We start from the raw sequence: 70270 nt of genomic DNA on the forward strand, positions 1-70270 counted from the left end.
CGTCTTTGTTCTTGAAATTTGTGCCACATGGCAAACCACCTGTCATGTTTATGTAGAGGTCAGGTGGTATGCAAGTTTAACTTATTTGCACATAGCGATGAAAAATTATAATGCCATCGGTATAGTACACATCACATGACAAATTAATTATAAATAGATATAAATATTTTAAATTATCGAAAATTTATTATTTAATTTTTATAATATGAAAAATTTTATTAATTAATTTTTAAGTTATAAAAATATATTAAAATATATTTAAATTTTAAAAAATTTGTGTTAATTAATATTTTAAAAGATTTAATTATTAAATTTTTAATTTTTTAATTTTATAAAAATATTTATTAATTAATTTCCTCTAATTAAAAGTATTTTAATTTTTCTATAATAATTAATAATAAATTAATAAATTTTTTAAAATTTTAAAAATATTTTAATATATTTTTGGATTGCATAATTTTTATTTATATTTTTTAGTTGTTTTAAAATTATTATTTAGCTTTTTATTATAATAGTATTGTATTTCTATTTAATTTATTTTATTTTAAAAATATTTTTTAATATTTAATAAAATTTAATGTGTTTAAAATGATATAATTAAAAAAATTAATAAAAAATTGTTTTTTAATATAAATGAAAAATAAATAAATAAAAATTATAAAAAATATTTTTTAAAGTTAAAAAATTAACTAATAATTTTTTGTGTAGAATAAAAATTCAAATTTCTATCAAATTATAACTAATATAATTTTTTTAAAAAATCCATATTTTTTTATATAATATATATTTTTATTGATTTATCATACCATATTTCCACTTTCTATGTGTAGAACTTACTATAAATCCATAAATATAAGACAAATGAAATAACAGACAAACAAAGCAACAATGTTTTCGATATGTGTAGAACTGAAAAGTGACTTTACATTTCGCTTTTCCTTGCATCTCATTTAATGTCAAATGTAATCATTTAATTCTTAACTTTTGAAACAAAAGTCAATTAACTTTTTTTAATTGCCACAAATTAGTGATTTATGTTAGAAATAAACTAAAAAAAGGCAATCTTTATATAAATATTAATTTTTTAATAATTAATTATGTATGTGAATAAATATATTAATTATATAAAAAAATTCATCCATCTCAATATATATAATTGGAAAATGAATGCTCATATCATTACATGATTTCTTTGAACTCTCACTTTATATTAACGCCTTGATGATGGCAGGAGAATGCATGGATTGCATCAACCGCTAAGGATGTTTTCTCATTGGTGATGCGTAATAGGACATGATCTTTTGAATGGTATACTGGCTAGTTTAATCAACGCAAGACCGACTTCTGACCACCTCTTATCAGCTTTCACGTACCCCGTGTATTTTTATCAATAGACATAGCACCTATCATCTATCTAAATTGATTGAAATTTTGGTCTGGGATATCAACTTCACCATGCAATAAAATACCATCTATAATAATTGAATGTTTAGAGAAACTTTCCAAAACAAATGATTTTATCAGCTAAATGCCTACAAATGTTCAATATAGGAAATTTACTATTTACTTCTTAAATTTTATTACTAATAGTTATTCACTTTTGTTTGTCATATATTTAGGTATATTTGTCTATTTTTCTGTTAAATATTACAATTATCTATAGTTTTGTCCGTTAATTTTGTAATTAATTACAATTTCATCCTTACATTCTTCCATTAGTCTTTGCCTCTCTTTTTGTCTCTCCCTCTCTTTATGTCTCTCTTTCTCTCTTAAGAGAGAAGAGCAATGAAGATAAAATTAATAGATGAAATTATTAATAATCACATCATTGGGGGATAAAATTATAAGTAATTACAATATCTACAAATTAAATCGTAATTTATCTTATACACTAATAGTAAAATGTATGGAAATACCTAAATGTGTAGCAGAAGCAAAAAAATAAAACTAAATAGTCTTATTCCCAAAAAATAAGGACTAAATTGTTATTAGTGACAAAAACTAGGTACTAATAGTAATTTTCTCAAAAAAAAACAAAAACCGATGCATAGATTGAGGCATAACACACGACATGCATAGATGTCCAAGAAAAAGATAATAAATAAAAGGAAAGGTGATTTAAGTACTCTTTAACAAGAGACAATCCCATTCTTTCCTTACATTTAAGTACTTTTAACATGTTATCCTATGCTTTCATTACAGGAACAATTAATGAAAAATGGCATATCATTCCCGCGACACTACAATGACGAACTTGCTAGTTTTTTGGAGCTTACTATTACAAAAGATCTGCCGATTAGGCTTATTCTGTACTCTTTAACATGTTACTTTGGAATTTGTCACATTTCAAGCATGCGCTTTTTCTCATTAAGTGCGAAAGAGAAACATCAATAAATGAAATAATATGGTTCCACCAACAATATAAGCCCGTTTCTATTGGTGATCAGCGGAACTTGTACGCTTCAAATCTTGGATGTTTGAATACAAGTAACTTATCTGGTCATTAAAAAATGATGTTGTAGGCAATGGAGAAAATCCAGCATAACTTCGGTCCAGCTTTGCTAAGCATAAGTCAGCAATATACTTGAAAAGTTCATGCTTCTGGGCAAACGGTTGAGCCGCATATTCCTCAAATGGCATCCACTACGGTGAAATTCAAAATCTAAATGAGCTATTTTAAGTTATTAATAAACCCAAATTCTCCAAGATAACACAAAATAGGAAACATTTAGCACAAAATATTATTGAAACTGCTATCGAGAAAAACACTTTTTTATATATATCAGCTAGGGAGTCTTTAAAATTGACTTAAAAACAAATTAGACATTTTTAGTCATAAGAGTACCACAATAATAAAATAACATTTTCAAAAGCATCTAAAATAATGTTTTTTCTTGAAAAGGCATTTTTTTTGCCTTAAAACCACAATGCCAAATACGCTCATAGTTAGCAATCACTAATGAATGGAATCAGGAAGTTTTTGGGGAGATAAATTAAAATCCTCTTATGACCCATTAAGTAAAATCAACAGCAACTAAGTCAAAGAAGAGCACATCGTTGGCTGTTTGGCTCATTTGAATACTACTCTTCAGGGAAAAGAATAAAGGGAAGACCTTAACACCAAAGTTTTCATATCTGTGACATTAACCTGAGGTCCCCACCAATAGGGCTAACACTATTCAGAACTGCTCACATCTCTGGTGGAAACTAAGAAATGGCAAGTATCAACACCAAAGGAAGATGACAATTGGCAGACCTTAACCCCAAAACATGTCATGGATGAGATAAAAGGAATAATAGACACTCTGATGTATACAACTCTCACACATTTGCTACCAACTTTTTCCTTGTCAAATTCATTAATTTGAAGCTAGCAGATTAGCTTAGACATAAACCAAATGATAGATTGCTTGGATACATGAGTTAGTCATCTTGTATCTAAAAAAAGGAGAGAATTATGCAAAGCAGTAATACTAACATCTTTGGTGTTTTGAACAAATAAAAACCTGAATTACTAGAGAGGTAACGCCTTGTGCATTTCCCGAAATTACCTGGGCTGCTTCAATTTCTAGTTCTTGATTCTGGATGTCAAAAGATAAGGGATGCAGGAAGCACAGAAAAAATAAATCTGACTTCCCAAAGAATGATTTGTGTGACTGTCTGTAAGTTGAGGTGACATGAAAATATAAGAGAACATGTCAAGGCATCAAATTGCTTGAAGTCGATAAATCCTTATTTAACAATTCAGTAGGTTGAAGTGCCACTAGAAAATTATACACATATATTAAAAAAAAAGCCATTTTCTTACACACCTGAACGCCAAAATCTCCTGAAACTCTGTGTCAATCTGAGCAACAGAAACATGTGGTCTTTAGAACTATGGATTCATCTATCAGTCTATAATAATTTATCACTTACTCCTGTCTCTTCTTTTACTTCTCTCATAGCTGCCTTGAAGATATCCTCACCCTATATGTTGAAGAGCTCATATAAACAACTAATGAAGTGAAATGATTAGTCAAGCATTGAATAACTCCTCACTGTAGGCAATAGGCATGTACCTCATCAACAACTCCAGTGGGAATTTTCCACACCCCTGTTCCTCGAAATCTGCCACTCTTTTCCTGGACAACAAGCACCTAACAACCAAGAAGATTCTCGTTCAAGTCCAGCAATATATGTATGTGAGTCTAAAACAAGAAGTTAACAGCCAAGAGGATTCCCATTTTAAGATCAACAACATACATGTGAGAGTTAGTCAGAGATTACACCCAATTTAGACGATCCAATAACAGCCATTTTCATGGAAAATTTTCCCCTATCAGACATCCAAAATATGACAGCATGAAGTATTGAAACAGTGAAAGATGTGAAATTTTGCCCAGATATTCTTTGACTGTGACTAATGCATGAACCCTTGGAAACCCTTCGCTAATTTTTCAGAATCCGTAGTGAATTAGATAGAAAGAAATTCCTTTTTGCAATTGAAATAATTTATACAGAAGTGCCTGCTCAATACCTGACAAACCCCAGATGCGGCTAACATGAAATAAAAGAGATTCATTTTCTTATGTTAGACAGCAAACACATAGGGGAAAGGGATGAGCTCAACTGAGACCTATGTTTATATCAATAGAAAACTCAGCTTTTGGATTAGAGGAAAGATGAAAGTAAAGAACATTAACATATCTGTTTTAAAGAGAATAAGGATAAGTGACATAAAATAAAAGCAAAGCAGAATAAGAGCAAGCGGAAACTGCAAAAGAGGTTGCAGAAAATACCTCTCTTTTGTCATTAATGACAATAGCACCAATACCTACTCTATGTGAAGCATTAGCAGGGATTGTACTTGCAGTTTCAGGAATCCAGTAAACAAGCATAAGGTAACTTGGCTCAGCATGGTGGTACCAAAATCCTTCCTGTAAAAATATTTTATGTTTGTCCTGAACTTCATGTCTCACCAAAACGGGAATCATCCATATAAAATTTCACAGGCGACCACCAAAATTATCATTTGATTCAAGAATGAATATATCCAACCCTACCACAGTTGCTTTTGGAAAATAATGCAACAAGATGGGCTCCTTACGATATTTCACAGGATAAAATTGTTGGGTGTACAACTGACTGTTTACTCCATCTAAAATACACATAATTGACTTATCTTAAGAGATCACAATTAGAGAGTAATTGGATAATTATATGGGCATCAACCCTTACATACTGTGGCCACTTCATTTTACAGAAGCATAAAATGATTACCTTAACTGCAGTTTCTACAAGATTTACAAGTTCAATGGGTAACTTAATCCAAACTCCCCTCTTCGCCTGCATAAAAGATAAGCTAAAAGGCATTTCAGTACTATCACAATTGCTACTAACTCAAACTAGCGAGTAAACTAGTAAATATCTGATTAATCACATAACTGATTTACCAGTACACATATTAACTCATATGCATGCTTAGATAAAATTGTACTAGAGCAACAAACACCTGTTGCCTCCACAGTGATAATGAAGCTCTGAGCAAGGTGAGAAATACGTCAGGTTCCATAGGCTCCTTCATGTCAACTATTACACCCTCATGATCATCATTAGATGCAGGAAGCAATTTAACATGATTAACACCATTTTCAATTGGTGCAGAATTTCCCAAAATTGACACAGATTCAACCATAGTTGGAACAGTAAATTAAGTCAACGGGCCTGCATAAGCACACATAAATAGAGGAAAAAAAAAGTTATCAGCCCCAACCATGTAAAATTTCCTCGTATTCTAGTAGACGGATACCAGAGCAAACTTTCCATATTTCAGGCATGAAGATAAAATGATTTCAAATCTTAAACTTCAAATTTGCAAAAGAACGCAGGCATAAGAACAACATTCTAAAATTCAACCATTAGAATAATAATCCCAAAACACACTAATTCTTACGTACATATGAATACACCAAACAGCAAGCTCAAGCTGAAAATCGAGTAAAATGTTGGTCGTAAGAAAGAAAATATACATAGATTAGGAGCTAATCGAAGCACACAAACAAGCTAGAATTGAAATGAACTACGTTTAAATTCAGCGAAAGCATACAAATATTAGGGATTTATGAGGCGCAGGTTGAGATTCGAACTAGAAATCAAAATGATTTTACGCACACTATAGTCTCTAGTGAATGAGGCTCTGCAATCGTGCTTTGAATTCGAATGGGTGGCGTAGCTGAATTTATAAGGAGCCGAGAATCGATGGGGGAAAACTACTGCGCGCTGAAGTGCTCGATGACGTAATTCCACTCTTTTCCTTTGACGAATGGCATTAATTTAGACGTCATTTGGGACCCGCTTTCAATTGCCGCCCTTGTAAGAAGCTTACGTGTCGGCTGTACAGTGCAGGGACCACCGAGAGCTGAATGTTTCCGGTAAGAGTTTGTGACCACATATGTGGACGAGATGCTAAATTACAGATAACGCATGCTTAATTACCCACAAAGATTAGACCTGTAAGGGCATTTTGGAACTTTTGCAACATCATAAAAATTACTTGTTGGCGATGCCACGAACAACTGATGGTGCCCGTGCCGTGCCGTGCCGTGCTATGGAAGCGATCATAGTGCAAATGTAGGATTATTCAATTATAAATAATTTATAATAAACAATATTTCTTTAATTTGTAAATAAAAATAAAAATTTTATTTTTTTATTAATAAATATTTTTATAAAAAAAAAACTCTAATTACTAAAAGATTCTCATTGATGACAAAAGCGGACTACATATACATCTGATTAGTTATTTTTAATATAAATTTAACACTTATATAATACAAGTTTATAATTGATGACGGCTGAATTTTTTCGCTCCGGTCTAAGGTCAGACCCATTAGGGCAGATCATGATCTGAAAGCTTCTAAACCTCCTCCAAGAACTAAGTCCGGTCCACTCAGCTTAAAGATCGGACTCCCGTCAGTTTATTCAATCAGGCCAGCCCAGCTCTTCCGGTCCAATGAACAGATTTTCTCTGAGCCTAGTCTTAACCTTGTCTATCGGCTCAGTTCGAAACCATGAAGGAAGTCAGCCCATTCGCCTTGTGGGACCATCCGTATGCGTGCCTGGGGAGAATCAGGGGCCGTTACGCATGGGATAGCGATCTGATTTCCTCATACGTCCATATCAAAATAACATGGACAGGTGACCCAATGACACACGTTCTGTTACACGTTACTAGCAGACAAAAGGAAACATATAAAATGATAAATACTCTCCTCTAGGTCTAAGTTTTTTCCAGTTTTACAGAACCATTGTAAAATCCTATTTTCTGGATCTCAGATCATCAATAATTATTAGATCAACTAATTATTTTAAAATTAATATATAATTAATTATAGTATATATAATAAATATATTTTATTCTGAATTGTATTTCATTCTTATATGAAATAAATTCCTCCAACTTCATTCAAAAAATAATTACTTTATTACTCTATAAAAATATATTTATTTTTCTTTTATATCTGCCTTAAATTTAAGCCAATTTTTTTAAAAGATAATTTATTAATTAACTTTTTAATATACGATTATTTAATATATACTGAAAAGGTAAATTTTATTAATTTTAAAAATAATTTAATAATAAAACAATATAAATAAATAATATATTAGAAAATATAATATAAAAATTATTTTTAACTATATTCTTTTAATCTATATAAAAAATGAAAAGAATTATTATTTGTGCGACCGGGTTGATCATATAGTAATAGGTAATTATTGCAAGATCAAAAGCTTTGAATAGTTTATAGGGGAAGAGGGAAAATAGTTTTATTTTTTATTCTTTATTTTCTTTTATCATGTTTGGATTGATAAAAAGTAAATTTATTTTCTCGTATTTAGAAAAATAATGTTATTTTCTTAAAATTACTAATTTATTATTTATTTTTAAGTAAGATTAAAAAAGAATAAATTACAATTTAGTCCCTCTGATTTAGTGAAATAAAATTACAATTAAAAAAGAATAAATTATTTATTTTTAGGAGGAGGAGGAGGAGGAGGAGGAGGAGAAAAAGAAAATGAAGAAGAAGATCGGGAAAAGAAGGAGAAGGATGAGGAGAAAATGGTAGTTTAGTTATTTTTATTAAAATAAATTAAAGGTTCATTGAAAATTTGATGGTAGGGACTTGATGATCTGAGATCCAATAGAATAGGGTTTTACAAGGGTTTTGTATTACTGAATAAGGCTTAAGCTTTCTGAGGAGGGGACTCCTCTTTTATACATTGTCTTGCTTGCTGGTGACGTGTAAAGGTCTCTCCAGGATTGGGCCACGCGTCTCTGCCATGCGGATTATGAGGTACTAGGGTATCAGCCGCCTGCTCCATGCGTAACGGCCTCTGATTCTTCTCGTGCGTACGTTCAAGCGGATCTGCTAGGCTGTCTGGTGAATATTTTTCTGGATTCTGGGCAAGGCCGAGAGTTGGGCCGGACGCTAAGCCTGAGTGGAGAGGGCCTGCTTCGTGTGGGCCGGGCCGGCTTGAGTGAAAAAGATGGGTCTAGCCCGGCATTGAGGGTTGGATGAGCCAGGCTTGTTATGTATATCAGGTGCGTGGGCCTCGACGTCATGGGCCTTGGGCTGTGGTCGAGCCCCTGGCCTGGGGTGAAGGAATCCAGCGGTCATCAATTGCCCCTTCACCTTCTCGGCAGTTATTGCTCCAACTGCCGAGGGGGTGAATACCAAGAACTAGTATGATCGCGTCTGTTCGGGTTCAGGTGCCTTAATAACATCCTTTCATCTTTCAGTCGTTGCGCAGCTTCTGAATTCTATCTGCTCTTTTCTCTTTCTGTCTTTTTTTTCTATTCTTCTTGTCCTCTGCCGCCTTTGCTTTTTTTTGTCATCATTATCTGGACACCTCCTTTCTTTCCTTTCCCGTGAATATCTTTTAAGAATCTGACATCACTGGCTTAGAGTCTAGTGTAGCTCTGCCCCGTACTAAGTCCTCAGGCTCCGAGTATATATCAGCGCCAGCTTTTCTTCATTCTTGAGCCTTCTGTTGAAATGAGAAATTCTTGTTTTATCTGTGGCAGGTCTATTCGACGCCTTCTTCAAAAAGATTGCCTTGTGCCTCAGAGGTTTGTTTTGATTTTGCTCTTATCATCTTAAGGGAGAACTGTTTCTGACTTGTCTCTGTTTTGAAACTTTTTGCAGTTCCTGAAATAAAAATGGGTCAGCTCAAAATTCTTGAAAATTTGATGTTACCTCTAAGGCGTCTGGATGGTGCATTGAAGATCTTTCTGGTATGGCAGTCGAAGGGTGGGACCATTCGGGAAGCTGCTGAAACTGCTTTACCCAGGTCGTCTGGCCGGCCTCCTCCTCTGCTTGTTGCCCGGGCTCCAAAGAAGTTCTGGGCTATTGAGGGGTTCGCTCTAACTTCACCTTTTTCCGCAAAGAAAAAGGGAATTTTCTCGATGCCCCTGTTGTCCTCTTTTGATATAAATGGGAGTGGCGCCGACGCTCAGCTTGTTGTTCTTTTTGATGTGAAGTACCAGTATTATTATTCCCTTTGGTGTGAAGTACCAATATTACGTGAGACTGGGATCTGCTGCACTCAGTCAGGTCTCCAGCGATTTCTTCGAATGTGTACTTCGCGATCTCTTCGGGGCCATAGCCCGAAGACTTATGTTTTTCATGTGTGGTGCACGACCGGCATACAATATCTGAGCTTGTTCGAATGTACCGTGCATCACATTCGGGTAACCGAACGTTTGCCCAGGGGGACAGTGAGAAATGCTTATGGGAATCAACTTGTTCAGTTCCCCTATAATAGCGGGACAGATCTTGGCCTTTTTTGAAAAACTCACATTCCGAGCTACGAGAAGTCCTCCGAGCTGAAGACTAGAATAGTAGGGTAGGTGATAATCGTAGATGATGAAGTATCTGGATATGTAAATCCTTTAAGGATAGTCTTTCATCCCGTAGTGTAGGCCTTTGTAACGTGCTGTAATGTACTTTTCTTTTAATGAAGTTCTTGTTCTGCTCTTATGCTTAAGCTGTTCTTCCTTTATCATGTGTGAAATACTTTAGATTGCTCGCCTTATAATTTTAACCAACTGAGCTCTGTCCTGCTTTTTCCCGAGCTGATCTAACCATATCTGCGAGCTCTGATGAGTTGAACTCCGGATCCACTTAGCCAACTGGGCTTTCAAGTTTCCGAACTGGACTGTCTGACCGACCTGTGAGCTCAGCCTTTACTTCGATGAATTGAGCTTTGAGTCTCCTTCATCCGACCGGGCTCTCAGGTCATGTTGTCCGAGCTGGACTGACCGACCCGAGAGTTCTGTCTTTGCTTACTGAAATGAGCTCTGAGTTTCCTTTAGCTGGCCGAGCTCTCAAGTCATGCTGTCCGAGCTGGACTAATCCGACCTCTGAGCTCGGCTTCTGATGAGTTGAACTCTAAGCTCTCAGCTCTGTATGATTCCGAGGTGCTCTTGGCGCCTCTTTCCGGTCTCACATCCTTTGTTTAATAACGATAAATCAAATCTTATAACTTTTTAAGTGATGAGCAAGTCTGACCTTTATCATGCTCCCATTTGCTTGTACTTTTGAGTCTTTTCATGACTTGCCCCTCTGTTTCCTCGGCATTTACCATAGGGATGGTAAAGTAGTAGGCTAAGTTGCTCTGACTGATAAGTTGGGCCTGTATTATGTGGATGGCGAATGGGCTTTTAAATGATGGGCTGTCATCGTATACTTGGCCCTTGATAGATGTAGATAAGCCCAGCGATCATCCTTTTGCCCCTTTACTGTCTCGCCGGTTATTACCTAACCGTTGAGAGGGTAAACTTCGAGAACAATTAATGATCGCGCCACTCCAAGACAAAACTGTTCAGATCAACGCCCTGCCTCATAATTGCCCTTCTTTTCGAATTCCTTCTGTCTTTTGAAGAACTAGCTCTTGTCTGCTCTCTGTCTTCCTGCAACTCTTTGTACGGTTTTTCATCCCATCGTGTTCTCAGGTACGCTTCCTTGTTCTTCCATGGCAAGTTCAAAGCTTCCTGATGTTTTTGACCTTGAGTCACATATTACACCTTCCAACATAACTAATCACATTTCCCGGAGGCTTTTAGATACTCCGTTGTATCTTATTCGAGCACCTCTTCCAAATGAGAGGATAGTTCTTCCTTACCCTCGCCCTCCTGGTTTGGTGGATCCCCAAGAGGTTCGTAGCATAGTGTTTTTCCTGAAGCAGAGAGAATTTGGTCTACCGTTTCCTTTTACCCCTTTCTTTGTCGAGGTCTTTGAATACTTTGGGGTAACTCCTCGAATGTTATCCCCAAATTCCATTTTATTCATGTCCTATTTCGAGTCTATCTGTCTGGGTTGGGGTTTCGCACCTACGGCCTGTCTGTTTGTCACTTTTTTCCGCCTGGTTAGGGCGAAGCAAAACTTCTATTACTTTTCCCCCCGTAATGGGCTGTCTCTTCTTACGGGCTACAAGGATTCTATAAAGGGATGGGTAGAGAATTTCCTTGTGGCGGAGTCAAAACTAGGGTCCTGCCGATCGTGGGATGTGGACCTAAGGTGGGGGGAGATCTTTCCGGGCTGCAACGATCTGCCCGAATTGAGTCTTATTGAGCAGGTCGGGCTGCTTCGACTGACTTCCGTTGAGAGGAAGTATGATGTCGAGAAGTGTATGTTTGCGTCCAACCTTAGGGATATCCGGGACACGGGTATAGTGCTTTGTCCGGCTATTCTGTTTCTTCTTTGCTCATAATATCAGGAAGTATGCTGACTCTTTATAACTTCTTGTTTCTTGCAGCTTCTGAGGTTAGAATGGATGGCATCAAATTCCCCAAGAATTTTGACCTGTCTCGGGAGAACATGCATGCAATTTTTGACGCCTTTGGGGATGGGCGTTCTGTAACTGAGATTGCTGCAGAGCTGGCTCAGGCCGCTTCCTCCAAGAAGGTCAGCCGACCTCCCGTCAAAGCTTCTTCTCGAACTTCTAAGCCGAGCTCTCGCAGCATCAAATCAGCTCGGCCATCTAGCTATGGTGGGTCGAGCTCAACCTCGACGGCTGCTGAAGGGTCTAGATCCGTTCCAGCCTCCTCAGAGGTCGTGAGGGAAACTTCCCTAGCTATTGTGGAGCAGACCCAAGCTACTGAACAAGTGGGGCAGGGTGCCGCCCATTCTACTGAGGGGGTGTTAGGGGGGAAATTTAAGTCCCCTGTTGAAGACAAGGAGACCTCTGGGACAGGGATGGAGATCATCCTCCTAGAGGATCAAAGCCCAGAGGTTTCTGGTGAAGGTGCCCCTGCCCCTATGAGGACTGAGCCTGAGGGATCTGAGGGTGTCCCCTCAAAGACTGGGGGCAAGCGTCCGACCCCTTCTGGAACGCCTGTCCCATCTCCTGCTCGGAAGAAATCCAGGACTGCTGCGGGTCCTTCCCCACCTCTTTCTCCCATTGGGAAGGGGAAGGGTGTTTCTGCTGTTCCTTCGTCGTCCCCTACTGACAACATTCTGGACCTGTCAAGCATTTCCTCTGAGTCTCCGGCCTCTGCTGTTGCCGCACTTCTCCGGGAGCGGATGTTCGGCGGGATAACAGAGGCTTCGGATCCTCGTCTTCTGGCCCTGACTGGTCACTTGGCCAGTTCTACCAAGGAGCAGGTGTCCTTCCAATCTCGCTCTCGTGAGGAGCTCGGATCTACGATTGGAGAAATGCTTCTGATGGTAAGTTATTTTTTCACTTCTCTTTGAGTTTGCTTTGTTTCTTTTCTTGACAATTGTTCTTCCGTACTAGGTGTTAGGCCTGGTTATGGAGGTGGATGCCCGTGACCTCTCTCTCCGGGAGTCCGTGGACCGCCGGATCGAGGAAGCGCGTCGCGATGAAAACCTGACTGCCACCAGCGACGCGAGGGGCCACCTGGCAACCGCCCGGGAGCAGGTCCAGTCTCTCCGAGTGGAGTTGCATTCTGCACTGGAGGCCTCTAAAAGAGCTGAGGACAGAGCGGCTGAGGCGGCAGAACATAGCAAATCCCTGGAATCAGAGCTGTCTCGTACTCGCAGGGTTCTCCAGGAGTCCGATGGGAGGGCAGCTGAGGTGGAAGCTCGTTGTGTAGAGGTTGTAAAGCAGCTGTCCTCTATGACAGCGGCCCTTCAGGAGAGGGATGAGGCTGTAAGCCAAAAAGCTGAGGTCCAGCGCCAATATGAGGCCTTAAAGGCCGATTTTGAAGGGCTTCAAGCTCACCTGAATGAGGTGAGGGCTCAGAGGGAAAGTGCCCTAGCCCGGGTGGAGGTCCTTGAGCAGGAATTGGGCACAAGTTCTGAACGTATCAAAGATCTGTCTTCATCGGCTGAAGAGTTCAACCTTCGCCAACAACAGCTAAAAAATGAAGTCAGGGCTTTGGAACGTAAATGTTTAGCCCTGCTCGAGGTGGTAAAGTATGCCGAAAGGAAGGCTCAGCTAAAGCGTGAACAGTGTATAGCGGAGTATCAGGAGTCTGATGAGCTGAAGGTTAAAATTGAACAGGCCTGTGAAGCTCATCTTCAGGACTACAAAGACTCTTCTGAATTTAAGGAATTTGTGGCTGAGGCTTATGAAGAACATCTTGATGAGTATAAAGCTTCTGGTGAAATGAAACAGGCTATCATTGATAAGGCCTACCGCATGTATGTAACTGGCTACAATCGCGGTTTAAGAGAAGCTAGACAGGCTTCTGATATTCCTTTGGCCAAGCTTCGTAGGCGCGAAGTGGACTCAGATGGCGAGTCAGTGCTATACGGGGAGGATGATTTCCCTTTGCCCCGAGGAGATTCTCGGAGGAACATAGACCGGCCAGCTGAGTCTTCGTCAGGGGAATCCGAGATAGGGTCGGAGGAGGATGATCCTGATTCTGAGAAAGACGGCCTCCACCTTGGGTCAGAAGTTGCCCCTACTATTAATGTTGAGAGCTCTGGCCCAAGGGACACCGAGCTTCCTTCGGAGGTGGCTGTAAATAGAGATAATGCAGGCGAGGGTGTTCTTACTGATGTAAGTCCTTTAAGGACTATTTATCCTCCTGCCTCGCCGGAGGGATAAATTGTAATAGTTATTAATGAAATATTAGTTTCCTTCTTGTTTTTCATATTTCTTGACATTTATCTCTACTCTTCGTATTTGTGATGTAAACTACATATTTTCATTCATAAGCTCTGAATTAATCTTAAGTTGTGAGCTCAGCTCTCAGCTGATAGTCTGAGAGATCAAATCTCGTACCTTTTTAATGGCAACTATCATGTCAGTTTTTGGCTTTTAGTCCTTCTTTCTTGGTTGGGACTTCGTATATTTGTTTCAGATAAACTGATTTAGGCTTTGATTATAACCTTTTTATCCTTCTAAGGATTTCTTCATTTATGAGTCCTTCTATGGAGGGAGCTCGGCCTTTCTCTTTGGCCTTCGTATCTTGATCCTTTAAGGATATGAGTCTATCCGAGCTGAGAGCTCGGTCTTGGGCCTTTGTGAATATCGGTCTGAGCTGGGAGCTCGACCTTGAGTTTTGTAAGAATATAAGTCTATCCGAGCTGGGAGCTCGGCCTTTTTTTTTTTTTTTTTTTTTTAACAGCTCTGGGCTCTTCTCTTTCCGAGGTCGGAATTGGATTTTATAAGTTGTCCCTATGGTGTGGGGAAATTTTTCATTTCGGGAGGCTCTTAAGTCCTTCACCGACCTATTTTTGATTCTAGGAGATCTTACGGGATCCTGGTTTTCTTTGAATTTCCGGGACGACCTCGGGGCCTCGCCGGTTGTTTTTTGTTTCCAGGAGATCTTACGGGATCCTGTTTTTCTTTGAATTTTCGGGACGACCTCGGGGCCTCGTCGGTTGTTTTTGACTCCAGGAGATCTTACGGGATCCTGTTTTTCTTTGAATTTCCGGGACGACCTCGGGGCCTCGCCGGTTGTTTTTTGTTTCCAGGAGATCTTACGGGATCCTGGTTTTCTTTGAATTTCCGGGACGACCTCGGGGCCTCGCCGGTTGTTTTTGACTCCAGGAGATCTTACGGGATCCTGGTTTTCTTTGAATTTCCGGGACGACCTCGGGGCCTCGCCGGTTGTTTTTGACTCCAGGAGATCTTACGGGATCCTGGTTTTCTTTGAATTTCCGGAACGACCTCGGGGCCTCGCCGGTTGTTTTTGACTCCAGGAGATCTTACGGGATCCTGGTTTTCTTTGAATTTCCGGGACGACCTCGGGGCCTCGCCGGTTGTCTTTGGTACTTACTTTGGGGTTTTGTACAAGATTCAGGCTCATTGGCCTTACTGTCGCTTCGTCATCTCAGCTGGTTTTTGTGCCTAACTGAGGTCTTGTTTTCAAGGGATCTTTCTGAGCCCTGTTCTTTCTTTTTCATGGAAAAATGTTTTTCACAAAGATAATCACATTGTATAAACAATTTTCATTTATTCATATTTGTCAAAATACAATGTTTTTCTTTACAAATATTTCAAGGGAAATACCTTTTTAAGTGCTGGATGTTCCAAGCGTGGGGCTCGGGGTTTCCTTGCATATCTTCAATTCGGTATACCCCGGGCTTAACCACTTTTGTCACCTTGAATGGACCTTCCCAGGTCGGTGCTAGCTTGCCTGCGGCTGCTCTTTTTCCTGTAGCTTCCAGGTTTCTTAAAGTCAGGTCTCCCACCTTCAAGCTTCTTTCTCTGACCTTTTGATTGTAATATCTTGCCGCTCGTTGTTGATAAGCAGCAGTTCGGACTTGGGCTTCTTCCCTAACTTCTTCAAGAGCATCTAGGTTGCTCCTTAATTTGTCCCCATTAGCGTTCTCACTAACGAATTGAACTCGATGAGTGGGGATCTGCAACTCAACTGGGACTACAGCCTCTGTGCCATAAGCAAGTGCAAACGGGGTTTCTTGAGTGGGCGCTCTGGGAGTAGTTCGGAGTGCCCATAGAGTGCTATTGAGTTCTTCTGCCCAATTCTCCTTTGCGCCATCCAGCCGTTTCTTTAATCCTTGAAGGATAGCTCTATTAGTGACTTCCGTTTGGCCATTAGTCTGAGGATGAGCCACGGAGGAGAACTTATGCCATATGCCCATGTTCGTCGTGAAGGCTCTGAAAGTGCTGCAGTCAAATTGTCTGCCGTTGTCTGAGATAAGTACTCTTGGTATGCCAAATCTGCAGATTATATGTCCCCATACGAAATCTATCATCTTGCGAGCTGTGATTGTGGCTATTGCTTCTGCCTCTGGCCATTTCGAGAAATATTCCACAGCCATCACTACGAATTTCCTTTGCCCCGTAGTCTTGGGGAAAGGTCCCAGGATGTCAATTCCCCATTGTGAGAAAGGCCATGGACTGGATATGCTTGCTTGAGGAGTGGCAGGGGTCCTGATGGCATTAGCAAATCTTTGACATACGTCACACCTCCGGACAAACTCTTCTGCTTCTTTTTTAACAGTGGGCCAGTAGTATCCTTGCCTGAATATTTTGTTAGCTAATGTCCCTGCTCCCTCGTGAGCCCCACATAGGCCTCTATGTATTTCCTCCATTACCTTTGCAGCTTCTTCCGGACTCACACACCGGAGCCATGGGCTGGACTTCCCTTTTCTGTATAAAGTTCCCCTTATTACTTGGTAATTGGCGGCTCGAGCTGCTATCTTTTTGGCTTCAACTTTATCTTCGGGGAGTTCGCCCTTTTCCAAGTATCTCAGGTATGGAGTCATCCAAGTTGGGCTCTGCTCTACCTGCAGTACTGTGTTTGTCTTCTTGAAAGCAGGTGTGCTGACATGCTGTATGTATACTTCATCAGGGAGCTGCTCTAACTCTTCTTTGGTCAGTCGACTAAGCAGGTCTGCCTCCTCATTTTCATCTCGAGGTATCCTCTGAAATCTGGTAATAACTCCTCGGCTCGTGAGGTCGGCTTCCACAGTTTTTACTTTATCAAGATAACTCTGCATGATGGGATCTCTGGCCTGATATACTCCCGTCAGCTGGTTGATCACCAGCTGAGAGTCACTATTTACTTCGAGGTCGGTTACCCCTATTTCCAAAGCTACCAACATTCCGTTCACCAAGGCTTCATATTCGGCCACATTATTAGAAGCTTTGAATTCTAGCCGTAAGGCATAACATACTTTAAAGCCCTCCGGCCCCTTAAGTATTATCCCAGCGCCACTGCCCTCAGAGCCTGATGCTCCGTCTACATATAGCTTCCAGCTGGACTCTTGGGAAAGCTCTCCCTCTCCTTCTTTTCTTGGTATCTCCGAGGATGATCCTTCCTTCTCCTCGTTGAATGAGCATTCTGCTATGAAGTCAGCCAACGCTTGAGATTTTATAGCTGTCCGAGGTCGGTACTCCAGACAGTAAGGGCTGATTTCCACGGACCATGCTAACATCCGTCCTGAAGTTTCCGGCCTACGTAGGATCTTCTTTAAAGGTTGGTCCGTCATCACAACTCCTTGGTGGCCTTCCAGATAAACTTTGAATTTCCGGACTGCTAACAACAAGGCATACGCCAATTTTTCAATGTTCGAGTATCTGACCTCAGTGTCTCTGAGTACCTTGCTGACGTAGAAAATAGGTTTCTGCTCCCCTTCTTCCACTCTTACTAGTACTGCGCTGACTGCTTGCTCTGAGGCTGCCAAGTATATCAGGAGTTCTTCCCCTTTTATGGGGCTGCTGAGCACGTGAGGCGAGCTGAGGTATTCCTTAAGCTCTGTGAAGGCTTTTTGGCAGTCTTCTGTCCATTCAAAATTCGGGACCTTCCTCAATTTTTTGAAGAATGGCAAACACTTTTCTGCCGACCTTGACATAAATCGGTGAAGCGCCACTACTCTCCCGGTTAATCTCTGGACGTCCCTTACACAGGTCGGCTCTGGCATATTCAATATGGCTTCCACCTTCTCCGGATTGGGCTCAATGCCTTTTCCACTCACCATGTATCCCAAGAACTTTCCTCCCCTGATGAAGAAATCACACTTTGCTGGATTCAACTTCATCCTGTATTTGATCTAACACCCCAAATATCTCCCTTAAATCCGTTATGTGTTGTTGAAAAGTTGAACTTTTAACCACCATGTCATCCACATACACTTCTACATTCCTGCCGATCTGGTTCTTAAAGATTTTATTCATTAATCGTTGGTAAGTTGCCCCGGCGTTTCTTAATCCGAAGGGCATAGCTCTGTAGCAGTAAGTCCCGTCTTCAGTTATAAATGAGGTCTTCTCCTCATCCGTCTTTTCCATTGGGATTTGGTGGTAACCAGACATAGCATCCAAAGAAGACATATAATCAAAACCGGCCGTTGAGTCGACCATCTTATTAATATCGGGGAGGGGGTAACAATCTTTAGGGCAGGCCTTATTCAGGTCGGTAAAATCTATACACATCCTGTATTTGCCATTGGCTTTTTTGACTAACACAGGATTTGCCAACCACTGTGGGTACATAACCTCCCTAATAAAGCCTGCCTCTTCTAGCTTCTGCACTTCTTCCTGGGTAGCCTGCTGCTTCTCTCTTCCCACTACTCTCTTCTTTTGCTTTACTGGTCTGGCCTCGGGGAGGACATTCAATCGGTGTGTCATCACTTTGGGGTCAATTCCCGGCATGTCTGAGGGCTTCCATGCGAAGGTCGGCGAGTGACTTCGGATCAGGGCCATGGCTTCACCTTTTTGTTCTTTGGTGAGGCCGGCATTGAGACTGAAGACCTTACTCACTTCTTCTTCTGATAGGGAGAAGGTCTCCAGCTCTCCAACGGGCTCTGTCCGGGCTTCCTTTGTCTCATCCCTGACCTCCAAAACTTCCGAGTCAAGCGCTTCTCCGTTTGAGTTCGGTTCCGTCACTGTGGCCAAGTATACTGCCCTTACTTCTTCCTGGCTGCCCCGGACCATTCCCACTCCTTCTTCTGTTGGGAACTTGAGTGCCAGATACCTGATGCTAGTGACAGCTTCAAAGTTGAACAACGCCGGCCTCCCCAAAATCGCATTGTAGCTCAGTGGGAGTTTGACCACCAAAAACACCTCATGATGGGTGCGAGCTCTGGGTGCTTCTCCCAAGGTAAGGGCCAGCTTCACCTTCCCTTCTACAAGTACCGGTGCTCCTCCGATCCCTTTGATGGGTGACTGGTCCCGAACCAGCTGTTCCTCTGGGATTCTCATCTGCTGGAAAACCCGATATGGCAATAAATTGACCTTACTCCCATCATCCACCAGAACCTTCTTCACCCGAAAATTATGAATGACTGCTTCAATGACAAGCACATCATCATGGGGCATCTGAATGCCCTGTGCATCCTCCGAAGAGAAAGCGATGGTCATGGGAGAGTGTTCAACGATCTGCATAACCTCGCCATTGCTGGTCTCCCCTTCCCGGTTTCTCTTCTTTCCTCGACGGTTCATCCGTCCTCCAGTTCCTCCAACAATCATATTAATAGTCCCACTGGACCCATCATTCACTGGTCCAGCTTCAGTTCTCCTGGGCATCTGGGCTGCCGGACCGGGTTGAGGCCTCTGCCCCTCCGGTTTCTTCACAAAATTTTTGAGATGCCCCCTTTTTATCAATCTTTCAATCTCCGCGATTAACTGAAAATAGTTATTTGTATCGTGGCCATGCGTCCGGTGGTACTGACAATACTTGTCAGGATTCCTCTGATCTGCTTTCGACTTCAAAGGTTTGGGCCACTGGAGAAACTCCTTATCCTGGACAGCCATGAGCACCTCGGCTCTGGACGCATTTAATGGAGTCGGTTTCTCCGGGACCCAAGGAGGGAGCACTCTTGGTTCGAGAACCCGAGGAGGAGGAGGCCTTTGATCCCTTCTTTCCCAGGCCTGCTTGTACGGCTCAGGCCTCTTTCCACGCTTCTTCTCGTGTTTCTCCGACCTCCCCTCCTCCGGGGCTTTCTCTTTTCCTTCCACCCCTTTGGCAAATCTACTCGTTACTAAGGCGTCATCCTGCCTTATATACTTTTCCGCCCTCTTCATCAACTCGGCCAGTGAGGTCGGAGGTTTCCTGCTCAGAGAACCAAAGAACTCGGCAGAGGTTGTTCCCTTTTGCATGGCCTCTACCGCCCTTCCTTCGTCAAGCTCGGAAATCTGCAGGGCCTCCGTATTGAAACGGGCGACATACTCTCTGAGGGATTCACCAGCTTTTTGTCTCACTGTTTCCAGATAGCTCGTCTTCCTATCTGCTGGCACCCCCGCTACGAACCGGCTAATGAAGCGGGTGGCCAGATCTCCGAAACTTTTAATGCTTCCGGCCTCCAGGTTGTTGAACCATGCCCTCGCTGGTCCCAAGAGCGTTGTTGGGAACACCTTGCACATCAGAGCATCTGACAGAGTTTGCAACTCCATGAAGGTCTTATAGTTCATGACATGCTCTCTCGGGTTACCAGCCCCATTATAGGCCGCCATCGGCGGCATCATAAACTTTTTGGGAACGGTCTCCTGCTGCATTAACTTTGAGAAGGGAGAAGAAGTAGGCAAGGAGGTTTGACTCTGATCTTTCTTACCTAGCTCGGCTAGGAGCTGCTCCTTCAACCTTTTCAGCTTTTGGTTCATTTTCTCGTCTTCCGGGCTGGATCTTTTGCCCAAACTACATTCTTCCTCCTCTGTTTCAGTTCCCGTTTCCCTGGTTGTTTCAGCAGAATAGTCGTTCACCTCTTCATTTTCTATCAACTCTCTTGCCCTTCTCCCATGGATTCGGGCCTCCGGTTCTTCCTTTTCTCCGGCATCATGGTTGTTAGTTTGGAGGCGGGCAGAGGTAGGTTGGGGTTCATCGGTTCTGGGTTCCTCCACTACTGGGAGTGCGTTTACTGGGGTGCTAAGTCCCCTTTGTTGCATTATCTGCCCCAACCAGTGAGCAGTGGTTTGTAGCTGGAGAGCCATGGTTTGAATGTCTTGGTTAGACAGGGTCATGGTGGGAGTATTCCCTACCAGGCTTGGCGAGGGATTAAGAGAAATAGGTGTTTGGTTATTCAACGTTGTAGGGCTAGAAAAGGAGAACTGCTGCCCATCTTGGGCAGAGCTCAGGTCATTTGGAATATTAAGGTTACTTTCTTGGTGGTTTGCCATCGTGGATCTCAGTGGGTTTTGAAAGTGAAAACTCCGGTGATGAAAAGATCTCCTTCGTTTCCCACAGACGGCGCCAATTGATGATCTGAGATCCAATAGAATAGGGTTTTACAAGGGTTTTGTATTACTGAATAAGGCTTAAGCTTTCTGAGGAGGGGACTCCTCTTTTATACATTGTCTTGCTTGCTGGTGACGTGTAAAGGTCTCTCCAGGATTGGGCCACGCGTCTCTGCCATGCGGATTCGGATGTACTAGGGTATTAGCCGCCTGCTCCATGCGTAACGGCCTCTGATTCTTCTCGTGCGTACATTCAAGCGGATCTGCTAGGCTGTCTGGTGAATATTTTTCTGGATTCTGGGCAAGGCCGAGAGTTGGGCCGGACGCTAAGCCTGAGTGGAGAGGGCCTGCTTCGTGTGGGCCGGGCCGGCTTGAGTGAAGAAGATGGGTCGAGCCCGGCATTGAGGGTTGGATGAGCCAGGCTTGTTATGTATATCAGGTGCGTGGGCCTCTACGTCATGGGCCTTGGGCTGTGGTCGAGCCCCTGGCCTGGGGTGAAGGAATCCAGCGGTCATCAAGACTATTTTGCAGTTTTTTAAATGTGAATAATTAAATTGAAGGTTTTTTAAAACAGATGGACGAAAAGTTATATTTCACTAAATTAGAGAGACTAAATTATAATTTACCCATTAAAAAAATTAAAACAGAAAAATAGGGACCATAAACAACTTTCTCTCCACATACGCAAAAAAAGTGAATAGTATACTATTAAAATTACAATTTTTATTTTTACAATAATTTATTATAATTATCAGAATAAAAGACTAAATAGATGTTTTACAATTTAAAAAATAACTTTTCACCTTTATTTTTTTTCTCTTATCATTCAAATAAAGGATGAAAACTATTTTTTTATTTATTTATTATTATTATTTCTTATTTTTCTCTCGTTATTTTCTTTCCCTCTGAAAAACACTTTCCAACTATAATGTTAGTTGAACTTGGGCAGAAATCCATTGTTAAATCGTCATCAACATCCATGATTGACGGTATTTGAATTGGAGCTGAGGTCAAAAGTCAAATAATTACTGCCCCTTGACAGGCTTCCACCCACTTCCTTTCACGTTTCTGCCACTCGTTCAGCCGCATTTTCAATTATTCGCCGACTACAAAATTGTCAATGGAAAATCAACTTTCTATAAAGGTATGTTAAATTCCTGAAAGTAAAATGGTTGTGATAGATATTAATAGTTAAAATGACATAAATTTCTCTATTTTAATATTAATCTTCATTAATTTAATATAGAATATTTTTTTAATTTTCAACACTCAAATCACGTAAAAATTAATATATAATTATCTAATAGTACAATAATCAATAAAATATTATCATATTTTTTATATTTAATATATTGTTTATCTTTTAATTATTTTCTCTCATAAATATTTAACTTTCATATACAAAAGTGAAGTGATTGAAGCCTAACTATCCACAATGTCAAATTTAATGAAATAATGCAGTTGAATTTATTTATAATAATATATTAATAAAGACATCAACTTTCATAATTTATTCAAATTTTTGAACCAAGCAAGTATTATTAAAACTTAAAATAGGTATGTCGTAAATAAAACTCAAATTCATAGTGAATGTAAATTAAAAATTACAGTAAAAATACTCATAAACTGCAGTAAAAATATTTATAATACAATGAAATTTAATTTTGATAAAAGAAATAAATTATTTAGGATAAAAGAGAATAACATAAAAGATAAAATCAAATTAAAATTGTAATATAGAAAAAAGTCAAGATCAAGTTTTATAATCTAAAATAATAATCAAGAAACCCTAATAGAAATGATATGAGAGAAAAAAAAAATTCTTTAACGAGAAAAATAGAACTTTCGAACAAATTTTGAATAAGGGAGCCACAGTGAAAATAGAGAAAGTGAGAAAAGAAAAGCAAGAGTCAGAACAATGTGGACAGTGGAATAAATTATTGCTTTGTAACTCTATTTACTTAAAGTAGGATGGTTAACTCGTTTACTATATGGTAAAAAAAATACAGTAAGTGGACTTTTTGTGTAATTAATAAATACAGTAACTAAATAAGACTAATTTTAATAGTTAATGAGAATTCTTACTTTTTTTAGTAAAGTTTTCTGAAAACAAATAAAGTTTTAATTTTTAAATTTTAGAGGTCAAACCTACCTTTTAAAACAATGTAATTATTTGATCTTAAATTTTATAAAGTATAAATATTAAATATTAAAATTTTATAAATTTTAATTATTTAACTTTTAAAAATTTAAAGTAAATATAAGTAAATAATTTAGAAATAAGTTTTTTCTGTGATGCATTAGTAACTCAATACTTGTTTTTCTCTGTGATTCATTAGTAACTCGATATTTTCGTATTTTTTTTTTTAAATTAATTTATTCTTTTCCCTTTTTCATGATAGACGATTTACGTCAATTGACTATCGATAAAGAATAAGATGTTGTTGTCCCTATTACGAACTCCATAAATATTCCGATCGTCGCTTATGATTTCCGTATGATGGGATATTTTTCACATACAATTTAATCAATTTTCAGAATATACAAATTTTTTTGATAGATTTATAGCGGCAATATTCAGACAATTATTATATTGAATGATTTAGTTCCTAATTACAAGTCAGATATTTTATTTTTAATAAAAACAAAAACTCTTAGTTCTCGTATGAAATTTTTTTCGTAAATTTTTACATTTTAATTGTTGCTTCTGAGTTAATAAATAAGAATTGAGATGAGATCTTTGGTTAATGTGGAAGAGTCACAAGTTTGTGGTTGACTTTTTTTCAAATTTTATTGATTCGGTTATTTCATAAGTTAATGTTCAATAGAGGTTTACTGGTTATTATGGGTTTTGGAAATCGCAACGACGATGTCAGTCTTGAAACCTTATTCGAATTTTATCTCGTAGCAACTCTTTTCTGTGGTTTTGTTCGGGAGACTTGAATGATTTATGCCCGAGAGATGAGAAAAAAAGGAGAAATATTTTTGCCAAATTATCTTATACAAAAGTTTAAGTAGACACTTGAGTAGCATTTTTGCTAAATTATTTTATGTAGGAATTTGATTTTGAATGGTTGTAAATTTTTGTTAAATTTTAGAACTGATATTTCTGTTAGATAAGTTCATCGTAATGCTATTTTAATTGTTCATATTTTAACTAAAAAATCTATCAGATATAATCGTCAATCCGTTTAAAATGACATTCTTCTTTATTTGATAAAATATATATATATATATATATATATATATATATATATATAACTAAATGTATCTGGAAATTAAATAGTTACACTTTTATTAATGATAATATGTTAAACAGATAAAAAGGAAGATTAAGGATGCAAAAAGGGAAAAGTAAATTTTGTATTTAAGTTTATGCAAATTTCGAAGAGGAAAAGCGTAGCAATTGGAATCCAACCAAGTATATTAAACACTGATGTTTATTGTTTTTGTTGCAATGTCACATGGCTTGTTTGTCTGCCGCTTTGTACATTTTCCTTTCCTTTGTCCCTTGATTCTCAATGTAAATCCCTCTCAATTGCTCCAATTCTATCCATTCTTACACTTTCAATGCCTCTTCTGGTCTCCAACAATACTCTTCGCCATCAACAGTGACGCGGTCTCGATAATTTACCTTCTCCTTGTCGACATGCCCACTTTCTGAATCTAGCCATTTCAGCTGCGACAATTATGCGAGTAGAAGAGAAGTCTTCCTCGATGCTAGGTGTTTTCCATTTCATGAGCGATTGTGCCTTCCGCTTCCTCTCCCATGAACGATGCCGCCTCCCCATTCAGGTGTCTTGTAATCTCGCGTGCTCTTTTCTCAGTGTATTTTGCAGATTGTTGATGATATTTACTTGATCATTGATTAGATTTTATTGTATTTTTCAACTTTTCTTGTTTTATTTTTTAGTTATTGTTAGGATACTTACTCATAACAGTTGAGAATTTTATTTCATTTCAATTTTTTAAATTGATTGAAAGAATATATTTACCTTGAAATGTTATTTATATTAACTCAAATAATTTAAATTTTATTGTTATTTATTTTTTATATTTTATATTTTTTAATTTTAAATAATTAAACTAAATTTATAATATTTGTAATTTTTTATTTATAAATTTAAATTAATTTTAATCAAAATTTATCATCCCGTAATTTTTTAATTAATTATATTTTTAATTTATTAAATAAAATAATTTAAATATTTTTATATTTATATTTTAATATTTTTATTTATTAAATAAAATAATTCACACTTTTTACAAATTTATTTTAATATTTAAATATTTAAATATAAATATACAATTATTAAAATAACATAAAAAATCAAAGATTACATCTTAACTAAAATGAAAAAGGAAGTTGAATTGGTCGGTTGAATATATTAAAATCTAAAGGAATAAAATAACAATAAAAAAGGAAAGTAGGGCATAAAGATTATTTTAATTAATTTACCAAAAAGAACACATTTCTTTTCAAATTTTTACTAAATTCAAAAAATAAATTGGAAAAAACCAATCAATTTAGTTTAACTTGTAATAAAAGTTGAAGTTTTAATTTATTAAATTTGATTGATTTAGTTGGATTTTTCAAAGTGATTTTAATTGACGTGATATTTTCACCGATCTGGAGAACATAAAGGAATGGGATTCTCTCATGAAGACAGAGGGCATTGATGTAATTTTGAGATAAATGGGAAATTCTTGCCTGGCATGAGGGGCATGCAAGTAAGCAAAGCCCCTATTTGGGCTTTTATGAGGGGTCTCCTTAAAAGAAGCAAATGCTTCTGATGCTTTTTCAGCAATTAGAGCAGAAGAAAGAAAAAGAAAAGGCTTCGTTCTAATTACTTGTTGCCATCATCTTTTTGATCAACTTTATAGTGAGAAAAAACATAGGGTTTTAGAGAGAGAAAGTTTGTAGCCATGTCTCTGGGGTATGCAGAGAAGCTCTCCTTCATAGAAGATGTGGGTAAAGTTGGAATGACCGAATTCTTCGACTCATCCTATGTTTTGCAGGAGAAAGTAAGCCTTTTTTTCTCTCATTCTCACTTTATATAATTGTTTTTGTTTCTTTTTTTTTTTTCTTTTTAATGCTATGTAGTTAATCGCCTTTAGTGATCACCTGAAACCTTGCCACTGGTAGTGTTCCTTTATTGTTATGCGAGGGATAGCCATAGTTTTGCGTCTGAGCTTTGTTTGGAGTACCATACAGTGCTTTTTGTTAAGATCTGATTTTTGGGTGCTTGCATTTGGTATTTTTCAGAATTGGGTTTTTGCTTGTTTCATCAGCCTTTGAGCTGGGGTTCTGTGAGGCTGTCAATGAAAATGATTAATTTTACTGTTTTAAGCTTCAATGCTAGTTTACTAAATGTACTGATGTTAGATCATCAGTATTCACGATAATGTGAATAGGCAACTGATGCAGTGAATTACGGTGCCAGAAGGAAATAGGTTGTTTGCCTTGCTTCAGATTGAAATTTTATTGCAATGCTGCCTGTCTCTGACTTCCGACACACTCGATATTCTTTCATCATCTTTATTATTTTCTTTTGTGAAATTTTCTTATTAATTTGTTCAAAGGACCATTTCAATGTGATTAAAGCTTCTGCATTTCATTATAAGGAACAAGAGAGTAGGGGGTGGTCTTGGATTTAGTTCCCGTTCCGTGGGATGCTTGTCAACTTGAAAGTTGAAATACAGTGAAGTGGGGTTCAGGTACCTATAGTGAGAAAGCTTTGATTATTTGGTTTTGTAGCCACATTGAGGCCAAAACAAAAGACTAGGAATGAGAATGAAGACCATTCTCGCTAAGTGCTTTGAGTTATAATTTCTAGTGGGTTATCCCTTTTTGAGAGTACGCACATTAGTATAATTCAAATAAGAAGTCATTTAAAATTTAAATGGGACTGGGCAATATTTTGTTGGAGGACAATAGGCCTAATTTTGACATTTGTGGCTTGGGCAATATTGCAAGTGTTATTTTATAGATGCATAATGATGCAATAATGCTGCTTTTGGATTAGAGAAAATGCTTTCCAGTGCATGACGCTTCTGCATTGCAGGCTCTAGTTTGGATTTTGCACACCCATTGCTTAACACTCAAAGGATGCTGTTTCCTATGACCTCCAGGTCACAGTAAAGCAGTGTTATCATCACATAAAGGCTCAACCTCCTGTATTTGGTTAGAGTGCATTGAAAAAATAAAATTTTAATGGGTTTATGGGGTGGAGGAAGGTAAAAGAAAATAAACAACATTAATCATCACAGAAATTTCATTCCTAATGGTTAAGTTTCTCTTATTTGTTTAGTTTCCCCTTGCCAAAATCAGAGAAGGGAAAGTAGAGAACTATGGGTTAGTGGTACAGCCTTCTTTCAACTTTTATGCATGCATTATTATTTTATTGCAATTCAGTGGATTTTATCTATCACAAATGCACTTCCAATTGGAATGGATTTTTTTTCTGATTTTAATTTAAATATTTTGATTGTCTGAATATTGTTACCATTCATGAACTGAGTTAAATATGGTCAATTATACAGTTAATCGGATATTTCACATTAATGTTGCATCTTGTACGAGTGCTTCATTTCTTGGACAACTGTATAATGTGTATTATTGTGTAATTGTCACTTCAAAATACATGATAGCTTTTCTCATTTTTGCTTACTAATGTCAAAGTGGTTTGATTTTGAATTGGCAGATTGAACGCCTTGCCAAGATGATACAAAAGGTTTGAACCTATGAAATTCACTCATTTTATTAACGGTACATATTACTTTATGCAGTTAAATCCAATAAGCCACCTTCAAGTTTTCTGTTTGTACTTGCAGAGTAAGCATCTAGTGGTGTTTACAGGTGCAGGAATATCAACTTCTTGTGGCATACCTGATTTTCGAGGCCCTAAGGGAATCTGGACACTGCAGGTGAAAATTCTGAATCCTATTTTGGGGGTCAGGGATCTAGTGAAGTCCCTTGTTTTTCCCTACTGGAATGCAGCGTATAATGATGGACTATCAATTAGAGGAAGTTTGTAGTGGGCCTGTTTTATCTTTGAGTTCTATTTGAAACTTTTTGATCTGTTGTAAACATGTTTAATGTTGCTTTTCTTTTTTCATTGAATTTTAGTCTAATCCATTTAAGGACACGTTTCAATCAATATAGCATGTCTAAACGAGGGTTAATCCTAAAGAGTTAGAGACATATTTACTATGGAAGTACTCTATATTGTTAGTTGAAAACAGTGTAAGTGAGGAGAAGTACTAAAGTTTATTATTCAGAAAGCCAAATGCACCTTTTTAAATATTAATTAGAAAAATGTGAGGAAGAGCTTGACTGCTCAAGTTCTACTAATTATGCTTCATTTTCCCTGAGACACTGTAAAATGTAGGCATTTTAGTTATCATTGAATAACTCACTTCCCTTTTCTTTTCCCCTAAAGTATTATATTTTGTGTGTTTAACTTCCTTTCTTTCTTTGTGCTTCTTATGGTGGCCGACTGCAGATGTGAACAAATTAGTCACGCCCAAGTTTCTTTGAATGATTCTTTTGATTCTTATCGACTGTTTGCAGCGTGAAGGAAAACCTTTACCTGAAGCATCTTTGCCGTTTCATCGAGCAATGCCAAGCATTACTCATATGGCTTTGGTTGCACTTGAGAAGGCTGGAATTCTGAAGTTTGTTATTAGTCAGGTAGAACTTCATTTTTCCCCCCCTTTTCTCTGAGCCCCATTTGCTACTTCTTGAAATTCATTAGCATCCTTGTACATCCTGCTTCTCAAGTAGGTGATGTGAGTCATTTCTCGCATTATATGCGTGCTTCCTGTTGGGAGTGAAGTATTATTTACATGTGTCAATGGATGGGGGAGGGTGAACATGGAAGGAGAGAGAGAGACACTCAGACAAGTTGATTCAATGTGTGTTTTTCCCCCATATCAAACAGTTAGACATTGGAGGTCAAGATTTATTTCTTATTGCTCCACTGGTTCTGTGAGACATTTGAATATATTTACATTCGTCCTAGCACCATTTTGCTTTCTAGATTTTTCAAATCCATATTGACTTTGTTTTATGATTCTGCTGGCCTAGATCCATAGAATTTGACCCTTATGTGCTTTTTGTTCAGGCTTCTTCTCCACATAAGTCAACTATTATTCATATTCGGAAACAAGTGAACTTGCTATCCTTTTTCCCTCCTACTTATTACTTTTTTGTGCCAGAATGTTGATGGCCTCCATCTTCGGTCGGGAATACCAAGGGAGAAACTTGCTGAATTGCATGGCAACTCCTTCATGGAAGCTTGCCCTTCATGTGGAGCTGAGTAAGACATGTTTTCTGTGGCAATCTTTGTTCTTGTTGTTATCCATGACCTTTATAAAAATTTCTCCATTTTTGGGGTGTGGTTACTGTCATTGTTGCGGTTTATAGAGTATTTGCTTGTTTGTACAATTATATTAGAAAGTTTGTCTTTCTTATACAATATTTATTTGTTTTTCTTACATGATATTTAGTATCATTATTAAACTCGTGAAGGTATTTGCGGGATTTTGAGGTGGAAACTATTGGGTTGAAGGAGACATCACGCCGCTGCACTGATGTGAAATGTGGAGCAAAACTAAGGGATACAGTTCTTGACTGGGAGGTATTTTTGGTGTTTATGCTATGTATTATAAAATGCATTAAAACTCAGCACTTTAAGGTATATGAAAAGATTATGTAGATAGCTTCCAACAACATGGAAACGTTGCACATTGTTAACCCTCTCTCTCTCTGTTTTTTTGTTTTGGTTGCAAGTGAAGTGAAATAGCATGTAGGTCTAGGTTATTCATATTTTATCTCCTTCACTTGGTTTATGTCCGTATCTTGTAATCCTGTGGTCATATCAAGCAAACTGCAAGCCTTTGGGAGAAGATGGAGGTAGTTTGATGTCACTGACTGTAAAAGGTGATTAAATATGAATGCAACCACAATTTTTTACTAAGAAAATTTGGTGAAGGTTTTGGATTTGATAGGGATCCACATGGATGCAACTTTTAGCCAATTTATGTATAGAACGTCTAGGTCAGCTACAATATGTGGCATGAAAATAGAAAAGCAGTTTTTGATGCTCATGTATGCATAATTTTTTGAGATATTCTAAAGAATGCCTAAAAACTCAAAAAGTGATAGTGACCATGTAACCAAATTCAATGTTCAGTGATTGCAACTAAAAAACCCTGGGACTAACTTGATTCTGATAGCTTTCTTTCTTCCTTTTGCCCACTAGAATTTATTGAAAAACACATGTTGCTCAGAAATTCTATTATCTTTCTCCCTCTCTCTCTTTATCTATATCTATGTCATCTATCTATCTATACATGCAGGATGCGTTGCCTCCAAAAGAGATGCTTCCTGCTGAGAAGCACTGCAGGATGGCCGATCTTTTATTGTGTTTAGGGACAAGGTAATGTAGGCTTACTAGTTGTAGTTGACAGTAAAATTTTCAATACAGTCATTGTATCCAAATTATGTACTGATTTAGTCTAGGGGGTTTTGGAACTGTGCAAATGTTCCTCTGGCACACTAGGTTGCTGTTCAGTTCCCATGATGAAGCTTTAGAAACATGCAAGTCATGGGTCCTTAACCATCCATTTTAATTTAGCCATCTTTCTGCAACCAACCTAACAAGCTTCTCTCTCTCTGCCTATGAAATTTTTTGAAGTATGAAATGCGGAACATAGAATATACAAAAAATATGGCAAAATGAGTCAGCCTATGAGAGGCCACTTGCATAGTTGAACAGGTATCTAAACTCTAAAACTCCTGTATGCTGTGCAAACTTCAATTCAATCCAGTAGCCAGCAAACTACCTTTCTTTACAAACCAAAGAACCGAAGCCTATTTAATGCACTAGGCAGGCATGGGCAACTGAACTAGCATTGTATCTTCCGATGTAATATGGGGCGGGATGGTGTCAAGCCTCACGTAGATTTGAGCATTGTATTGATGAGGCTACCACCTATAATATAAAATATAATAAACAAAGGTTAAAATGCACAAGCCATGCATGGAAGGGAAAAAAAAGAACAATATCCAGTTAACATTCCATATTCTTTGAGCAGTCAATTTTGATTCTGGCATATTGCCAATTAGTGCTATGTCCATGTAAAGCTCAAATCCGTAATAAATGCATGTATTTGTTGCTCAACCCTTTCTCCAATTGAACTGCTGAGCTTGATTCCTTATTTGTTTTTGTTGATAATCATGGGCCTAGGAGTGTGGATCAACAAATAGGCATGCTTCCATGCTGAACTAGGCCTGAAAATAGACTCTGCATCGCTTGGATTTGCCTCGAACTTATATGCCTGTTAACTTTCCTGTACACTGCCGATATGAACTTAATCCCTTAAGCCATATTGCATATTCCCCCTCAAGTGCATCTGCTTCATCACAAGCTTCATAGTCCCAATTGTGACTTGGAATTGCATGGCTTGGCCCATCTAACTTGGGTGTGGCTACTTTTGACTCTGTTCCTCAAGGTTTAGCTCCTTTTGGCTAGCTCATGGGAACGCCCGAGTCTGGCTCATTTTTTTGGCCTGCCACCATGCCTTTGGGTCCCAGATCTATGGCCATTGGGCCTCACGTCACGCTCTAATAGTAATATCATGTTTAGGTTCATGGTTTCAGGAGGGTGGATCAACAAATAGGCAGGGATCCTTGTTGAATTGGGCTTGAAACTGGACTCTCCCATTGTTCATTTGGCCTTGAACTTATGCGCCCTTTAGTTTTCTTGTTCATTGCTGATAGGGGGCTTGTTTCCCACAAGCCATATTCCAACAGTTTTTATATTATACTTTGTTTATGCCGTATGTTTCCTTTGATTACCATGGCATGACTTCTATGTGCAGTTTGCAGATCACTCCAGCATGCAACCTGCCTCTGAAATGTCTTCGTGGTGGGGGGAAGATTGTGATTGTGAATCTTCAGGTATTTCCTATGTATATGCATACTCAACTTGTTCATGTACTTAGCTTTTAAATTAAAATTGCATTTTAGAGGTTGATTCTCCTCCAGACCAAAGTTATAATTTGATATTGAAGGACTCCAGCTCGACCATTCTTTTCAGAAAGCTATTCATGAAAGTTGATTGAGAACTTTATATCTAAAGAGCTCCTCTTATCACCATTCTGCTGAGAATTGCAGTTGTTATCACTGCTCATAAATTCTGATCGGTTTTAAGCACGGCTTTTTTGAAAAAAAAAAACGTAGTGGTATTTTTTTTCTGTAATAGTTTGTTTCCATATTCTTTTTGGTTGGAGGTTAATTTTTGCTAATATGAAATATATAGTGGTGTAATTAGAGGTGAAACTCAAGTGTGCAATACAGGACGCAAAAGAGGCTTCCTTGGAGAAAACAAAATATGAAGGATGAACAGACGAATAGTGTTTAAGGAATAATAAAAGCGAGGGGCAAAAGAAGGATTAGATAACTCCAACCAAGTATGCAAACCTCAGAGATAGTGTTCAAGGAATAATGAGAGCTATGGGCAAAAGAAGAATTAGATAACTCCCACCAAGTATGCAAAAACTCATAATTAGTCTGCTACTGTTCCTTACTGACTCCAGTGTTCTGGAATTCTCTTACCCTAATAAGCATAGTGGGTATGTTGTTTGCATTGAATCGATTTATGATTTCTCTGTTCGGTTTACAGATGCAGCATCTGTCTTCAATCAATACACACACCCCCTGCCAAAAACTGCCACACCCATGCCCCCAAAACTGGAAAAAGAAAAAAGGAAGAGTAGAAGATAGTCTGTATCTAGTCAAAATATGGATGAAGTGGCAATCAGAGTGAATGGGTCAATTGGTAGGTGATGAATGTGGGTGGGTTAGTAGAGCACCAAGTCTCCTTCCAAGGAAATTAATTGCACTTGAATTCTGCAAAGCATGAGCAAAAGATCACTTCAAAAGAACTGCTATGGTTCACTACCAAACTGCAATATGTGATATTTGTTTGATTCAGGCTATCGTGTTCTTTGTGCAAGGGAAGCTTACTGCTTGGTCCAGAACATGTTCTGGTTTCTTTGAAGTGTGTTATTACTGCTTTCATTTAGTGTTAGTTGCACAAACATACAGTAATTACCCATATTTCATTTACCTGGACTGCCCTTTAGATCTAGTATATAGATATTCTATATGGGGTTCTTCCCTTTGAATTTCAAGCTCTGAAACAGAAACTTCATTGTAAGTTATGAATAGCTTATGATTCTTATCAGAAGATGGAGAGTTCAAGGGAAATGGGAGAAATGGAGCTTGTAAAAATAGGTGTTAGCCATCTTTATGATTGAGAGAGTTGAATATTTTTCTACAATCAGGAGTGATTCTATTGTTGTTGTGCATGTATTTGTGCATATATATGTTACTTATGACATGGAAGAATCATGAAGATAATATATTTTATTGAAGACACCAAAATTGGTGCATAATTGGTTAGTCACTGTTTTTTACTTTCTCTATTGCTGGTGTAATATATTATGACTCAGTTTGAATCTTGTGATTGTTCTATTCCACTATGCAGAAAACTCCAAAGGACAAGAATGCTTGTTTGGTGATCCATGGCTTTGTAGATAAGGTAGTTGTATTTCCACATTGATACCTATAGATATTTTTACTTCTCCTATTCAATCCTTTTTCTCTCTCTTGTTTTCTTTTGTTTTCTGATTTTGGCTGTAATTATGAAATGAATCTTACTAGTTACTACCTTATGTTGCACAACCTTGCATTTCTTGGATCCAATTATTGTAAATTTTAATCTGTAAAATTTTATTTCATTATTCCTCGGGTTTATCAGCTTGCACGCTACATGCATCAGGGATGTGCATGTCTGTATGTAGTTTCCCTCCAATCGTACACATATGATTACATTTGGAATAAACCTTTATTATTTGCTTTTTTATCTAATATCTGCTGCTTTGAACAAGAACAGGTTATAGCAGGAGTAATGGATTTTCTTAGTATGCAAATTCCTCCATATGTCAGGATTGATCTTCTACAGATAATCATTACTCGGTCACTGAGTGCAGGTATCTTCTTCTGGATTTGTGTCTAGCATATAACCTTTTTCCAGCATACATAATGCAATCTATGCATTTGCATTTTTGACACTCATGGCCATGAGACATAGCAGGAAGATCCTCTCAGTAGTGTCTTATATACTCTCTCTATGGTCTGGAAGAAAATTCTTGGCTCACCTTATCTGTAAGAAGCTTGACATTTGCGTATTTGACTCTGAAAAGCCTGCATTTTATGCATCCTTTAAAAACGTAGTCTGATGTTTCTCAATTTTTGTTGTGCTGGATGTGTTTATGACATTGGAACAAGGTGTGCCTCATCATTATTTTTTTTGCCACATGATGCATTGAGACTAAACTTCTTAAGCAAATCTGGCATTGAATTGAAGACAGCTAAGCTTGTTGCTAGGGGCCTCATCTGAAACATCTACTAGAAATTCATTTTACTAGGTCCCTGAGACTGGTTTTTGTAACTTTCTGATTGTGATCTGTCCACTTAACAGATAAAAAATTTGTGAACTGGACCCTCCGAGTAGCAAGTGTGCATGCACTTAAAGCACCATTGCCATTCATAAAGTCCATTGAGGTGAACATAAATTTTATTCTTTTCAACCATTTGGGGCAAGTCCATCTGATAAACTTTTCTCCAACTTAGTTCTGCTTTATCACACTACATATTAACTACGTGTGTGAAGTCGCTTTAAATTTAAGAGAATTTATATATTACCAAGTCAGTATTTTGTTGTCTGTCTCCCCTTTTCAACATACTTTCTGCTATCCCAGGTTTCCTTCTCAGATGAACACAAGTATAAAGCAGCAGTTCTGCATGAGCAGCCTTTTAACCTGAAACGGTTTGTCCAATCCTTTCTTCTGCATTTGTTTGGTCTTCACATATAATTAGGATTTTTTTTTTCGATGAGTTTGCTTAGCCATGCATAAAGAAGATATGTGATCCCAATCCCACATCGGTGGGATATGGGTAGGAATCTTGATATATAATACCTAGCTTTTAATAATTATTAAATAACTTGTATTAACCATTTTAGGTTAAGTGGAAAATAGGTTCAAAAGTTATTTGGGTCAGTTTGGGCCGAGCTGTTACAAGACATGAGTTGGTTCAATTGATCCCATGAGATTATATAATCCAATTTACAGTTGTGGAGTTTAATGTCCCATGTTGTTCTATTGCCAGATAATATCCTCACTACTTATATTTGTTTGCATCAGGAGAACTGTGACAACAGAAGCATTTGAAATTTTGTTGAAACTCAACTTCAGTGATGGCTGTGGTTGTCTGTGCACCCAAATCAATATCCCGTTTGGTTTTAAGGTACAAAGAGGACAAATTTACTTCTATACTCATTTCATATTCCTGTTGATTGTTAGTGTAGAGTGTTCTGTTAGTTTCAAGGTTTCTTTCTGTGAGCAGATAGTGTATGCTTTCTATTAGTTCTTAGAATGAGATGAGAAATCCCCTCTCCTGTTGAAAGTTGCAATCTTCTTCCAGAAAAGCCAATGTTTTCAAAACCCCCATTAAATTTCATTTCTTTATTTTTCAGAAAAAAGAAAATAAATAATGGCCCATGGATATTATACCTTTATTTTTAAAATTACAAATTTATGATAGGATTAGGAAGTCATACTCAAGATATGTAAAAGGAAAAAAAAAGATCCAATAATCTCTGATTTTGTTTCTTGAAGTTGTCCATAAAATAGTTGATTGCAATAATGGAGGTAGTTAATGCATGCCACTGTGCTCATAAAATATTTGAAATTTTCTTTTAATCGGTAAATGTCTAGTTAATTTCATCAATATTTGTCTAGTTAATTTCATCAATATTTTTCTAATTAGGCACAACGCTCAGTATGATGTGTCGATTTTTAGCATTTTTTCCTTTTTCCTTACCATGTATTGATGATTGTTGTCAACAATACTCTTTTTCAATTCCTAAGATATTCAATATCAATAGTTGTAAATTCTCCATCTCTATTAGATACTTTGCAACGAGAGCTGTCATATATATGTCTATGGAGGAAGCATGTTTTCTACAGTTTAAGTCAACTTTTTCTTATCAACTTGCTCTAGGCGAACTGAAATCTGACAACTATAATTCACATTAATACATATAGCTCAATAGCTGCCTGGCTGTTTATCAGAGGCCTAAGCATATTGTACCTTGTTGCCATGTAGGGTTTAAATGACTGTTCTAAACATGACAAGGACAGTGCAATACAAGATCTGAGAGAGAAGGCTATTCAAGATTCTTGTTGTGGTCAGAATGTAGTGATCGAAAGAAAGACCATTTCGGTTCCAAAAACTGAGTTCACAGTCCATGCCGTCGTGACCAACATCAAATCATTTGAATCTGATTCTTTGAATAATGATGTGAAAATAGCAAAAGGAAGTATGAATGGCAGTGAGACATCTCGAAAACGATCAAAAGGTCGGAAGCGGAAATCAAGATTTTAAAAACCAGGGCGTATATTTTGGTTGTATATATACATATTTCTTATAACTCAGAAAGTATAACATGCAGTATCAGTGACTGGGTGAATTTTGTTAGATATTACACTCAGTCTCCCTAGCTTCGGTAGGTAAGATGACAAATTTTGAGATTACAAAGTGCTTCAACCTCCAAAGGGAAAAAAAAAAAAAAAAAAAAAAAGAGTTCCATATTGGGCATCTGCTGTTTTGCTTGTGTTTCTCAACGTACATTGGAGCGGGAAAAAGAATGAAAATCACCATTGCTTATTTTACTATTTGGGTTAATGTTTAATTTTTCTAACTCCTTTGGCATTTTAACTTGCTAGTTACTAGTACCAGGCAAGGATTTACATATTCTTATCATTTCATTGTTGATGGAGGAGGCTTGAAGAATTGATTGGTTGGAATGGTCTGATTTTAGATCAATATATATTTTGATCATTTCTATCTTCAAACATAACTGATGTTCAGTGATTTCTTTTGGCTGCCTCTCAATGTAAAGCTATCTACATTGGCAACAGCTCATGATGTGTTAATTAAAATAATTTAGGTCAGTTGGATCTGAGCTGTTACATTATAACTGTTAATGCTTTCTTTACATGCAGTTTATTGCATTGTTCAAAGATCAGCAAAATCAAACCCGCACATGTTTAGATATAAAACAGCTGCTGCTCTGCTCTTTGCTTCATTAGGCTATCGTTACTTGGCTTCATATACACCCAAAGGCTTACTGCGGGTCATATCTCTTAACACCTGTGTTCTACGTGCTTTACATCCTCCCTTGGTATTCTTCCTCTGCCTTCATCAGAGGGATCTTATCTTTCTTAATCACAGATCACTTCTTTCAAACACATCTTCTGTTTCAACTGAGGTTCTGTTCTAGACTGCAAAAACTACATAGATTTTGCCTTGGTTGCCATTTTTCCATTCCAAGTGAAGAAAAATCAGACCTGTTTAAAGTTTAAACCCTTCTCCAGGTCTAAAATTTCTACATGAACTAGCAGTACTATTTATCGCCAACAGCCAATCATCCTCAATACTCATTTTCTGTTGCATGGTATCTGCATAATCTATGGATTCTATTTCCTTTTCACTTATGGTTCAGTCTCGGTTGGAGCCATGTCAGATATGTGCAGTGCCCCTATTCAGCAAGCCATATTAAGCCACATCTTTGCAAGACTTCTGGGGTAGGAGTTGGAACTGCTTGTCTTCCAATATTCTGAGACAGACAATATATAAACCCATTGGTGTTGGGCCAGCAAAAGTGGTGGCTCTAATCACTACGCTTGTGGTTTCTGGCATCATGCATGAGCTTATGTTCTACTACATCACCAGTGAGAACAAACCCACTTGGGAAGCCACCTAATTGTTTGGTCCTTGCAGCTGCTTTCAAGTATTGGGCTGGAGCTCAGGGTTGGAAGCAACACCAGTAGTTTCACCATTGCCCTTCTCAACATATTAATTAATAGAACGAATAATTAATAAATTTTTAATATATTTTTCAAAATTAATAAATTTTTTATATTATAAAAATTAGATAATAAATTTTTTATAAAATAAATAGAGAAAATAATAAATAAATTATCATTTCAAAAGTAAAATGACCCATAATTTGAGGGAAAAAAAAATCAAATAGACCTATTGAGACGAAGGGAATGCCCTCCAATTAGAAAATTTTTTTCTTGATATAGAATAAAGTATTTGTGTTCAAAGTAGTAAGATTTTGAGTGTAACATCCAATGCCATATGTTAAATTAATATTCTTAAATATATATAATGTGAAAAGTATGATAACTCTGGATTGCTGTAATAAATAAAAGTTGGCCTCAATTCAATAAGGGGAAATCTTACCAAACTTACTCATGATTCTACCAAATCTCTCCAAATTTTCTTCATTATGATTTGTTATTAATGGGCATGTATATCATCACCTATACAATTATGGAACATTCGATTCACTCAAGATGATTGAAGCTTAATTCTACTAAACGCTAATATTCACTTTTTAATATTATAAAAAAAATAACAATAAAATTTACTAATTAAACTATAGAAAAAAATTAGTTACTAAAATAAATTATCTACCGTTTATCAATTATTAAAACTATCAATCGTTTACTGTAATTTGTTTGGATTTGATTATTGTATTTTAGCTAATATATATATACCTTACGATCATCCTTTCAAAAATTAATAAAATGGAGTTTATACCTTTAAGAATTTCAAGCACTTCTTTAACGAATTTAATATAGTATAAAAAAGTCTATACATTTTTATCGATCAATAATTTTATTGTTTGTATTTTAAATAATTAATAATTTATTTTAGTGATTATTTTTTTATAATTTAATTAATAAATTTTATCGTTATTTTTTTTTAATGATAATAGTTAGATAAATTTTTATATCAGAAGTTTTATATAATTAATTAAACTGTGTAAAACAATATATGAACTTAGACATAAATATTGAATCTAATAATAACCAAATACATCCTTATAAAGTCAATAATAAAAATGATAATTCTTACAAATCTTTAATTATATTATAAATAATAGTATGCTTTTGAGTAAAAAAAAAAAAGATACATTTAACGGTTTTCATCCTCATCATATATATGCAAAAATATAATAAATACAAAGAATCTTACTAATTTTATTTTATAATGGTTTTTTTTTTATTGCCAGATAGAAATATAAATAGAATGAATTATGTTAGGTTTTTCTGATAATTGAAAATGAGATAGGATAAAATTAATCTAATTATCTTATCGTTAATTATAATTACTAATTATATAGAAAATGAATAATAAAAATAGTAATTTCTTACGAATCTTAGTTATTTTATGAACAATTGTATGCTTTTATTGAAAAGAATGGATAAATTTAATAGTATCTATCCTTATAATCTAAATGTAAATTTCTTCGAATCTAGTTTATTCCATTAGTATGATTGTTCATTAAGAATGAGTCGATATGATTTTAGTTTTTACTTATTTAAAATAATTTCAATTGACAAAAAATTAATTATTTTATTTTATTTAAATATTTTTAAATTTAAAATTTTGACTCGATAAATATAATGAATCGGAAATCGGACCGCTACCAGCGCTAGAATCCAGATCGACTTAAGGTCGCCAGGACCCGTAGCAAGTCTATTATATATTTTGTACATCTAATTATGTATGGGATTATATCAGATGTACAAGATGTATAGTAGACTTGCTATGGGTCCCGGCGACCTTAAGTCGATCTGAATTTTAGCGTTGGTAGCGGTCCGATTTCCGGATGTTACAATAGATTTTATTAATAACATAAGTCAATTCATTCAATGAAAACGAACAAGGTACGTGCCGCTCATGTGTATGTATATATATATATATATAACGGTATTTTTCTTTTCTATGAGTAACGAAAGACAAATAAAATGACGTATAATATATTTTTTATTATTAAAAATGAATTATAATAAGAAAAAACTAACTTTGTCATTTTACGTTTATTGATTTTACCTACTCCTTATATATATATATATAGAAAGTGAATAGTAAAAATAATAAATTTTTTAATAAATCTTTAACTGTGCTATGAATAGTTAAAAATTAAAAAGAAGTTAAATTTTAATACAAACATTATGGGATTTCAAAATGATTATGTTTATGCTAAACTAGTAAGTGGTATAAAATTTATTTAACATGGAAAACCATTATTTTCAGAAAAAAAAATTATTATAAGAAAAATAAAAAATTGAGAAAAATAATATTATGCAACTATCATTTTTGTGAAACGAGCATACAATTTGGCTTTATATGGTTTTTACATGAATTGTCTTGCAATGAAATTAAATAATCACATCTAAATTTATGAATTTATTATAAAAATTAAAATAAAAATTTAATTTAATTTAATAATTATTAAGTTTATTTTTACACGAGATACATCTTTATAGTAGAAACACTCCCAACTAGTTAGAAGTAATCACTCTTATTAATGGTGGCCTCGTAATCAAAGCCAGTGGTTTTTTAATTCCAGAGGCAAAACATGAGGTTGGTTGACTAGCCAACTGTTTCTTCCGGTAAAGGTAACCGTGGCAGCCAATCAGAGAAGGGTTTCCACCGGCTACAGTGGGTTCCTCTTCAGAAACGCCGGTTCGCCAAGTGGAGTTTCACCTCTCGAGGGCCTATAAATAAGCCCACTCTGGGACTGGTGAGCGTATACTTCCCATTGAAGAGACAAGCAGAGCACACACTATTATAATAGTAGAATTTATAGTTTTTGATATATAGGGAAACACAGAAAAAAGAAAAAAAACAAAAAAGCCATGGAACGTGGAGGCAGGCTCCATCGCTATCGCAAGCATGCAAAGCAACCAGTAGCCAGCTCTGGTAAAATTTCTACTGACGGTTTCGTTTTTTTGGGGCTTTTTTTTAAATTTTCTTCTCATTTTTTTATCTTCATTAAAGCTCATTTCCTTTTATTTCGTCTTTATGATTTGAAAGAATTTTTTTTCCTTTTTTTTTCGTTGATGAATTTATCTAAGATCAGTGGTGATAGACCCCATGCATGTCTAGATTTTTCCCCTTGAAATGGTCGTTTCGATGCGTGTTAAATTTTGGATTTCTGTTCTTAATTAGCATGCAAATGTCTTTTCAGGCTGATCAACTTCGATTCTTTTTTTTCTTATGATTATTATCAAAAAGAAAAAAAATATAAAGAGAGAGGGAGAAATTCCATTTTCTTTCATGTTTTATAGAACAGATTTTTGATGGGGGAAAAAGTTATTTTATTGTTATATATGGAAAATATTTAACAAGGTTTTCAGCGGATTTTGGCATGAACAAACGAAGTTTATGTGAGAAAAAGGTGACCTGTTTGACCTGATTCTCCATTTACAGTAACGGTTGTTTTCAATGTTTCTGCTTTTAAATAATTATGAGATTTAATATCGTTTTCATATGTCATTTGCTAATTCACTTGATGATGTGGCAGGCATGCATGCAATAGCTGCTGACTCATTCAGATAGAATTCATAAATTTCATGCATGGTTTCTTTTCTTCGTTTTTTTCTATACAAGTAATTAATTCTTGAAATCAATCTTTTTATTTTGTATACAATTTTTTTAAACAAAAGAACTGTTTATTTAGCGTAATCCACATAGAGGATTTGAATAATAAAAGTGCTACTAATTTGGTTAAACAAGGAAAGGAAGGGAAGAGTTAAATATTTTAAAAAAAAAAAAAAAACTGAAAAGTATTTTGACTTTTGACCAACTGAACGTGAGCTAGGCCCTACTCATGGGTTTGGTGCGTACCCCACACACAATGCTGTTTCTGTTCGATGTATGTGGGACCCGTGGGTCCTACTTCCTTCTAAATGGAGGCACATGGTCTTGCAAGTTGCTGAGGTGGCATTTATATCACTTTTTTGTTTTCAGGTTTTTGGTCTGCTGAGATGGCAAAATAACGGACAAAACATAGAAACTGCAAACCTGCTCCCTTTAACTCTCAAGATGATTTTTTCAATGGATGGGTGTTGTGACGAGTAGTTTTACATATTTTTTTAAAAAATAAAATAAAATATTTTATTTTTATGATAAAGAAAATATTCGTTTAGAATATTTTATTTTTTAATAAATTAATCGAGTGTAAATAGAATTTATTTTTAATTTAGTGAGTTGAAAACACTTATAGTTATAAATAAACAAAAAAAAATGACTTTTTTCCTTTCACTTTTCTGTTGATTGCAGGTCCAGGCAGTAGTTTAGCCCCAGCGAACATCAATCCTCCAAGGCTTCCCAGTTTCAGCCAGATCAAGGCCAACGAAGGCAACTCATCAACTGCGACGCAAGCCAACCAGCTCGGCCACCAACCAAGGCCTTGCATGGTCCGTGAACAGGACCAGTACATGCCAATAGCCAATGTGATTCGCATCATGCGTCGTATCCTCCCAGCTCATGCTAAAATCTCTGATGATGCTAAGGAAACCATCCAAGAATGCGTATCTGAGTACATAAGCTTCATCACTGGAGAGGCCAATGAACGCTGTCAGCGTGAGCAGCGCAAGACTATAACTGCTGAGGACGTTCTTTGGGCTATGGGAAAGCTAGGCTTCGATAACTATATTGAGCCTCTCACTTTGTTCCTCAACCGCTATCGTGAGACGGAGAACGACCGTAGCTCTATACGCGAAAACATCTTGAAGCGCAGCAGCGCTGGAGTTGTGGAATATGGGATGCCTGCTTTTGTTCCAAGTTTCCCCATGGGGCCTCCTCCACCGGCATTTGGTGGTTCACTGATTGGTGGATACTACAGGAATGTGTCTGATTCTGCTGCTGGCCTTGGAGGTGGGTCTTCTGATTCAAACCCAAATCCAAATCCCCTCGCTAACTTTGATCCGTTTGCTCAGTTCAAGTAACGACATGCATGATAGCTAGCTGAACAAGAAAGTGATAAGATTAAAAGGAATAAGTTAAGGGATGTTATATTAAAACTATAATTAATTAAACAAGAATATAGCTGATAAAAGGATGGTACAAGAGACCATGTGTTTCTCTTCCATGCAAGGAGAGAAAACAATGGCTCCCTCCTGTGCCTTGTTTCCTAATATGTAGTTGCCTTTTCTTTTTATTGGACTGCTAATCTTGTAGCTTACTAGCTTTATCTGCTCTTATTATGAAATGCTTTACCCATAGTATGGGGAAGACCTAATATTAATTAATCTATTTTGATTTTGCCTTGTCTTCTTCATATGTTTAGCTAAATGATGCTGCAGTAGGTAGGAGGAATTGGTCCATGGGACTCTATTCCCTCTCCCAAGCATAGGAATTATTGAAGAAAAAAATATTTGCCTAATATATATAGCTGTTAATTAACGCCAATTACCAAATGGAATTGAATATTTATAACATATTAAAAAAGTTTGTAGAGAAATGTGAGTTTTTATGTATTAATTAGAAATCTTCAACCACATCAAGTAGGAGAACATCATGACTTTGAGGATTAATGGTGAAAAACAGGCTTCTCAGTATGTGGATCTTGTATCTGTATTTTTCATTTCGAGATCAACTCGAATACATATTTATTGAGAATGTTTGAACCAAAATCAAAAGGACAAGAGATGATCCTAAAAACCAAACGGTTTTTGGAGGTTTCAAATCGAATCCAACCAAAATTAAAAAAATAATAATAATGGTATAAGAACCGAATTGTACTGAATCGAATTTATTTAACTATTTAATTTTAATTTTATCTTTTATTTTAAGAAAAATACCAAAATCGAATCATAATCGTACGCAAAAATTGATTTATATATATTATATAGATATTTAAATAATTTTGAATGATATTATAATTCTAATGTATACTTCCAATAATATGTTTTATGAATCATATAAATTCAATAAAATTATACACAGATAATTGCAATATTATTTAATTATTAATTATTTTTTATTATTTTATTTAATCAATTTAGTTAATTAATTATAATTTATACTATTTAAATAAATTACATATATATATAATATCTATACTAATAGAATGAGAATAAAAAATTACTAAAATAATTATATATATATACTTATAATTATTATATATATATATATATAATAACAATATAAAATTATTATACTTTTTAATCATTAATCAATTATTATAAATATACTATTATAATTTAACTAATTTAATTAATTAATTAAAGTTGACCTATCTAAATAAATTATATAAATGCACTATATTATAAATTACTAAAATAATTATATATAGATTGAAAAGTATGTATATATACTTCTAATTGTTATTAGTAGCTATATATATATATATATATATATATATATAATTATTATATATTTTAGTCACTAATCAATTAATAAAAATTTATAAAAGTAAAATTCAATTAATTTAATTTATTAATTATATTTTATTTTATTTAAATAAATTATATTATAGATTATGTCCATATTAATAAAATTTATACTAATAAAATATAAATTATTAAAATCAATTTTATATATATATATATATATATACTTGTAATTATTATTATTATTTCTATATATATATATAATTATTAACCATATTATATAAAATTAAAAATAAAATAAATTAAAATAATTGTGACTATTTAAAAAATATATTATTAAACTAAATTACATAATTTTAGATATTAAATTACGTAATTTTACTATAAAAAATAAAAAAAATTAAATATATATGTAATATATTAGATAAATGATAAAAACTCGTCTAGTTAAAATTTATTTTTTGTAAAAACATTACAATAAAGTTTTTAAAAATTTTATTAGAAATTTTTGTCTTTAAACTATATTATATTTGATTATTTAATATTTTTATATATTTTAAATAAAAATATTATATAATATTATAAATATTTAATATTATTTTAAAATTAAAATATGAGATTTATTAATTTGATATAAAAAATATCAGTACTATATGATAAGTATTTAATTATTTTATTTAAATTTAAATTTTATTATAGAAATTAAAAATTATTTTAAAATTAAAATAAATATTAAAATTGAATCGAAATAAAAAATATATAAAATTATATCAAAATTCTATTAAAATTTAATTTCAATTCTAATTTTAAAAAATTTAAGAAATTAATTTTCAATTCTAATTTCAATTTTTATAAAAAATTATTGCGGACTGAAATCGGAACCACACACCCATTAAATATAGATATGATATTTGAAAAGACTGCTTTGCTAACTTTGAGTTCTTGCATTGTTGTTGCTAAAATACCATCAACTTAATCCTCGTTTCCTCTCTGCCTAATTTCATAATTTATTATGTTTAATTTTTAAGCACAAAAGATAATCAACACATAAATTTAATTTAATATTGTTCATCAATTTGACTACCATGAACTATATTCACGATGGCTCAGCTATTTTATCAATTTAACGGAGATTCACTGATTTAATGTATTTTTTTATTTTTATATAATTTTTTAAATAAAATATATTAAGAGAATATTATATATTTATATATTTAAAAAAGATATAAAAAATAAAATAATACTAAACAAAAATTGATCTCAGGGCTTTGTTCCAATCACCCAAAACAAATTGATCTCAGGGCTCTGTTCCAATCCTTGCTTTTGGGTGAGACTCCCACCCTTATAATCCTTAGCTAACTCAGCCCAAAATTGAATTGGATCCACAATGGTGAGATATGGTATGATCTATAATATATATACTATTAGATTTCATATATTAATTAATAAATTTACTAGATATTTATAATTAATTGGTGAAAAAAAAGAGCCTAAGTTATTGTGATTTGAAAGTTACCACCATTATGTGCTACATGCCACGCGAAGTAAATAGCTGGACAAATTTTTTTACCTCAATCGCGTCCATAATTAGAGCTTCCTTAGTAGTGTTTACTTCTCCATCGGTTGGATTGATGCCAATTATGTTGCAAGACATGAAGAGAGAGCTGGTACTAGTTAATTGTAAATGATTCTCAATTTATTTTTAGTTTATCCCACGGATTGATTTTAATTGCCAACCAAAATTCAAGATCATTTCCAAATTCCATTTTGATTATATATTGGCGCGATATATAACTACGTAAGAACACCTTGTTAGTAGTGGCTCGCTGACTTCAAAGATTCAAACGGCATCCATAGTTCATTCTTTTAATTAAGCATTGCTTCTGCAATAAGGGTTATTGCTACGTTCTTAAAGATAAGAACATACGATTGATGTGTATAGATCCAGTACAATGAGTAAGAAATCATCATTTCTCATTTGAGTTCATATACAATTGTCGTTCTCTAATGTATTCTATTACCCCATCTATTGTTAAATATTTTATTGACAAACCTCTAGAAATGCATTCCCTGAAACACAAAAAAACAGAGAGTAATTAATGTAAATTGTCTTCATCTTCTATTTGTCAACAAAATGAACACTATATACCTCACTCTTGTTGAGCTGACTGAGTTTGGTACAAGTTCATCCACCACTTTGATGTTACTCTGCAAGAACATTTTATTGATGAAGCTCAGAGGTTGAGATTCAGAATGTAGTAATGAACAACTTTTGCTTTTCAACCAATGTCACTTGACAAATTCCTACATTGGGCAGATTGTCTTAATTCTTATTCATTTGTCAACTAATTCAAAATTTGAAGTCTAGGCTAATTTCAATTTGAAAAACAAATGTTAAGTATTGACTAAATCCTGTGGCTTTGTTTTAAATTTGACCAGGAATCAATCAAATTTGTATCTGTCTTTGGATATATGCAAGAATGACAACTTAGGCTTCAAACAAAAATAAAAAAAAAAAAGAAAAGAAAGAAAAAAAAAATCTAAATGAAGTCCTTGGTTTGGAGAGTTGTTTGAACATGGACAGCAGACAAACAAATAGAATCTAGACATGGTTCGGCTAATTTTAGAACATACATCACAATAAAACGATTACATACTCAGTTATTACTCACCCTGTTTCCATTCAGGATTTCATCATCAGAAATAATTTTCTCAACATCTTGCCCTTCTCTGCATATTGTAACCACACCATAGTCTTTGCATATGGTCCTTACCTATGAAAATGAAAAGGTTTAACTCAATGGTCAAATTAGCAGATCACCGAATCAGAACCTTTCATCCATACAACGTGCTTTGATGGACATTAAACCTGTTAATTGACATTATACAATACCACCATTCGATGTAATTAATGCTTTTACACACAAATTACTGAAAGATCTCCAACTCTCATAAAGTGATAACCACTATGATTTTCTGATAACAGATGGAATCTGACAACACAACTCCAATACCCACTACATTAGAATGAGAAGACAACAAGATCTCCAAGTGAATTCCACCATTATACCTTTTACATTTTAATCATATAAGCACGTGTGGTGTCCAAAAATACCAGGCATCAAAACCATACCTGCTCAGGAATCCAACATCCAGGGATGCTGAATGATTGGAGTAAATCAGAACCACAAACAAGCATGACCCTAAGGAAATCTGCAAGGAGAAAAAGCGCACAACTTAGTATTAACCTCAATTTTATAATAGCAGCATTAGATGGTGCCATAAACCATCAGGATAAAAATATATTCTACATGTGAAGCCATTAAGCTTACCTCTGGATATCTGTTTATTATCAATAAAGTAACTCTCAATTCTTTTCAAGATTGTCAAAGTGCGTTGGTAGGTACTTTGGTTTGCCTGTGACAGAAGTTTAAAATGAAATCAAGTGCAGCTGCAGAAAATGTGAAGATGTTTATCATAACGTAAATGGCACCAAGTGGGCATCTGATGAATCAAAATAATGATGAACCATAACATAGCAGCTTGGTGTGTGAAGTATTAGTGGAAGAAGCAAAGAAAATGGAGACAAATACCTCCCATGGATCCACCATGATGAAATCAGAACTTTCACATGCTAAATTACACATCCGTAATCGATGTTCACCAGAAATGAGGCCCTAAGTAACCAAGAAGACAAGTTAATTCTCTACTTGAACAATTGCATACATGGATGTCTAAGTGAAAAAAACCTAGAGGCAAATCATAGCTTATAATACAACTCTGCTCTGCCATTAAGCAAGAAAATTGAGGGAAAAGGAAGCATGAAGCAGTAAGAGTAGAATCAAAATCCACTTATTCTAATATGCTAACTATGCATGATGAAAGAACATATATACCGGTTTCTTGTATGCATCACTAGCAGGCGACATATAGGCAGCAATAACACGGTAGCCCTCTGAATGCAATGCATCCCTCGCCAGCTCTAATCATAAGAGAGGAACAGATTAAACCAATTTACATACTAATTATGCGCAAAGAACCAAGCATTTCATCTCACCAAATTCACTCAATGCACAATATTGAAAAAAAAAAATCAAAATGGAAAGTCACATCTCAGAATTAAAACTCAAAAGCAAATTCAACGAGTGCTAAATCAATTGAAATTCAGCAAATCAAAATGTTCAAGAAACTTACCGAACATACGCAAGTGCATAAAGGTTGGAGGATTGAAACTACCGGTAGCTACAAGAACTACATTTATCTTGCAATCACTCCTGTTTTTCCAACAAACGGCTAAAATAACTAAGTCATTATACCCGATTAACAGCTCAAAAGGAATTAAAGTATAGGAAAAAGCATTGAAAGACGTCAAATTTTCAGATGGAAAGAAGGGTCAGGATAAATTACTGAGCGGTATGCGATCCAAGAGATACTTTGTCCATGGGCAATTCGAGATCCATGGTAACTGTAGAAACAGAGGCCGGATGCCTGACAAATACGGAAGTGCTTATCCGTAAGCAACGAACATCGGAGAGAGCTATTATACTTCGGCGAGTGGAACGACGAAAGCAACAGAGTGAGCTACAAGTTACATGAAGTAAGAGGCGTCAACGGCACCGTTTCAAATGGGTAAGAAAAATATTTTCAAAATGCAAAAATGTTTGTGTAAACCATGTCAAAGTTGAATAAGACATAATAATGTACTAAAACAGTTATCCATTTTACTTTTTTATAATATTAAAAAATAAATTTTAATTAATTTTTTCATTATATTTATTTTAAAAATATTAAAATTTTATTAAATATTATATATATTTTTAAAAAATTAAAAATAAAATAAAGTTATAATAATCAATTTATATATTATTATAGTAAAAAAGTGAATATTAATTTTAAAATAATAAAAAAATATATAAATAAAAATTATGAAATGTAGTATTTATTTATTTATGACTTATAAACGGATTTTGAGTAATAATTGCCCTAATTTATAAATTAAATTAAATTTATGGTTTATGGGTATTAAACTCAATGAAGCCCGGTGATTAAGGGGGAGAATGTCCATGTAGGGATGGCAATCCAGTGGGACAAAATGGTCCTAGACCCAGTGTTGTTGGTGCTTCTGAGAATATCTAATTGCCCTATCTCAACTAGCTATATTGGTATAGTGTGGTATTCTTTGCCCTTTTTAATTCTTCAATGTTTAGTGACAGTTGCCTTTCTCTTTTGTTTTAAAGATAGGATTTCACTATAAGGGTTCTGTCCATTTTCCTTCGGGTCTTGTCCGCGTTTCCCACCTCTTTAGGAAGCTTCTCTGTGTCTCTATTGAGTGGAGGCCTCTTTCTAGCCTAGCAATGGATTGTGTCGCAAGAATTTCTACCGTCGCCAAACAAAAGTCTCTTCAAAGTAAAAAATAAACAATTTAATTTAAATTTAAGAAAATCATTCTATTTTAGAGATTTTAAATTTGAGAATCTTATAGTGGAGGTATTAGACACACTACATTATCCCTAAATAGGATAAATAAATTTAAAATTATGTTCATAATAAATTAATTATTAATAATGTAGAATGCAAATTAATATATAATATTAATTTATTGTATTTGATTATAAATAAATTAAAATATTTTTAAGAACACATCACTGTATCACTCATAAATATTTTATTTAATCTCTTAAGAAAAAATTTTAAACATTTAAATATATTATTTCCTAAAAAAAAAGAAAATATACTGTTGTACGCGTATTATATTTATATTACACCCACGTATCAATTATCGGATAATAATAATGGGAAGAAATCTTATTTTTACTATGAATATTGGAGCAATATTTAGTTTTATTAATTAAAATTTTGACCCAATTTACTTTAATATTTTGATTTAGGATAAGATTTGTCATGTTTAGCAAAAAATATTAAGATAATAATTTTTTAACTTTTAATAATGAAATATTAATTTGCTTTTAAAAAATAAATATTAATTTTATATTTAATATTAAAAATTTTATTATTATTGATAACTGCCGGATTTCTTTGCCTCAGGCCCTGACTTGGCCCATCAGGACGGCCCGCGATTTAAAGGCCCCTAGGCTTCCCGACTGAGCTCGATCCACTCCACTCAGCTTCGAGACCAAACTCCTACTAAACCCCCAAGTCAGACCGGCCCAGCCCATTCGGCCCTGAGACCGGACCTCTCTTGGGTTCGGTTTCTTTCTCTCCAACTCTGTCACGAGAGGAAAGGACAATAAGCCCAGTCACTTCGCAACCCTGTCCGCTCGCGCGCCGGAGGGAATTAAATGGTCGCCTGACACAGGGAGGGTCACTGCATTATCCGTACGTACGAGTCCATACGACTGAAAATGTGGTCCTGTAGCAGAAAGGTCGTGACATGCCACTGGAAAAGCAGAATAAAAGAAAGGACACCCTCCTCACCAACCAAGCCTTTTTTTTAGTTCACAAAACCCTTGTAAAACCTTATTTTTCTGGATCTCGGATCATCAATTGGCGCCGTCTGTGGGAACGAAAGAGATCTTTTCATCGCCGAAGTTCCACTCTTACAATACCCACTGAGATCCACAATGGCCAACCACAATGAAAACAACCTTGCAAACACTCCCAATGACCTGAACTCTGTTTAGGAGGGCCAACAGTTCTCTTTTTCCAGTCCCACGACTCCAAGCAACCAACCACCAATCCCTTTCAACCCCTCGCTAAGCTTGGCAGGGAATATTGTAATACCTGGCTAGATTCCGGTATCGGAATTCCTACCGTCCGGTGGAATCTCGGATGTCGGAGACCTCTAGAAGGGTAAAATCATGTTTTTATAAAATGTTTTAATGTATTTTATGATTTTAAGTAAGAAGAAAATTGAGTTTTGAATGAAAAAGACTAAGGAGGCATTACCAGGTTCGGCTGCCGAACCTCAAGTTCGGCTGCCGAACATTGGATGGTTTAGGGGGGCATGTTAGGCTTCTGAAAGTTGCAAAGGTTCGGCCGCCAAACCTCATGTTCGGCTGCCGAACTTGCATGAGTTTTGGAGGCACCTTAGGCTGCCGAAAGGTGGTCTGACAGCCCCTATATAAGGGCTCCATGGCCGAAACGGGCGAGTTTTCTCCCCATTTTCGGCCACGGTGAGTCCCTGCTCTCCCATGGTTCGTTTTTGACGTTTTTCCTCCAATCTTTTGAGTTCTAACAAGCTTTATCTTGATTTGAAGATATTTGAACAAAAAGAGCAAGTTTTGAAGCTTGCAGACCAAAGAGTTGATTTTTCCCCATCTCCGAGCTAGGATCGTCTCTCCTCTCGTTCTTCAAGAGGTAAGAGTAGATCCATAGTTCATTTCATATTTTAAGCAAGTTTTATGAAGTTTCTTGGGGTAGAAATGCATGATTAGGTTTATGTTGAGTTTTTTGGTTTATGTTGTGTTTATGGACAATGTGGGTTGTTTATGCATGTTTGATGTGTTGTAATTGGGGTTTAGGATAGTTTGAGACCCCTATATGCTTGTTGGCTTGAGTTTGCTTGTTGTAGAATAGGTAATTGCATGTGTGAATGGATTGGGAGGTTTTTATGCATGAAAGAGGCTGAGTTCTGCCCTTGGGAAGAACTCAGGTTCGGCAGCCGAAGGCTCTTTCGGCCGCCGAACCTGCCTGTGGAGGCCAGCTTTCGGCTGCCGAACCCTGCCCCCGAAAGTAGACTTTCAACTCTGAAGGGGAGATTCGGCCGCCGAAGGTGCTGCCGAAGGTGCATGACTTTCGTCTCTGGAGGGACTTTCGGCCGCCGAACCTGCCGCCGAAAGTGCCCTGTTCAGCCCTCCTTTGCATGATTTCTATGATTATTTTAAGGTATTTTAGGGGGTTTTTGGGGAGTATTTTAGAGTCATGTTCTAGTATGTTTGGTCCCTCATTTAAGTCCACCTGTGTAGGTTCGGACCCGAGGAACCAAGGGCCTCAGCAGTGAGTCGGCTGTTTCAGAGTCTTGTCAGAGCTAGCCTAAGGTGAGTAGAATTACTCTTTATATTTTAAAACAAATAATGAGAGTTTTAGCATGATTCACGCATCATGAATACCATGTTTATGTAATAGGTTATTTGCATTAGCCTTCACGAATATGTTGCATTGCATATTATGTTGTTGATGTGGATGAATGTTGAATGATCCATTAGTCCTCGTATGATATGGTATGCTATGATGATGGTATGGTATGGAAGTCCAGGAAGACCCATTCTACGTCCCTGGCACTATGTAAGAGAAAGTCCAGGAAGACCCATTCTACGTCCCTGGCATATTGGAATGTTATGACATGTTATGTAAGGGAAAGACCAGGACCCATTCTACGTTCTGGCACTATTGGATATGTAGAGGACCATTGGTGACAAGTTCATCCTTAATGTGATTTGTTTGTGATGTGATGCATTTCATGAAAGCATGAACTTTTAATATAATATTTTATTATTCTGCTCACTGGGCTCTAGTAGCTCACCCCACTCCCTTAATCCCCCAGGTTTGCAGGTACGGGATAGACCAGGAGGCCAGTTAGAGTAAAGTGATATCATGTAATAGCTAGTTGTGGACATGAGAATATTGTAATGTAATGTATCGAATAGTTATGAAATGTTAAGGATTATATTGAGGATAGAATTGTGCTTGACTCTAGTATGTTAGTTAATCCCTTTATACATGGTCTTTAATAATGTTTATCATTGTTTATGTAAACCAAACTTAAGTTATGATATGTTATCCCATTGGAGCAATTGATGAGGGCTCCAGTGTGGGGTTGATGTTTATGATTATGAATAGTGCATGCACAGGTTGAGTTTGGTGATTGAATGAGAAAAGTTTAAATTTTTATAAAATTGTTGATCATATATGGGATTAAATAGGTTCACAGGAAATATGTCAGGTTTGCTACGGGTCCCGGCGGCCTTATGCCGACCTGGATCCTAGCGCCGGTAGCGGTCCGATTTTCGGGTCGTTACAAATATGTCCGGAGCTACCTTGTCCAACCAAGACCTCCAAACCATAGCCCTTCAACTACAAAACACTGCCCACTGGCTGGGGCAGGTGATGCAACAGAGGGGCCTTAGCACCCCGATGAATGTGTTACCGGTGGTAGAAGAACCCCGAACCAACGAACCTCAGCCTACCTTCAACCATCCCCAAACCAATAGCGGAGAAACTGGAGAAGGGGAGGGAAGAGCCGGGGGAGAAGAAGAACCAGAGGCTAGGGTTCATGGGAGAAGGGTGAGGGAGTTGATAAAAAATGATGAGGCCGACAGTTATTCTGCCGGAACAACCAGAAGAACGGGAAGTGAGGTATAGGAGGAAGAATGTCGCCTGGAGAAAAGGCCCAGACAGGAGGAAGAAAGTGTAGACCAAAAGCTGCAGAAGATGAGAGAGCAGCTCCTGGCCGAGTTGGGGACGAAGGATCAGAATCAGGCTCTCCTGCCCACCTCTTCACCCTTCTTGAAGTGGGTGCAACAGGAGACCATCCCCAAGAAGTTTATGATGCCGCCTATGACAGCATACGACGGAGCTGGCAACCCGAGGGAGCACGTCCTCAGCTACAAGACTTTTATGGAATTGCAGACTCTATCGGATGCCTTGATATGCAAGGTATTCCCTGATACGCTGACAGGGCCGGCACGGGCGTGGTTTAACATCCTAGAGGCTGGGAGTATCAGAAGTTTCGGGGACTTGGCCATCGCCTTCATCAGTCGATTCATAGCCGGAGTGCCAGCCGATAGGAAGACCAGCTACTTGGAGACGATCAGGCAGAGAAGAGATGAATCACTGATGGAGTATGTTGCCCGTTTCAACACGGAGGCCCTACAGATCCCCGAGCTGGATGAGGGCCGAGCGGTGGAGGCCATGCAGAAGGGGACGACCTCCCCCGAGTTTTTTGGCTCGTTGAGTAGAAAGCCCCCCACTACGTTAGCAGAGCTGATGAAGAGGGCAGAGAAATACATAAGGCAGGATGGTGCCTTGGTAACGAGTAGATTCGCCAAAGGGGCGGAAGACAGAGGAAAAGCCCCCGAAGAAAGGAGGTCGGAAAGGCATGAGAAGAAGCAGAGCAAGAAACCTGAGCCCTACAGGCAGCCCTGGGACCGGAGAGACCAAAGACCTTTCCCTCCTCGGGTTCCAGAACAAAAGCCATTCCCTCCGCGTATTCCGGAGAACCTGACCCCACTCAACGCCTCCAGAGCCGAGGTGCTCATGGCAGTATAGGACAAGGAGTTCCTTCAATGGCCTAGGCCTATGAGAGCAGAAGCAAACCAACGAGATCCTGACAAATACTGTCAGTATCATCGAACACATGGCCATGACACCAATAACTGCTACTAGCTGATTAGTGAGATCGAAAGACTGATAAAGAGGGGGCACCTCAGGAACTTTATGAAGAAGCCGGAAGGAGAAAGGCCTCGGCCGAACCCTGCAGCACAAACACCTAGGAGGGTGGGAGCAGGACCGGTGAACGATGGTTCTAATGGGACCATCAACATGATTGTAGGAGGAACCAGAGGTCGGATGAGCCGAAGAGGAAAGAAGAGAAGTCGAGATGGGGAAGGCAACAACGCTGAGGTCATGCAGGTAGTTGAGCACTCTCCAACAGCCATCACCTTCTCTCCGGAGGATGCCCAGGGTGTTCAGATGCCTCATGACGATGCCTTAGTTATTGAGGCTGTCATCCACAACTACCGGTGTAACGACCCGAAAATCGGACCGCTACCGGCGCTAGGATCCGGGTCGACTTAAGGCCGCCGGGACCCGTAGCAAGCCTAACATAATACCTGTAAACCTGTATAATCCCATACATGATCAACAATAAGCATAAAAATTAAAACTTTCTTTTGCATACTCATCAACCAAACTCAACCTGTGCATAAACATTAACATAACATTGATCCCTCTGTGGGATCTCATCTGTGCCCTCGAGGGGTAACATAACCTGTGTTGAGCTGGTTTACATAAACATCATCAAAATCTCTAAGATCATGTATAAAGAGGGATACAACAATCTATGGTCAAGCACATACTAACATCCATAAAACTCATTACATAACTATACTGTACTTTTACATTACAATTTTGATCATGTCCATTACTAGCTATTACAAAGGCATAACTTCTTTACTCTATCCGGACTCCCGTACTATATCCTGTACCTGTAAGCCTGGGGGAAAAGGGAGAGGGGTGAGCTAAAAGCCCAGTGAGTAGAGCTATTAAAACACATTAACACTATGCTCTATGAAATGCATCATAACACAAACAATCCACATAAGGGTTGGGTGAACTTGTCACCAAATAGTCCAAGTTAACTCTGTGCCAGGCCTGTAGAATGGGGCCTGGTCTTCCTGTTTTGGCATACATTACTTACCATTTTCCAGGGCCTCCTCTGGGCTCCTGGTCTTCGAGTCCCATAACCGTGCTGTACTCTGTGCCAGGCCTGTAGACTGGGGCCTGGTCTTTCTTACTCTGTGCCAGGCCGTAGCATGGGGTCCTGGTCTTCCTGTCTTGGACTAATTGGGTCATCCAACATTCACCCACATCAACAACAATAGATGCAATGCGACATATTCGTGAAACTAATGCAATCATCCTATTGCATAATCATGATGCATGAAACATGATAAAACATTTAATTTTAAAAGATTAAGTTTAGTCCTACTCACCTCTGGCTGACTCTGACAACACCGAAGCAGCTGAACTCACTGCTGGGGTCCTCGGTTCCTCGGGTCCGAACCTACACAGGTGGACTCAAATGAGGGACCAAACATACCTGAACATAACTCTAAAATATTCCCCAAAAACCCCCTAAAACATCCTGAAAACATCACATAGAGATATGCATGGAGTGGCTGAACAGGGCACTTTCGGCGGCACCTTCGGAGGCCGAAAGTCCTGGACAGAGACGAAACTCAGGCAGGTTCGGCGGCACCTTCGGCGACCGAAAGTGCCAGACAGAGACGAAAGTCTCTTTTCGGGGGCACCTTCGGCAGCCGAACGCTGCCTCCACAAAAGGGGTTCGGCGGCCGAAACTCCCTTCGGCTGCCGAACCTGGTTTCTGCCAAACGGGCAGAAACTTGGTTCAAATGAACCTCCTGCCTCCCAAAACCATAAATCATGCATATAACTCAACCAAAACATGCATACAAGTTCCTAGGGGCCTCAAACATACATATACCCCATCTACAACACTTCAATCACACACAAACAAGCTACATTGTTCAAATCATCAATATATACCCATAACATCAACATATAACCTAACATGCATTTCTACCCATAGATCTTGCATAAAACTTATTTAAAACTCATAAGGAGCTTAAGATCGGCCCTTACCTCTTGGAGATCGAGAGGGAGACGACCTAAACTTGGAGATCCTCGAAAATGAGCTCCTGAGTTCCCAAAGCTCCAAAACTCGTTTCAAAAGCTTAAATCTTCAAAACCAAGTGAAAACAAGTGAAAATCTTGAAAGATTTAGAGGAAGAACATCAAAAATGGGTGAGGGACGGCGGAAAGCTCACCTTGGCCGAAAATGGGAAAAAGCTCGCCCGTTTTCGGCTAAGGGACCCTTTTATAGTGGCTGGCCAGACCACGTTCGGGGGCCGAATGTGCCTCCGCATGCATGCCATGTTCGGCGGCCGAACATGAGGTTCGGCGGCCGAACATGAGGTTCGGCGGCCGAACCTGAACTTCCCTCACTCATGCTTTCGGGGGCCTAACGTGCCTCCAAAACGCATGCATGTTCGGCGGCCGAACTTGACTTTCGGCGGCCGAACCTGGGTTTTCCTCCAATGCTATTTTCATGCAAAAACTCATTTTATTTAATACTTAAAACCATTAAAAATATGAAAACATTTCATAAAATATGATTCTACCCCTTCTAGAGGTCTCCGACATCCGAGATTCCACCGGACGGTAGGAATTCCGATACCGGAGTCTAGCCGGGTATTACATTCTCCCCCCCCTTAAGAACATTCGTCCCCGAATGTTCCTCAACTAGTACATGCATACCAAACAACATAACATACACACATAAACACATAGAGACTAACCTTAAAAGAGATGAGGATATTGCCGGAGCATGGACTCCCGTGTCTCCCAAGTGCATTCTTCTATATTGTGGTGGTTCCACAGGACTTTCACCATCGGGATTTCCTTGTTCCTCAGCTTCCTGATCTGAGTGTCTAGGATCCGTACTGGCTGCTCAACATAGGTGAGATCCTCTTGGATCTCCACATCAGGCTCACTAAGAACCTTGTCCGGATCTGACACGAACTTTCTCAACATAGAAACATGGAAAACCGGATGGATTCTCTCCATCGAAGCAGGTAAATCCAGCTTGTACGATACATTCCCAATCCTTTGCAGGACTTCAAAGGGTCCGATGTACCGCGGAGCCAGCTTACCCTTCTTCCCGAACCGAACCACTCCTTTCATTGGAGACACCTTGAGCAATACCAGATCCCCCTCCTGAAACTCTACTAGTCTTCTGCGGATGTCTGCATAACTCTTCTGTCTGCTTGCAGCTGTCTTGATTCTTTCTCTGATCATGGGCACCACTCTGCTGGTGATCTCTACTAGCTCGGGTCCTGCTAAGGACCTCTCTCCTACCTCTTCCCAGCAAACAGGTGATCTGCACTTCCTTCCATATAAAGCTTCATATGGAGCCATCCCGATGCTAGCATGATGACTGTTATTGTAGGCAAACTCCACCAAAGGTAGATGCTGCCTCCAAGAACCGCCAAAGTCCAGCACACACATTCTCAGCATATCTTCTATGGTCTGGATGGTCCTCTCTGACTGTCCGTCTGTCTGTGGATGGAAGGCAGTGCTGAAATCCAACCTAGTACCCATAGCATTCTGCAGACTCCGCCAAAATCTGGAGGTGAACTGGGGTCCTCTATCTGACACAATAGAAACAGGAACCCCATGCAGTCTGACTATCTCATCAACGTACACCTGCGCCAACTTGTCCACAGAATAGCCACTCCTGACAGGGATGAAGTGAGCAGATTTGGTGAGTCTGTCCACAATCACCCATATAGAGTCCAATCTGTTGGACGTCGCCGGTAACCCCACTACGAAATCCATAGCTATATTCTCCCATTTCCACTCTGGAATAGGTAGCGGGTTAAGCATTCCAGCCGGCTTCTGATGTTCCAGCTTCACCCTCTGACATACTTCGCAGGCTGACACGAACTGTGCCACTTCTTTCTTCATAGCTGGCCACCAATAAACCTTTTTCAGATCTTGATACATCTTGGTGGCTCCGGGGTGAATGCTGTATCTTGCATTATGAGCCTCTCTCATAATGTCTCCTTTTAGCCCAATGTCATCTGGTACACACAATCGACTCCCATAGCGGAGGATCCCCTTATTGTCGAATCTGAACTCACTGTCCTTGCCTGACTGAACAGTCCTGGCAATCTTCACTAACTCTGGGTCCTCATGCTGTTTCTGAGCCACCTGCTCCAGAAACACGGGTGTCACTTTCATCTGAGCAACCAAGGCACCTGTACCAGATAACTCCAACTGTAGACCTTCCTCAATGAGCTTGTAAAACTCCTTCACCACTGGTCTCCTCTCTGCCGTGATGTGGGATAGACTGCCTAGTGACTTCCGGCTTAGGGCGTCTGCCACAACATTCGCCTTACCCGGATGATACTGAATCTTGCAATCATAGTCACTTAGCAACTCTACCCATCTCCTCTGTCTCAAATTTAAGTCTCTTTGACTCAGGATGTATTGCAGGCTTTTATGATCTGTGAAGATCTCACATTTTACCCCATAGAGGTAATGCCTCCACATCTTGAGTGCAAAGATTACTGCTGCCATCTCAAGGTCATGGGTGGGGTAATTCAACTCATGCTTCTTTAGCTGCCTAGAAGCATAAGCAATCACCCTCTCATTCTGCATAAGCACACAACCCAGTCCCACACGGGACGCATCACAAAAGACTGTAAAGTCTTCATCACTAGCTGGCAGAGCTAAAACTGGTGCTGAAGTCAACCTCTTCTTGAGCTCTTCAAAACTCTCCTCGCACTGGTCGGTCCACACAAATTTCTGGTTCTTCCTGGTTAGTCTGGTTAGAGGAGCTGCTATCTTTGAGAAGTCCTGAACGAACCTCCTGTAGTAACCTGCCAAACCCAAGAAACTCCTGATCTCTGTCACTGAAGTGGGTCTAGGCCAGTTAGCCACAGTCTCTGTCTTCTTGGGGTCTACCTCAATTCCATTCTCTGACACTACATGCCCCAAGAACGAAATGCTCCTAAGCCAGAACTCACACTTGGAGAACTTGGCATACAAGCCATGCTCCCTCAAGGTCTGTAGAACCAATCTCAGATGATGGGCATGCTCCTCTGCATTCCTGGAATACACCAAGATATCATCTATGAAGACAATAACGAAGTGATCCAGGTACTGGCTAAATACTCTGTTCATGAGGTCCATGAATGCTGCAGGGGCGTTAGTTAACCCGAACGGCATCACAAGGAACTCAAAATGCCCATATCTGGTCCTGAAAGCTGTCTTTGGAACGTCCTCTTCCCTGATCCTCAACTGATGGTACCCCGATCTCAGATCTATTTTGGAGAAACAACCCGCTCCTGCTAGCTGGTCGAATAGATCGTCGATCCTTGGCAATGGGTACTTGTTCTTGGTAGTGACTTTGTTCAACTGCCTGTAGTCGATACAAAGTCTAAGGGATCCATCCTTCTTTCTCACAAACAAAACTGGAGCACCCTAGGGTGAGGTACTCGGTCGGATGAAGCCCTTGTCTACCAGCTCCTGTAACTGCTCCTTCAGCTCCTTCAATTCTGCTGGCGCCATCCTGTAGGGAGGGATAGAGATCGGTCGGGTTCCAGGCATCAGTTCTATCTCGAACTCTATCTCCCTAGCAGGTGGTAAACCTGGCAGCTCGTCTGGGAACACATCTAAGAACTCTCTAACCACTGGCACCGAGGCGGGCTCTCTAACCTGACTATTTAGCTCTCTCACATGAGCCAAATACCCCTGACATCCCCTCCTAAGCAACCTACGAGCCTGAAGAGCTGAGATCATACCTCTAGGTGTACCCCTCCTGTCTCCTCTGAAGACGACCTCTGATCCATCCTGACCTCTGAACCTGACTACCTTGTCCCTGCAGTCCAAGGTAGCACCATGGGTAGATAACCAGTCCATCCCTAGAATGACGTCAAAGTCTGTCAAATCTAGAACCACAAGGTCGGCGGACATGCATCTCCCCTCAACAAAAACTGGACTACACTGACAGACTGACTCTGCCACTGATGGATCACACTTGGGTCCACTGACCCAGAGAGGACACTCTAACCCAGAGATCATCAACCCCAACCTCTGGACGGCTCTCGGAGCAATAAATGAATGAGATGCACCAGGGTCCATCAATGCATATACATCCGAACATCCAATGACGAGATTACCTGCCACCACGGTGTTGGATGCGTCTGCCTCCTGCTGTGTCATTGTGAAGATCCGTGCCGGGGCTGATGGACCTTCACCTCTGAAACCCGCTGAAGAAGAGGCTGCTCCTCTCCCTCTGCCTCTGCCACTGGCCTGAGTCATGGCTGGAGCTGCTGGCTGCGCTACACTGCCTGAAGCTGTCTGCTGGGACTGAGCCATCGGGGCCGCTCTTGGACAGTCTCGAGCTATATGCCCCTCCTGACCGCATCTGAAGCAGGTGTTTGTCCCAAACCGACATACTCCCTTGTGTGGTCTACCACACCTCGCACAAACTGCATTATCCGCACCAGAGCTTGAGCCACTCCCAAATCCCAGACTAGACTTGACCTTGTTCCAGAACTTATTCTTCTTACCCTTGGGTTTATTCCATCTCTTACTGCCTGAAGCTGCTGCACTAAGGGTAGAGGGATCTAACTTTCCCCCACCCGGAGTTTTAGAACCAGAAGCTTGTGCCACTGTCTGTTTAACTGTCCCCTGAATGATGGCACTAGCTTCCATTCTCCTAGCCATATCGACTATGGCGTGAAAACTCTCTCTGTCTGCTGACTGTACCAAGGAGGAATACCTGGGATGGAGCTTCATGATATACCTCCTTGACTTCTTCTGGTCTGTGCTAAGGTCTTGCCCTGCAAATGGCAGCAACTCCATAAACCTGTCAGTATACTCGTCTACACTCATGTCATCAGTTTGCCTCAACTGCTCGAATTCTATCATCTTCAATTCCCTTGAACTATCAGGGAAAGCCCATCCTGCAAACTCATTTGCAAACTCTTCCCAAGTCATGTTGTCCACTCTCGGGTTCACATAATTCTTGAACCACTCCCGTGCCTTCTTGCACTTAAGCGTGAACCCGGCCATCTGAATGGCTCTACTGTCATCCGCCCCTATCTCATCTGTAATTGCCTTGACCCGCTCCAAGTACACGAACGGATCATTACCGGTTTCAAACTGGGGAGCACCCAGCTTCATATAGTCTGTCATCTTGACCTTGCTCCCACTGGCTGAGCTAGGTCTAGGTGGTTGAGCAACTGGGGCTGCTGGTTCTGCAGGTGGTGGAGGTGGTACAACATTTTCTGAGGTAGGGTTTGCTGGATTTGGATAGTAGGGTGGAGGTGGATACATTGGGTACTGAGAGTATGGTGGGTAGTATGGTGGGTATGGCATCTGTGTGGGATAAGGGGTGAAACTAGGGTAATCCGATGTACCTCCCATCGAATACCCGGGATGTTGTGAGAAATGTGGGTAGTGAGGTGGCTGTACAAATCCCGAGGCCTGAGTGCCTCCTTGGGATTCTCCCATCCCTTCTTCTGACATACTGACTCCCAAACTGCCATCCCTCCTCTGTTCTACGTCCATATCATCCCCCATGTCCTCTGACGCTCCTCCCTGAACTGTTCCTCTGACTGATCTGCTTCTACCCAGATCCAGAGACCTTCTGGGGTCTCTTGCTACTCTGTCCCTGTTGGACCTGCTTGACATTGCCCTAGGCAATGTAGGAGGACGGGCGATCATGCCCTCATCCTCAGGTGGTACTCCAGTCAATCTTGCTGATCGACGAGTTCCTCTCATCCTGTTTTCTGAAAAAAAACAGTACACATCACAAGCAACATTAGCATCATATGGTTCATGTGGGCACACATGAACCCTCATCACATACATCACATATCATAGCATATCATTAATGCACATGCATATTATCATGGCATTTCACATCATCATGCAAGACAGGACTCCACATCCTATCCTAGTGGACATGATCTTTTCCTATTGTGCTTGACCTTCTATAACCTCTATGAGCCCGACACTCTAGGTCCGACCATATGAACCTAGGGCTCTGATACCATTCTGTAACGACCCGAAAATCGGACCGCTACCGGCGCTAGGATCCGGGTCGACTTAAGGCCGCCGGGACCCGTAGCAAGCCTAACATAATACCTGTAAACCTGTATAATCCCATACATGATCAACAATAAGCATAAAAATTAAAACTTTCTTTTGCATACTCATCAACCAAACTCAACCTGTGCATAAACATTAACATAACATTGATCCCTCTGTGGGATCTCATCTGTGCCCTCGAGGGGTAACATAACCTGTGTTGAGCTGGTTTACATAAACATCATCAAAATCTCTAAGATCATGTATAAAGAGGGATACAACAATCTATGGTCAAGCACATACTAACATCCATAAAACTCATTACATAACTATACTGTACTTTTACATTACAATTTTGATCATGTCCATTACTAGCTATTACAAAGGCATAACTTCTTTACTCTATCCGGACTCCCGTACTATATCCTGTACCTGTAAGCCTGGGGGAAAAGGGAGAGGGGTGAGCTAAAAGCCCAGTGAGTAGAGCTATTAAAACACATTAACACTATGCTCTATGAAATGCATCATAACACAAACAATCCACATAAGGGTTGGGTGAACTTGTCACCAAATAGTCCAAGTTAACTCTGTGCCAGGCCTGTAGAATGGGGCCTGGTCTTCCTGTTTTGGCATACATTACTTACCATTTTCCAGGGCCTCCTCTGGGCTCCTGGTCTTCGAGTCCCATAACCGTGCTGTACTCTGTGCCAGGCCTGTAGACTGGGGCCTGGTCTTTCTTACTCTGTGCCAGGCCGTAGCATGGGGTCCTGGTCTTCCTGTCTTGGACTAATTGGGTCATCCAACATTCACCCACATCAACAACAATAGATGCAATGCGACATATTCGTGAAACTAATGCAATCATCCTATTGCATAATCATGATGCATGAAACATGATAAAACATTTAATTTTAAAAGATTAAGTTTAGTCCTACTCACCTCTGGCTGACTCTGACAACACCGAAGCAGCTGAACTCACTGCTGGGGTCCTCGGTTCCTCGGGTCCGAACCTACACAGGTGGACTCAAATGAGGGACCAAACATACCTGAACATAACTCTAAAATATTCCCCAAAAACCCCCTAAAACATCCTGAAAACATCACATAGAGATATGCATGGAGTGGCTGAACAGGGCACTTTCGGCGGCACCTTCGGCGGCCGAAAGTCCTGGACAGAGACGAAACTCAGGCAGGTTCGGCGGCACCTTCGGCGACCGAAAGTGCCAGACAGAGACGAAAGTCTCTTTTCGGGGGCACCTTCGGCAGCCGAACGCTGCCTCCACAAAAGGGGTTCGGCGGCCGAAACTCCCTTCGGCTGCCGAACCTGGTTTCTGCCAAACGGGCAGAAACTTGGTTCAAATGAACCTCCTGCCTCCCAAAACCATAAATCATGCATATAACTCAACCAAAACATGCATACAAGTTCCTAGGGGCCTCAAACATACATATACCCCATCTACAACACTTCAATCACACACAAACAAGCTACATTGTTCAAATCATCAATATATACCCATAACATCAACATATAACCTAACATGCATTTCTACCCATAGATCTTGCATAAAACTTATTTAAAACTCATAAGGAGCTTAAGATCGGCCCTTACCTCTTGGAGATCGAGAGGGAGACGACCTAAACTTGGAGATCCTCGAAAATGAGCTCCTGAGTTCCCAAAGCTCCAAAACTCGTTTCAAAAGCTTAAATCTTCAAAACCAAGTGAAAACAAGTGAAAATCTTGAAAGATTTAGAGGAAGAACATCAAAAATGGGTGAGGGACGGCGGAAAGCTCACCTTGGCCGAAAATGGGAAAAAGCTCGCCCGTTTTCGGCTAAGGGACCCTTTTATAGTGGCTGGCCAGACCACGTTCGGGGGCCGAATGTGCCTCCGCATGCATGCCATGTTCGGCGGCCGAACATGAGGTTCGGCGGCCGAACCTGAACTTCCCTCACTCATGCTTTCGGGGGCCTAACGTGCCTCCAAAACGCATGCATGTTCGGCGGCCGAACTTGACTTTCGGCGGCCGAACCTGGGTTTTCCTCCAATGCTATTTTCATGCAAAAACTCATTTTATTTAATACTTAAAACCATTAAAAATATGAAAACATTTCATAAAATATGATTCTACCCCTTCTAGAGGTCTCCGACATCCGAGATTCCACCGGACGGTAGGAATTCCGATACCGGAGTCTAGCCGGGTATTACAACCGGGTTAAGAAGATCTTGGTTGATGATGGGAGTAAGGTGAATTTGCTACCATACATGGTCTTCCAGCAGATAGGAATCCCCGAGGAGCAATTGGTTCGGGACCAGGCCCCATTCAAAGGGATCGGAGGCGTCCCAGTGCCTGTGGAGGGAAAAGTAAAGCTGACTCTCACTCTGGGAGAAGCGCCAAGGACCCGCACTCATTATGCGGTGTTCTTAGTAGCCAAACTCCCCCTGAGCTACAACGCGATATTGGGAAGACCCGCACTATTTGACTTTGAGGCCGTAACCAGCATCAGATATCTGGCTATGAAGTTTCCAACAGAGGCAGGAGTGGGAGTAGTCAGAGGGAGCCAGGAAGAGGCAAGAGCAGTGTACCTGGCTACGGTATCAGAGCCGAGCTCGATGGGGGAGGAGCTTGACTCAAAAATTCTGGAGGTCCGAGATGAGAAAAAAGAGGCCAGAACAGAGCCGGTCGGAGAGTTTGAGACTTTTCCCTTATCCGAAGCAGAGACAGATAAGGTCTTCAATCTTAACGCCGGCCTCACTGAAGAGCAGAAAACGGAAGTCATGGCCCTAATCCGAGGTCACGCGTCAAGCTTCGCCTGAAAGCCTTCTGATATGCCTGGGATTGACCCTGAAATGATGGCACACAAACTGAATGTCTTTCCAGAGGCTAGGCTAGTGAAGCAGAAGAAGAGGGTAGTAGGAAGGGAGAAGCAACAAGCCACCAGGGAGGAGGTGCAGAAGTTGGAGGAGGCAGGGTTTATCAGGGAAGTGATGTACCCTCAATGGTTAGCAAATCCTGTATTAGTCAAAAAAGCCAATGGCAAATATAGGATGTGTATAGATTTCACTGACCTGAACCAAGCATGTCCCAAAGATTGTTATCCCCTCCCTGACATTAATAAAATGGTCGATTCCACGGCCGGTTTCGATTACATGTCGTCTTTGGATGCTATGTCTGGTTACCATCAAATTCCAATGGACAGGTCGGACGAGGAAAAGACCTCGTTCATAACAGAAGATGGGACGTACTGCTATAAAGCCATGCCTTTCGGGCTGAAGAATGCCGAGGCAACATACCAAAGATTGATGAATAAGATCTTCAAAGATCAGATCAGCAGGAATGTCGAAGTATATGTGGATGATATGGTGGTAAAGAGCCCGACTTTTCAGCAGCACTTGGTGGATCCGAAGGAGGTATTCGAGGTGCTAGAGCAGTACAGAATGAGACTAAATCCAACTAAGTGCGCTTTCTTCATCAGGGGAGGAAAGTTCTTAGAGTATATGGTGAGTGGAAAAGGCATTGAGCCCAATCCCGAGAAGGTGGAAGCTATCTTGAACATACCCGAGCTGACCTGTGTGAGGGACGTACAGAGACTTACTGGAAGAGTGGTGGCGCTTAATCGTTTCATGTCGAGGTCGGCAGAAAGATGCTTGCCGTTTTTCAAGAAGTTGAGGAAAGTCCCAAACTTTGAATGGACGGAAGACTGTCGAGAAGCTTTCAAAGAGCTTAAAAGCTATCTCAGCTCGCCTCATGTACTTAGCAGTCCCTTGAAGGGAGAAGAGCTCTTGATCTACTTGTCAGCCTCAAAGCAAGCAGTCAGTGCAGTGTTGGTAAGAGTAGAAGGGGGAGAACAGAAACCGGTGTTTTACGTCAGCAAGGTGCTTAAAGACGCTGAGATCAGATATCTAAACATCGAGAAGACGGCATATGCTCTGTTGCTAGCAGTCCGAAAGTTTAGGGTCTATCTGGAAAGCCACCAGGGGATAGTAAAGACAGACCAGCCACTAAAGAAGATCCTCCACAGGCCGAAAACCTCAGGTCGGATACTAGCCTAGTCCATTGAGATTAGCCCCTATTGTTTAGAATACCGACCTCGGACCACCATAAAATCTCAAGCCCTAGCTGACTTCATAGCAGAGTGCTCGTTCAATGAAGAACAGATGGAGCAGGGTGAGTCACCTTTGGAAGCGTTGGGGAATGAGAAAGAAGGACAGTCCTCTCAAGAATTCAGTTGGAAGTTGTATGTAGATGGGGCATCTGGCGCTGGGGGCAGTGGTGTAGGAATAATGTTGAGGGGACCAGAAGAATTTAAGGTTTGCTACGCTCTATGCCTAGAATTCAAAGCCTCTAATAATGTGGCAGAGTATGAAGCCCTAATAAACGGAATGCTGGTAGCGATGGAGGTAGGGGCAACCGACCTCGAGGTGAATAGTGACTCCCAGCTGGTGATCAATCAGATAACAGGGGCATGTCAGGCCAGAGACCCTACCATGCAGAACTACCTAGCGAAGGTAAAGGCCATAGAAGCCGAGCTCAAGAGTCAGGGAATCACAGTCAGGTATCAGAGAATACCTCGAAAAGAGAATGAAGAGGCAGACCTGCTCAGCCGATTGTCTAAACAGGAGCTAGAATAACTCCCGAACGAGGTATATGTACAACACATTAGCACACCTGCCTTTGACAAAACGGCCACTGTATTGCAGGTGGAGCAAAGCCAGAGCTGGATGACCCCATTCCTGGAATACCTGGAGAATGAAAAGCTTCCTGAAGACAAGGATGAAGCAAAGAAGATAGCAGCTTGTGCCGCCAATTACCAAACAGTAAGGGGGACTTTATACAGAAGGGGGAAATCCAGCCCGTGGCTCCGATGTGTGAGCCCGGAGGAGGCAATGAAGGTGATGGAAGAAATACACAGGGGAATGTGTGGAGCTCATGAAGGAGCAGGAACGCTAGCAAACAAGATATTCAGGCAGGGATACTACTGGCCCACTGTTAAAAAAAAGGCTGAAGAGTTTGTCCGAAGATGTGATGTATGCCAGAGGTTTGCCAATGCCATTAATATCCCAGCCACTCCTCAGTCCAGCATATCCAGCCCGTGGCCATTCTCACAGTGGGGAATAAACATCCTGGGACCTTTTCCTAAAACCACGGGGCAGAAAAAGTTTGTAGTGGTGGCCGTGGAGTACTTCTCAAAATGGCCAGAGGCGGAGGCAATCCTCACTATCACAACCCGTAAGATGATAGACTTCGTATGGGGCAACATCATCTGTAGGTTCGGAATACCGAGGGTACTCATCTCAGATAATGACAGACAATTTGACTGCAGTGCCTTCAGAGCGTTCATAGCAAACATGGGCATATGGCACAAATTCTCCTCGGTGGCTCATCCTCAGACCAACAGCCAGACAGAGGTCACTAACAGAGCTATCCTCCAGGGATTGAAAAAGCGGCTAGATGGAGCAAAGGCAAATTGGGCAGAAAAGCTCAACAGCATCGTGTGGGCACTCCGGACTACCCCCAGGACGTCCACAAAAGAGACGCCTTTTGCACTCGCATTTGGCACTGAAGCTGTGGTTCCAATCGAGCTGCAGGTCCCCACTCATCAAGTCCAATTCAACAATGAGAGAACCAACGATGATAAGATAAGAAGTAACCTGGATGCTCTGGAGGAGGTCAGGGAGGAAGCTCAAGTTCGTACTGCCGCTTACCAGCAAAGAGCAGCCCGTTATTACAATCAAAGGGTCAGAGAAAGAAGCTTGAAGGTAGGAGATCTGGCCTTGAGAAACCTGGAAGCTACAGGAAATAGAGCGGCGGCAGAAGAGCTGGCGCCGACCTGGGAGGGTCCCTTCAGAATAGCAAAAGTGGTCAAGCCAGGGGTATATCGAATCGAGGACATGCAGGGAAACCCCAAGCCTCATGCTTGGAATATCCAACATTTGAAAAGGTATTTCCCCTGAGATATTATCAAATGTAAAAAGACTGATTGTATTTCAAGAGCATGATAATAAAATAGACGTTGTTATCGTCCAAATTCTCTATTTACCATAACTTACATTGCTTCCATTGAAAGAAATAGAAAAGAAAAATAAAACAGGCCCAAGGGCGCAAGACCTTGGGGAGGTAGGTGACTAGGATCCCCAAGATCTCCTGGCGCCAAAAAAAAAAATCGAACTGAGATGACAAGACCTCGGGGAGGTAGGTGACCAGGATCCCCTAGATCTCCTGGCGCTAAAAAATCAAACTGAGATGACAAGACCTCAGGGAGGTAGGTGACCAGGATCCCCAAGATCTCCTGGCACCAAAAAACCGAACTGAGATGACAAGACCTCGGGGAGGTAGGTGACCAGGATCCCTAAGATCTCCTGGCACCAAAAAACCGAACTGAGATGATAAGACCTCGGGGAGGTAGGTGACCAGGATCCCAAAGATCTCCTGGTGCCAAAAAAACCGAACTGAGATGACAAGACCTCAAGAAGGTAGACGACCGGGATCCCCAAGATCTCCCGGTGCCAAAAAACCGAACTGAGATGACAAGACCTCAAGGAGGTAGACGACCGGAATTTCCAAGATCTCCCGGCGCCAAAAAACCGAACTGAGATGACAAGACCTCAAGGAGGTAGACGACCGGGATCCCCAAGATCTCCTGGCACCAAAAAACCGAGCTGAAAAGACAAAAGCAACATAAAGCCAAAAGTACCGACCTGAGACAAGCAAATATAAGCCCAGAAAAGCAAGCAAGAAAAGGGCCGAACTCAGAAAGCTCAAGGGCAAATTAAAGCTACAAGTCTCCTATGACCCAAGAGGAGATCTAAAGCATGGGCAGACAAGGCCCAAGCATCGGTTCCTATCAGAATAGAACTAAGAATAAAAAGGCCAGCCCTGCTCATCACTTCAAAAGGTATATGATCCATCTCACTTTGGTTATATACATGTTATGCGTCTGAGCTCGCATTGTGGTCGTTAACAGAATGGAAAATAAAAAGAACGCATGTACAAGGTTGTAAAAAACTCATAAGTTGGAAGTTTAGTCAATTGGTAAAAATCGAACTCATGGTGAAGACCTGGTACGTTTGAACCCTGCGGGAGATTAATTAAACGCGTAGCTTAACAATTTTTTAAGGCTGATCCAGTTCGGAAAAGGCCTGCAGATAAGAGTGCCCTTGTGAAATTGAAAAAGTTTATAAGTTGGAAGCCAAGTCTCTTGCTAAATTTCCTTGGAAATATTATTGGGCATAGCTTAAGTGTCTTATTCTTAAGTCTTTAATAAATTAAACAAGTTGGGCTTTTAACAGGTTAAATAGCTCGATGAAGCAGGAAAAATAAACGAAGGAAAAAATAACTTAAGTATAAATATAAAGCAAGAAATAACCCAAGAGTGATCAGAAGACAAAAGAAAATTTCATTAAAAGAAAAGTATATTACAACTTATTCTAAACACCTACTCTACTGAAGGAAAAACCGTCCTTAGATGACTTACATGCCTAGGTG

At 38.9% G+C, this 70270-nt stretch overlaps 5 protein-coding genes and 1 pseudogene across 16 annotated transcripts; 4 read left to right on the forward strand and 2 right to left on the reverse strand.

The window, feature by feature from the left end:
• Window positions 1–2080: 2080 nt before the first annotated feature.
• On the reverse strand, window positions 2081–6308 carry LOC110611262 (nudix hydrolase 2). Of its 3 annotated transcripts, none has more exons than XM_021751464.2 (9): window positions 6154–6308; window positions 5495–5706; window positions 5263–5328; window positions 4782–4919; window positions 4062–4139; window positions 3919–3969; window positions 3813–3847; window positions 3507–3660; window positions 2081–2643 (listed from the first exon to the last, which is right to left on the reverse strand). In XM_021751464.2, exons 2-9 carry the CDS (start codon window positions 5675–5677, stop codon window positions 2434–2436), a joined length of 915 nt encoding a protein of 304 aa, XP_021607156.1. In that variant the 5' UTR covers window positions 5678–5706; window positions 6154–6308; the 3' UTR covers window positions 2081–2433. The 3 variants fall into 3 exon arrangements, with proteins under 3 accessions (XP_021607156.1, XP_021607158.1, XP_021607157.1); XM_021751466.2 differs by having other exon boundaries at window positions 3552–3660; window positions 6154–6307; XM_021751465.2 differs by lacking the exon at window positions 6154–6308 and adding an exon at window positions 5940–5963.
• A 19494-nt stretch (window positions 6309–25802) lies between these two features.
• On the forward strand, window positions 25803–36897 carry LOC110611447 (NAD-dependent protein deacetylase SRT1). 9 transcript variants are annotated; one of them, XM_021751800.2, is made up of 14 exons: window positions 25812–26115; window positions 27795–27824; window positions 27925–28017; window positions 28664–28783; window positions 29311–29411; window positions 29624–29732; window positions 30454–30533; window positions 31978–32056; window positions 33648–33701; window positions 34056–34152; window positions 34644–34726; window positions 34924–34991; window positions 35368–35470; window positions 36332–36897. In XM_021751800.2, exons 1-14 carry the CDS (start codon window positions 26017–26019, stop codon window positions 36608–36610), a joined length of 1395 nt encoding a protein of 464 aa, XP_021607492.1. In that variant the 5' UTR covers window positions 25812–26016; the 3' UTR covers window positions 36611–36897. The 9 variants fall into 9 exon arrangements, with proteins under 9 accessions (XP_043810907.1, XP_021607493.1, XP_021607492.1 ...); XM_043954970.1 differs by having other exon boundaries at window positions 26025–26115; window positions 27905–28017; window positions 28596–28783; XM_021751803.2 differs by having other exon boundaries at window positions 26039–26115; window positions 27795–27859; window positions 27950–28017.
• A 140-nt stretch (window positions 36898–37037) lies between these two features.
• Window positions 37038–38074, forward strand: LOC110611648 (annotated as a pseudogene).
• A 2751-nt stretch (window positions 38075–40825) lies between these two features.
• LOC110610680 (nuclear transcription factor Y subunit B-9) lies at window positions 40826–43366 on the forward strand. The gene is made up of 2 exons (XM_021750719.2): window positions 40826–41008; window positions 42371–43366. The coding sequence occupies exons 1-2, from the start codon at window positions 40945–40947 to the stop codon at window positions 43036–43038; spliced, it is 732 nt and encodes a 243-aa protein (XP_021606411.1). The 5' UTR covers window positions 40826–40944; the 3' UTR covers window positions 43039–43366.
• A 2922-nt stretch (window positions 43367–46288) lies between these two features.
• LOC110610679 (nicotinamide/nicotinic acid mononucleotide adenylyltransferase) lies at window positions 46289–49004 on the reverse strand. Of its 2 annotated transcripts, none has more exons than XM_021750718.2 (9): window positions 48832–49004; window positions 48619–48698; window positions 48321–48406; window positions 48018–48101; window positions 47757–47841; window positions 47558–47637; window positions 47097–47198; window positions 46574–46632; window positions 46289–46494 (listed from the first exon to the last, which is right to left on the reverse strand). In XM_021750718.2, the coding sequence occupies exons 1-9, from the start codon at window positions 48882–48884 to the stop codon at window positions 46392–46394; spliced, it is 732 nt and encodes a 243-aa protein (XP_021606410.1). In that variant the 5' UTR covers window positions 48885–49004; the 3' UTR covers window positions 46289–46391. The 2 variants fall into 2 exon arrangements, with proteins under 2 accessions (XP_021606410.1, XP_043810527.1); XM_043954592.1 differs by having other exon boundaries at window positions 48619–48717; window positions 48832–48982.
• A 4810-nt stretch (window positions 49005–53814) lies between these two features.
• On the forward strand, window positions 53815–54651 carry LOC110611649. Its single transcript, XM_021752036.1, has one exon. The coding sequence runs from the start codon at window positions 53815–53817 to the stop codon at window positions 54649–54651; it is 837 nt and encodes a 278-aa protein (XP_021607728.1).
• The last annotated feature ends 15619 nt before the right edge of the window (window positions 54652–70270 follow it).

The sequence above is a fragment of the Manihot esculenta genome, chromosome 3 (assembly GCF_001659605.2).
Source record: "Manihot esculenta cultivar AM560-2 chromosome 3, M.esculenta_v8, whole genome shotgun sequence".
Classification (NCBI taxonomy): Eukaryota; Viridiplantae; Streptophyta; class Magnoliopsida; order Malpighiales; family Euphorbiaceae; genus Manihot; species Manihot esculenta.

Coding starts and splice junctions, on each gene's coding strand:
- LOC110611649 (XM_021752036.1), top strand. CDS start 53,815: ATGAGAGAGCAGCTCCTGGCCGAGTTGGGGACGAAGGATCAGAATCAG.
- LOC110610679 (XM_021750718.2), bottom strand. CDS start 48,884: ATGGATCTCGAATTGCCCATGGACAAAGTATCTCTTGGATCGCATACC. Junction 47,638..47,756: donor TAATAAACAGATATCCAGAG/GTAAGCTTAATG, acceptor TTCTCCTTGCAG/ATTTCCTTAGGGTCATGCTT. Junction 46,633..47,096: donor AAATCCTGAATGGAAACAGG/GTGAGTAATAAC, acceptor ATGTTCTTGCAG/AGTAACATCAAAGTGGTGGA.
- LOC110610680 (XM_021750719.2), top strand. CDS start 40,945: ATGGAACGTGGAGGCAGGCTCCATCGCTATCGCAAGCATGCAAAGCAA. Junction 41,009..42,370: donor GCAACCAGTAGCCAGCTCTG/GTAAAATTTCTA, acceptor TGTTGATTGCAG/GTCCAGGCAGTAGTTTAGCC.
- LOC110611262 (XM_021751464.2), bottom strand. CDS start 5,677: ATGGTTGAATCTGTGTCAATTTTGGGAAATTCTGCACCAATTGAAAAT. Junction 5,329..5,494: donor TATCACTGTGGAGGCAACAG/GTGTTTGTTGCT, acceptor TCTTTTATGCAG/GCGAAGAGGGGAGTTTGGAT. Junction 3,848..3,918: donor AAGTAAAAGAAGAGACAGGA/GTAAGTGATAAA, acceptor TCTGTTGCTCAG/ATTGACACAGAGTTTCAGGA.
- LOC110611447 (XM_021751800.2), top strand. CDS start 26,017: ATGTCTCTGGGGTATGCAGAGAAGCTCTCCTTCATAGAAGATGTGGGT. Junction 29,412..29,623: donor TGCCCTTCATGTGGAGCTGA/GTAAGACATGTT, acceptor AAACTCGTGAAG/GTATTTGCGGGATTTTGAGG. Junction 34,153..34,643: donor TACTCGGTCACTGAGTGCAG/GTATCTTCTTCT, acceptor TCCACTTAACAG/ATAAAAAATTTGTGAACTGG.